At 36.6% G+C, this 72,089-nt stretch overlaps 1 pseudogene; it reads left to right on the top strand.

Moving 5' to 3' along the window:
* The first annotated feature begins 24,528 nt into the window (after positions 1 to 24,528).
* Positions 24,529 to 30,047, top strand: LOC118540192 (cyclin-dependent kinase-like 1 pseudogene; annotated as a pseudogene).
* Positions 30,048 to 72,089: the final 42,042 nt, after the last annotated feature.

Genomic DNA, 72,089 nt, shown 5'->3' with positions numbered 1-72,089 from the left:
AATCGGAGTATGGGTGCTCCATGTTTATGAAACAGGTTTTATCTATGAGAAAGAACCTACCTGGGAATTTTCACTCTATAAATCCCAGACTCATTATCCATAATGCTGAGCTAAACAGCCTTGACCAATCAACATTAAATGTCATCTGGGCTTCAGGAGTAGAGGGAGTGCTGTGCTTCCACAGTCTATCCACCGTGCACTTGGCCATGTGCCAGATGCTCTTTTTAAAGTTCCCCAAACCCCAATGATCCTGAACATGAATACATGTATTGAGCTGCCATAATCACTAATGACTAAAGGTAAATAAGAGGAAAATGAGAGTGTTAAAGAGACCTGACCCAATTTTGGATCCTGGCCAGATGTTCAAGGAGTGCCAACTGCTTTCGACACAGGTCACACCTGCTTAATTAACAGTAATAAGAGCTTTTGGAAGATCACAGGGAAATTAGTTACAGATAAATGATCTAGCAATTCTGTCTCAACCAGAAAAGGGACAGGATGCTATTTAATAACATGATCACAAGTGGAATTACAGGTTAATGACCTTGCATTTTATAATTTAATGCGGCACACACAGTACCAGGCTGAAAGTAAATGGATTGTCAAATACAAATGTATACACTGGCATTTTATAAATAAATTATTATAACACTAATTGCAGTTAAATTGCTGTATTTTAATATGGTCTAATAATTAAGTCATGAGTGGCTTACTGCCTGGTTCTTGCCTGAACTGGCACCAAATAAAACAATTTGATTCAGCAAAAGTAGTTCTGAATATAGTCTCAAGCTTTTATACAGGAATGGAGGCATATGAGATCCCAACTACCCCAATTTATAAAAATTAGGATTGCTTTCATTCCCCCACCTCTTGCCTTTTTGATGACTATTTGCAAAGGAAAATAATATCACAGTGAATTGGATAAACTCGAACCCCTTTTGCATCTCAAGAAATGCTGTAAATCCTGACTTAGTCTTCTTCTGAAATGATTTTTTCCCCCTAAAGATTAGAGCTCCTCTAAGATTATCTAATTTCACCACCCAGTACTCAAAAATTAGTACTGAATGGATAACACCTTTGTCAGAAATACCACAACAGTTGTGAGCTCTGGTTGTGTGTCATGGGATTCCTTTGGATCACTTGCCCCACTCTGTGCTCCCATTATAACATGTTAGCCATGCTAGAGCATTATTTTCCCCACATTCCAGTCATCCATTCATGTGTCTATTTGTGTGGTTTCCTGAGGGCAGGACCATGACCTGTATTTTCCTAAATCCTGCAATATATTAAGCACTCAAAAATATTGATTGGTTAAATGAAGGAAAGAAACAAAAGCTAACTCACAACTCACAACTTACAATCACTAACAGGCAATCCGTAATGATTAAGTCAATTTTTTTTTTTAAGATTTTATTCATTTATTTGACACAGAGACAGAAAGTACAAGCAGAGGGAGCGGTAGGCAGAGGGAGTGGGAAAAGCAGAAACCCCTCTGAGCAGGGAGCCCGATGCGGAACTCCATCCCAGGACCCTGGGATCATGACCTGAGCTGAAGGCAGATGCTTAACCCAGAGAGCCACCCAGGTGCCCCTAAGTCAATTAATTCTTATTTATTTTAGTGTCTTCCAACTGTGAGAGTTTCTGTAGATACAGACATGTAAGTTAAAATCCTGCCCTCAAATTAAATACAGTACATTTGCTAAAAACTATACCCACATAAAGATAAAATCACTTTTTGTAGACACTACATTGAAAACCACGTGAGCACTCCAATTTTCACCATGATGACATAAGTACTGTTATTATCCCTACTTCATATAGGAGGAAACTGAGGCACATAAAGATTAGGAAACTCCCAAGTTCTCTCTCCTAGAAAAATGACACAGACAGGTTTCTCTTCCAGCCCAAATGGCTCCAGAGCCTGCACACTTAATTACCACAATATGTAATTTCAGAAATACTGTAGGTTTAAAGGAGACAAAGTTTACTGGTCTTTATGCATTAGAGAAACTAAAGACACTATCAGAGCAGAAGTCAACAATATCTTAAAGGGTGAGAGGAATTAGATGGAGAAAGAGAAAATGATGCGTGTGCTGAGTAAAGAAAGGACAGGGGCAAAAGTGAACATGGTGTGACTAGAGCAAAGGATTCAGGTGTAACACATGAAAAATAAGACCTATAGAGTTGAATTGGGGAAGACTTTGCTATTCATGGTAAAGAAACCTTCAGATATTCCTGGCATCTGATATTTGCAGCCAGAGACCTCTGGTCACCCAGCACATCTATAAGTGAGATTTCCTGACTAAATAGCCATTGAAGCAATAACATTTTATTTCTCCCCAAGCCTGTCACATGGTCATTCAAGTAAGGTCCAAACAACAGCAGCAAATAGATAAACTCTGCCCTGTCTTTTTATACCCAGCCATACACAGTAAGTCTCCAAAGGGCAGACTGGCAGACACTGAAAGCTGCTTCCTCTTTGCAAGGTTTGACTGGGAGTGTTTCTTGATTTGCTAGCGCTTGGTATGTCAATGCCCCACTCCTATGCTTGAGGCCCCAGGCCTTGGATTAAACAAGGAAGCGATATGTTTGGACAATCACCTCATTTGTATTATTGCCTATCTACTTTGGCCCAAAAAGTTGGGAACAAAAGTTGTTTCATGCATCACTATTTTAATTAACAAGATATTTTATTAAATTAAGGTAAAGTGGGTGACAGAGATGCTTTTGGACCTATCAGTTAGGAGTGAGGTCTTGCTTGAAGAAAACAAGATGACCCTGTCTTGTGAGTTACCAGTTAAGTTGCTGTCTCTGCAAAGACTGGATTTCTGGGTTAGTCTAGGATCAGATCAGATCCTGCCTTGCTGATACAGGCTTTCATCTAATGCAATCCCAACCCTTTATGCTCATCCTGACTCAATAAGAACAGCTCCCTACAGAGCAGGCCCTGACCTTTGGGAAAGCCCTGGGCAAATTTCTCTTAGAGTCAATTTCTTGAAAAAAAAAAAGTGTTCTGTAGAGATACTTGAAGATGGGGTTACTTGGGAATCATGGCCATAGGAATATTTTTAACTACTTCAGATTAATGTTACTACCAATTATACTAATGATAATAGCAAAGTTATTATAACTACAATTATCACCATTTTTTTAATCATAACAATCTCTAGAAGAGAACTGTACAACGCACTGGTTATAACAGAACGTGGTTTGCACTTACCTATTTCAGATTAACTTTTTTAACCTGATAACTGACCAAATTCACTCTAAGTACCAAATCAGAAATAGGTTGACATGGAAAGAAAACATATCCCAGACTTTCAAAAGATAAGCCACTAGTCAAGAAAAAGTTGATCTCTGTACATAATTCAAAATGACATTAACTGGGGAGGGGGGGGAGTGAGGCTTGTCTAATTTTATGAACCTGAAGGATAAATTTTGCTGACAGATTTATGGGTTATAACCCACTAAATTCCTTCTGTTGAAATGTTCACTTGTTTCCTTCAAAGACAGGAAAATCAGTTAATCTTAAGGCCCCTCAGATGATCTTTCCTTAGGATTTGACGAACTGTAAATCTGTCTGAGAGGAAGTTAGTCGATCTGACTTAAAACTACAGATGGTAGTGGTCTGAAAACTTGAGTTGTAGCAGCTCTAAAAGTGACACAGACCTTCCCAAGTGGTGTTTTACATGGAGGACAGAAAGCCTGCAATAATTAATACAGTCCAAATTAGAAATAGGATGGAGGCATTATTTGCAATCCCTAATCTCCTTTGAGGGGTCCACCTCATAAAATAGCTAAGCAACTCAAACCTCAGAACACTGTGACGACTGCTTAGTCACCCTATGTTCTTTTCACAATTTTCAGGAGAGGTGGAAATAAAAGAACTCAGAACCATATAATTCTCATCCTCAAACCAAGGGAATATGACAGGTAAAAAGAGTACCTTAAGTACACACTGAAAATTGGTTAAAAAGTACCATCTGAAAGACAAGTCAGAAGAAATGCTTTTATATCCAGGGTCGGCTGATCTCAAATCGGTATTTAAAAGTTTCAGAGTTAGCAAGTTCCAGAAAAAACTTCAATTTAGTATTGACAGTAATGGGGTGAAGAAAATAATTTTTAAAGTTCCACTTTTTACCTTAGTTTTATTTTCTCTTCCTCTTTGTACTTTCTCTACTTCAAACTTCTTTTTTTTTTTTCATTTTATTTTATTACGTTATGTTAGTCTACTTCAAACTTCTAAAAAAATGTTTAGGCAGAATAAAGAAAAATAGGAATAAGATTTTTTATGACATAAGTCTAAAAAGGTTTAGCAAATTGCCTGACACTAAGTTCTCAACAAAATGTTCCTCCCTTCTTCCTCACATAGGGCATCTTGTTCATCTCTTTGAGAGGTTCCTACTGAGTCAGGTAGAAGGGAAATGGCTAACTCTGTCCAAAGCACTGGGCCTGAGGATTCTTGGAGTCTCTGATAGAAACCTCTTCCCTCAATATGAAAAGGGCAACATTATCATCTGAGTAGTAAGGAGAAATCCCAGCTAACTCTCTCTCAGGACCAGCCTTAGGTACAGGCAGGGAGTGGTGCCTCCAGCTGATGACTGCACATGTTCTGCACCAGGCAAAAGGTTATCTAGAACTAAACAGCACTAATTTTTAACTCCATGGGACAAGGTACTTTTTCTGAACTATATATATAAAATGAAGTGAAAATATCTACTATGTAAGGCTGAGATAAGGAATAAATTAGATGATTATGGGAAGATATTAGTGTAGTGGTTAGCACTTAATAAGTATATATTAAGTGAGAAAATATTCAGTCAGTAACATCTCTGTGTGAATCAGTATCCCAGGTCTGTTTCCTGTATGAGAGGAGCTCACTGATGAAGGAGCAGAGCACTAGATACATAAAAAAGAGGCAGGGATTCCCAAGTACAAACTTTGCTAAATTTTGTAGATTTCTACAAGTCACCAAAAATGTAGTATTCTTTAAGAATAATAATAAAGTTGGCCATTTGCCATATGTTCTCCTATTCTCGCAAATGTGTGCTGAAATGAAAATATTGCAAAGTCCACTGTAGTGCTCAGAATACGGGGTACCAGGAGCTACATGATGGATAAGAGAACTCAGAATTCCAAAGTAGAAAGAATAAAGATAAAAGCTCTAGCCATCATTCTTGATAGGAAAAAACTAAGGAAAAGAAACAGGAATAGAGAGAGGGGGTGGGGGAGAGAGAGAGAGAGAGAGAAAGCATCTAGTCCTAAGGACAATTCTCTGGCATTTAGCTCTGAGCATTAAGGTAATTGGAATGTACTGAGAGCTTGTAAATAGTCCATGTATATGTCTGTTTTCAAATACCTGCCTACAGTTCTGCAGACTATGAGACTTTAGAGATTCTAGGAAGTGAAATAGTGGTTAGACTTCCAGACCTTGGAGACACACTGCATGAGTTTGAACACTGCACTGAAACTTTATCAGCTGTGACCGGGAGAGACACTCAACCTCTTTAAGCTCCAGCTTCTTTCTCTTAGAGAGGAACAAGTAATACTGCTTACACTGTAGGACTGACATGAGGATTTTAATGGGATGGTGCATTTTAAATCCTAAGCCAAGGACTGGACATATGATAAGCACAAAAAGTTTTTTTTAACTTTTAATAGTTATATAATTTATTATAATAATTATTTCATCAACCTTAACTGCCTCATTAAGCAGCATGTAGAGATATTGTAAATAGCCATATATTGGAGAATACTAAAGGAGTGCCTTTAGTGTAAACCAGACTCTATCCTTATTAGCCCAGCTAAACCTTCAGATTTAGTCAGGTTAACGGAGCCTCAGTGCCTCAAAACAAAAAACCAAACAATAGCAAAAACAACAAACTCTAAGTCTAATAAAAGATACAGAGATTTTAAAAATAAGAAATACTTATTTGCATCCAGAAATAGGTATTCCCCATCCTTCTGCCACATACACACTTAAACCCCTTAAAAGAACATCTCCAAATAGAATCCCCCTTATACTGATCCAAAGAATAAACAGAAATCCTTTTCAGTATGCGGAAAAAAAAAAAAAAAAAGATTCCAGAGTATGTAAAATTAAACATCCCTTTCCTAGACAATCAGTCATTTCTCCAAGAATCCCTGTTTTCTTTCAGTGAGGAGTGTTATTTCAAGGTCAAATATGGTTGATTAGAATGTATATTGCTACTGAGTTGTTCACTCCTTTTAGATATTTTTAGTGGATAAAACTAGAAGAGATACATACATGCATGCATAAATACAGAGATAGTGACATAAATTTATTTTGAAACTTTCAAATTCAAAACTATAAATGTTCAATAGGTCCTTTATACCAATCTGTATTTTCTCTTTTCTTATAATAACTTTATATGAGCTTTGATCGAATACCTTCCTTTGCTTGTTTTTATGTAGGATTATTTTTTTTCCCAAACTTTTAATAAGCCTGGCTTAGGAACGTTCTTCCAATTCCAGAGTTCCCTCTTCTGTTATTTTTGTTTGTTTAAAAACTGCGGGGGTTGTTTTCCAGAATGTCCTGAATCTGTTCACCTCTCTAACTGTATTCCGGACCTTTTCTTTGTTTATACTGTGCCTAACCTGCCCAGTTTGAGGTCCAACACTTTGCACTTCCTTGTGGGGCCCTGTCCTGGGAGTCCTGTTTTATTGATTTTGAGGAGGCTACAGGCGCTTTAGAATTTTCTGTGGCATGCCCCTCACCCTTGGTCAATATTGGAGAGGGCGACACTCTTCCCAGTTTTAGCTTCTGTTCCTAAATAGACTTTCTGTTCTTTCTAGTCAACACCTGTTGGGTATTTTAGGGTGCTCCTAGTTTCATGTTAGTATTAATGGCAGTTTGGATGTTTCTTTCTTCACACACAGACACCACTGGATATTTATGATTACTAGTCACATACTGTGTTTGTGATTAGCTCTTATATTTTGGAGTTTGTGGGGTAACTTTACCATCTGGTTTGGTGCTATATGTTACCCATGGGTTTTGGTTTTGCTATCCAACTTTTCTGTCTAGTTTTACATGAAGATCCAGTGAGATTGAAAAATGTCATTTTCACATTTCCAGAATCCTTACCATTAAAGTCCCCACCCAATCTCCCTTTTAAATAATTGTTTTAATAAACTTATTTTAGAATAGTTTGCAATTTACATAAGATTTGTAAAAATAGTTCAGAGAGTTCCCATATAAGCCCTTTAAAAAACTGATCTTTAGTCTTCCATTTGATGAGTTTGGATAATTGTAGATAAAATATATAATTGTATACCACCCAAATTATGTGGTTTACATCTTGTTAGCACTGTCTCTCTTGCTGCCACATTGTCCCTTGCCCTTACCCTTACTCACTCTGATGAAACATGTTGCCATATTGTGAAGTGTTCTATGGAGAGGTCCCCAAGGCCTCTGGCCAACAGCTCCTGAGAAACTAAATCCTGCCAACTAGGAAGTAGATCCTTCACAGTTAAGCCTTGAACTGACCGTAGCTTTCTGAAACAAAACAAAACAAAACAAACAAAAACTAGAGCTAAAGGACCCAGCTAAGCCATGCTTAGTTTCTTGACCCATAGAAAATATGAGATGATATTTTTGTTTTAAGCCTCCATGTTTTAGGGCAATTTGTTCTGCAGCAATAGATAACTAACACATGGAACCAACTCTGCTTACAGCTCAGGATACAGTAGTAATTGCCATGGTCCCTGCTTTCATGGCACTTATGTTCAGGGCTGCTGGTGATTCTATAAGAATCCATGGCCCAAGGCTTACCAATTTTCTTCCATGAATGAAGCCCTGCAACGCCCCAAATCACCAAAAAGAAAAAAAAAAGCTAAATAAGAAGATAAAGCATCCTCTCACCAGAAGCTTGCATTTTTCAAATAGGCTGGAAGAAAAGATTCTACATGCACTCACTGCCTGTTTGACATCCCCCTCCTGGTTAATATTCATAGAAACTTGCAGGAATCCCTGTTAATACCCAGATTGGAAATCTCAGAGCCAAATGCTATAGCCATGTGGCCTGATTTGCATCCATGAATATGCAGCAGCATGAGCCCCTTGCTTAGGATTTCTGCCCTTTGTTGGGTGTCAGTATTGTATGTACAGCTGTGAATTTTCCCTTCCTGAACTGAATGTCCAACTCAGGAAATAAAGTCAGAGCTGGAGAGCAGCAGATAGAAGCCATTCTTCCACTCTTCTATTGCAAAAGCTCATATTGGCCTCACCAATCCCTGAATTCTTTTCACTTCTAAATTTTGGAAAAGTTGATGTGACTTTGCAGCTTCCTCCAGCCCTAAGGTTTGAGAGATAGTGAGTAAACTATTTAACCATAGTCAGTAGCTCTGCTAATTTACTCAGAATCAAACTAAAACACACAAATAAACAAAAATAAGCAAACAGTGAAATATGATTAAATTTAAAAGACAAATTGCTCCCTTACAGAGATTAAAGAGAGATGGAGTTTAATATTTGATAATTTCAAGTATTATTATTTTCATTATATATATTCCCTGATATATATGATATATCAGGGAACGCCAGTACCTGGCCTGGTAAAAGCTTCTTCATTACTTCGTCTGCAGAACCAGGGCTGGCCCCATAGGTGAGACCTGAACATTTGGTTTATAATAACTATTACTGAAGTCTCCAGAACATCAATTCTTCTCTAGAAGCAATAAGGAAATACAGCTGTTAAGAACTTTCTAGAACTAATTCCCACCTTGACCAACTATTTGCTATTTAAGTGACCATGGACAAGTGAGCTTTGTTTCCTCCTCTGTAATAGAGCCTTTATAAATTGTAATTTGGATGATTTTAATAGGAACAGTCATTGACAACACTTATTAATTTGTTTAGTTGAAATAAAGGAAGATGGTGACCTTCTGTGAATTTCAAAGAAGCACATCTCTTTTTTTTAAATGAAGAAGTTATGGGTCCTTCATCCAATTACAGAATATGTCAATCTGAACATTTTATTTTTTTTTTCAAATGTATCTAGTAAAGTATATGTCACTGAGGGGGAAGGGAAAAGATGGTGAGGAGTAGGGGACCCTATTCCAAACAGTCCCCTGAATTGAGCTGGATATCTACCAGACTACTCTGAACACCCACAAAATCAGCCTGAGATGTAAGAAGATATATCTGGATCTCTACAAACAGAACATTGCAGGTGGTTGGTTTTGAGGTATGAAGAGGGGAGCTGTGATTCTGCAGACAGATATCAGAAGATAAATGGAAGGGGGAGGGAGCCTTCAGGATCCTGCACCACCAGTGCATGAAAGCCTCCCTGCTGGGGACAGGGCACAGACTTGCAGACCAGTAGCGGTGGTAGCCCCCTGGACTGAAACCTGGAGCGGCAGGGCCACACATGAAAACTGGGGGAGGCTGGCAGTTTTAGAAGCACAAAAGGCAGAGACATGCCCTGACCTGGAGGCAAGGACTGGGAATGCTGCTGAGGGGCTCACAACCCAGGACACTGCAGTTTTTAGCAGCACAGACAGAAACGGAGATAGTGTGGCCTGGAGAGCTCACTGAAGAAAAGAATGCGATCTCTCTGCTCTGAGGCAGAGGGTTGGAAATGGTCTCTTCTGCTCTGACTCTCGGAAGAGACAGGAAAAGCCACCAGGGAAAGCCGCCAGAGAACAGATGCCCCCCAAAAATGGTTTTCACTGAGCTCATCCCCCCCACAGGGGGCAGGGCAACTTGCCCAAACAGGGCTGCCTGAGTAACAGTGTGGCAGGCCCCTCTCCCAGAAGACAGGGACAACAAGAGGCTGACAACCCTAAGGTCCCTATAAAAGAGATACATCTTGCTTGGGTTGTGGTCAATAATTTGGACTCTGTATACTCCCTCAACCACCCCTCAACAGAATGACTAGGAAGAGGAACCCCCAAAATAGGAAAGACTCAGAGACTGTAACTTCCTCCACAGATTTACAAATGGATACAGATAGAAACAAGATGTCAGAAATGGACTTCAGGGTAACAGTTATGAAGACAATAGCTAGAACGGAGAAATTGATTAATGGCAACATAGAGTCTCTAAGGGCAGAAATGAAAGCTGAACTTGCAGAACTTAAAATTGCTATCAATGAGATCCAATCTAATCTAGATACTCTAACAGCTAGGGTAAATGAAGCAGAAGAACGAATTAGTAATCTAGAAGACCAACTGATAGAAAAGAAGGAAAAAGAGGAGGCCTGGGAGAAACAGCTCCAAATCCATGCAAACAGAATTAGAGAAATAAGTGACATCATGAAACATTCCAATGTCAGAATTATTGGGATTCCTGAGGGGGTGGAGAGAGAGAGAGGACTAGAAGATATATTTGAGCAAATTGTAGCTGAGAACTTCCCTAAACTGGGGAATGAAACAAACATTCATGTCCTAGAGGCAGAGACGACCCCTCCCAAGATCAAGGAAAACAGACCAACGCCCCGGCATGTAATAGTAAAACTCACAAATCTTAGAAACAAGGAAACCATTTTAAGGGCAGTTAGGGGTAAGAGATTCCTTATGTACAGAGGGAAGAACATTAGAATAACGTCAGACCTATCCACAGAGATCTGGCAAGCCAGAAAGGGCTGGCAAGACATATTCAGGGTACTAAATGAGAAGAACATTCAGCCAAGAATACTTTATCTGGCAAGGCTGTCATTTAGAATGGATGGAAAGATGCAGAGCTTCCAAGACTGACAGAAACTGAAAGAATATGTGACCACTAAGCCAGCCCTGCAAGAAATATTAAGGGGGGGTTCTATAAAAGGAGAAAGACCCCAAGAGTGATATAGAACAGAAATTTACAGAGACAATCTATAGAAACAAGGTCTTCACAGGCAGCATGATGACAATAAATTCATATCTTTCATTAATCACTCTCAACTTGAATGGACTAAATGCTCCCATAAAATGGCACAGGGTTGCAGACTGGATAAAAAGACAGGACCCATCCATATGCTGTCAACAAGAGACTCATTTTGAACCTAAAGATACATCCAGACTGAAAGTGAAGGGATGGAGATCCATCTTCCATGCCAACGGACCTCAAAAGAAAGCTAGGGTAGCAATTCTCATATCAGAAAAATTAGATTTTAAGCTAAAGACTGTAGTTAGAGACACAGAAGGACACTATATCATCCTTAAAGGGTCTATCCAACAAGAAGATCTAACAATTATAAATATCTATGCCCCCAACATGGAGGAGCCAACTACATAAGCCAACTGTTAACCAAAATAAAGAATCACATTGATAATAATACATTAATTGTAGGACACCTCAACACTCCACCCTCAGCAACAGACAGATCACCTAAGCAGAAAATCAACAATGAAACAAGAGCTTTGAATGACACACTGGACCAGATGGCCCTCATAGATATATACAGAACATTCCACCCTAAAACAACAGAATACACATTCTTCTCAAGTGCACATGGAACTTTCTCCAGAATAGACCACATACTGGGTCACAAATCAGGTCTCAACTGATACCAAAAGATTGAGATTATTCCCTGCATATTCTCAGACCATAATGTTTTAAAACTGGAACTCAATCAAAAGAAAAAATTTGGAAGAAATTCAAACACTTGAAAGCTAAAGACCACTCTAATCAAGAATATTTGGGTCAACCAGGAAATCAAAGAAGAATTTAAACAATTCATGGAGACCAATGAGAATGAAAACACACCAGTCTAAAACCTATGGGATACTGCAAAGGCGGTCCTAAGGGGGAAATACGTAGCCATCCAAGCCTCACTCAAAAAAATAGAAAAATCCCGAATTCACCAACTAACTTTACACCTTAAAGAACTAGAGAAAAAGCAACAATCGATGCCTACGCCACACATTAGAAGAGAAATAATTAAGATTAGAGCAGAGATCAATGAATTAGAAACCAGATACAAAGTAGATCAGATCAATGAAACTAGAAGCTGGTTCTCTGAAAGAATTAATAAGATCGATAAACCACTGGCCAGACTTATCCAAAAGAAAAGAGAAAGGACCCAAATTAATAAAATTATAAATGAAAGGGGAGAGATCCCGACTAACACCAAGGAAATAGAAAAAATTATCAGAAATTATTATCAACAACTATATGCCAGTAAATTAAGCAACCTGGAATAAATGGATGCCTTCCTGGAAACCTATAAACTCCCAAGACTGAAACAGGAAGAAATTGACAACCTGAATAGGCCAATAACCAGTAACGAGATTGAAGCAGTGATCAAAAACCTCCCAAAAAACAAGAGTCCAGGGCCTGATGGATTCCCTGGGCAATTCTACCAAACATTCAAAGAAGAAATAATACCTATTCTCCTGAAGCTGTTTCAAAAAATAGAAACAGAAGGAAAGCTTCCATACTCCTTCTATGAGGCCAGCATTACCTTAGTCCCCACACAAGGCAAAGACCCCATCAAAAAGAATTTCAGACCAATATCCCTGATGAATATGGGTTCCAAAATTCTCAACAAAATCCTAGCTAATAGGATCCAACAATACATTAAAAGGATCATCCACCACAACCAAGTGGGATTTATCCCTGGGATGCCAGGGTGGTTCAACATTTGCAAATCAATCAATGTGATAGAACACATTAATAAGAGGAGAGAGAAGAACCATATGGTCCTCTCAATTGATGCAGAAAAAGCATTTGACAAAATACAACATCTTTTCCTGATTAAAACTCTTCAGAGTATAAGGATAGAGGGAAAATTCCTCAAGTTCATAAAAACCATCTATGAAAAACCCACAGCAAATATCATCCTCAATGGGGAAAAGCTGAGAGCCTTTCCCTTAAGATCAGGAACACAAGGATGCCTACTCTCACCACTATTGTTCAACATAGTACTAGAAGACCTAGCAACAGCAATCAGACAACAAAAAGAAATAAAAGGTATTCAAATTGGCAAAGAAGAAGTCAAACTCTCTCTCTTCACAGATGACATGATATTTTATGTGGAAAATCCTAAAGACTCCACCCCCAAATTACTAGAACTCATACAGCAATTCAGTAATGTGGCAGGATACAAAATCAATGCACAGAAATCAGTTGCTTTCTTATACACTAACAATGCAACTGTAGAAAGAGAAATTAGAGAAACGATTCCATTTACAATAGCACCAAAAACCATAAGATACCTTGGAATAAACCTAACCAAAGAGGTAAAGGATCTATACTCTAGGAACTATAGACACTCATGAAAGAAACTGAAGAAGACACAAAAAGATGGAAAAACATTACATGCTCATGGATTGGAAGAATAAACTTTGTTAAAATGTCTATGCTTCGCAGAGCAATCTATACCTTCAACTCCATCCCAATCAAAATTCCAATGACATTTTTCAAAGTGCTGGAACAGACAATCCTAAATTTTGTATGGAATCAGAAAAGACCCAAATCACCAAGGAAATGTTGAAAAAGAAAAACAAAGCTGGGGCATCACGTTGCCTGATTTCAAGCTATATCACAAAGCAGTGATCACCAAGACAGCATGGTACTGGCACAAAAACAGACATATAGACCAATGGAACAGAATATAGAGCCCAGATATGGACCCTCAACTCTATGGTCAACTAATCTTCAACAAAGTAGGAAAAAATATCCAATGGAAAAAACAGTCTCTTCAATAAATAAATGGTGCTGGGAAAATTGGACAGCTATATACAGAAGAATGAAACTCAACCATTCTCTAACACCATACACAAAGATAAATTCTAAATGGATGAAAGGCCTCACCATGGGACAGGAATCCATCAAAATTCTTGAGGAGAACATAGGCAGTAACCTCTTTGACATAGGCCACAGCAACTTCTTCCAAGACATGTCTCCAAAGTCAAGGGAAACAAAAGCAAAAATGAACTTTTGGGACTTTATCAAGATAAAAGCTTCTGCACAGCAAAGGAAATAGTCAACAAAACAAAGAGGCAACCCATGAAATGGGAGAAGATATTTGCAAATGACACTGCAGATAAAGGTCTGATATCCAAGATCTATAAAGAACTTCTCAAACTCAACACCCAAAAAACAAATAATCAAGGCAAAAAAATGGGCAGAAGACATGAACAGACATTTCTCTGAAGAAGATATACAAATGGCTAACAGACACATGAAAAAATGTTCATCATCATTAGCCATCAGGGAAATTCAAATCAAAACCACATTGTGATACTACCTTACACCAGTTAGAATGGCAAAAAATGACAAGTCAAGAAACAACAAATGTTGGAGAGGTTGTGGAGAAAGGGGAACCCTCTTACACTGTTGGTGGGAATGCAAGTTGGTACAGCCATTTTGGAAAATAGTGTGGAGGTGCTTCACAAAGTTAAAAATAGAACTACCCTATGACCCAGCAATTGCACTACTGGGTATTTTCCCCGAGGACACCGATATAGTGAAAAGAAGGGCCATATGCACCCCAACGTTCATAGCAGCAATCTCCGTAATAGCCAAACTGTGGAAAGAGCCGAGATGCCCTTCAACAGATGAATGGATAAAGAAGATGTGGTCCATATATACAATGGAATACTACTCAGCCATCAGAAAGGATGAATACCCAACTTTTACATCAATATGGATGGGACTGGAGGAGATTATGCTAAATGAAATAAGTCAAGCAGAGAAAGTCAATTATCATATGGTTTCACTTATTTGGGGAACATAAGGAATTACATGGAGGACATTAGGAGAAGGAAGGGAAAAATGAAGTGGGGGGGGATCAGAAGGGGAGAAGAACCATAAGAGACTATGGACTCCAGGAAACAAACTGATGGTTTTGGGGGGCGGGGTGGGGGGATGGGTAAGTCTGGTGATGGGTATTAAAGAGGGCACATACTGCATGGAGCACTGGGTGTCATACACAAACAATAAATCATGGAACACTTCATCAAAAACTAATGATGTACTGTATGGTGACTAACATAACATAATAAAAAAAATGATGAACCTCAAACAACTTGACAAAATGTAAATTGTACCTGTCTTACTCTCTGACTGGGGTAGACTTGAGAGCTCTAGATCTATTTTTTTTTTATTATGTTATGTTAATCACCATTTATTATGGACTCTCAGAAACAATCTAGATCTCTTTTTTTAAGAGACAGCCCAGATGCCACCTATAATTCAAAGGGCTCTGGAAAACCTCATTTTCACAGGAAGGGTATTTCATTTGTGACAAATAAAAATAAATGAATTTGGATTCTCAATTGCTAAATTAAAATTTCAGCGGTGAAAATAGAGTTCAAAATATCTGAAAATGATTATGATCCATGCTCACCCCAGAATGGATAAGATAGCACAATTATAAATTTCAGCTGTAGGAGCAAAGGATAAGGGTTTATAGGTGCTAGACAGAATGTCAAAAGCATCCAAGGCAGCCTTTCAGTCTCTCCTCCTTACCATCATAATTAAATATTCCAGTTTAAAAAAAACTGTTTAGAACTTGATATTGGTCATTATTCTTAAGATTTCTTAAAATTTATATATATATTATAGACTTAAAAAATATATTAGTGGCTAAGTATTTTCCAGAGATCTCCAGAAAGGAAAAGGTAGGGAAGGATTCTTGGTATCTGGGCATGCACTGTGTGTTCTCTTGAAAATCTTATGTACTTGCCTTTCCATACAATTCCCAAAGCATATTCTAGGGCTAATAGTAATGATGAGGGTCATCTCTAGTTCCTCACTCTCACCAAAGGAAGGAAATATCATGGTCTTTGGCATAATCTTTCCCAGCTATATGATGTATAAAATTATTCAAATTGAAGAACATAACAAAATCACTAGTTGCATGCTGGTACTTTTAATTCCATAATAGCTGAATCCTGTTTCCACAAGAGGCTACAGAGAGGACTCAGTTTCACTGGAAAACCTTCCTTACAACACATACATTTCCTTTCTCTCTCCCTCTCTCACTCCCTCCCTTCCATAAAACACCAACATCTAGAAACCTCTTTAAGGTAGAAGAAGTCATCTTTGTATCACAGTTCAGTAATAATGATAGATTCCTGAGTAAGCACTGGTGTAGTTATTTGATTTCAAATATTCTCAATTTGTCACTGATTTTCACAAAACAGGACTTTAATCATATTACTTCCCTCATTTACATGAACATGGTTAACATTTCCCTGCTACCTCCAAAATCCTTAGCCAAGTCTTTTTATGATTTGCCACTATGTTATCTTTCCAGGTAAATCTTTCCTTTGTTTTATTTATAATGGTGAAACTTGATAAATTATTACATATTCATATAATGGAACACCACACTTTATTATTTTTTGAATGAAGAATTATTCTGTATAATGTTCTAGAGTTCTAAGATACATTTAACTAAGAAAAAAATAGAACGAATATGCATGTCTATAAAAGTAGGCGGAAAAGGATGTCTGCTGAAGGATACAAAAGAAACTATTAACAATGGCTTCCTCTAGAGAAGAAAACCAAATAGCTAGACCTGGAGTTAAACAGTAAGAGGCCAAATTTTTGCTTTGCAATGTTTGTACCTATTGAATCCTGAACACTGTATATGCATTATCTTTTCAAAAAATAAACATAACCATATTTAATTAAATATAATTTCAAAAATTAAATTTAATATGAATCATTGTCTTCTTGAATTACCATTTTAGAACTATGTGTTCTCAGCAAATCCTAGGAGAAGGTACCAGGAGAGACTGAATTATAAGGGCAGAGAATGTTTGTGTAGTTTTTAGCCAGCCTAGATAGAAGGGATAACAATTGCAGAGAGAAGACAATAGGAGTACCCTTGGTGAGCTAATGGTGGAGAACTACTTTCCTATAACTGGGAGGCATCAAGAAGTTACTTGATAGCCACACCCCCTTTGAATCATACTTCATGTAAAATAAGAAATAATGAAGATAAAGGCAGTGTTAAAAATTAGTTTAAACTAAAAAAAAAAAAAAAGAAGAAGATAGTAGGAGGGGAAGAATGAAGGAGGGGAAATTGGAGGGGGAGATGAACCATGAGAGACAATGGACTCTGAAAAACAAACTGAGGGTTCTAGAGGGGAGGGGTGTGAGAGGATGGGTTAGCCTGGTGATGGGTATTAAAGAGGGCATGTTCTGCATGGAGCACTGGGTGTTATGCACAAACAATGAATCATGGAACACTACATCAAAAACTAATGATGTAATGTATGGTGATTCACATAATAATAAAAAAATTTTAAAAAAGTTAAAAATTAGTTTAAACTAACCTTTTAAAAGGCAATTAAGCTTTTTTAAAAATAATATTCCTTCAAATATGATTTAATTATGGTACATTAAAAAAAACTGTGGAGAAAGTATATGTATTTAGGCATTTACACCAATGGCTTTCCACTAACAGGTTTTCAAAGATACTTTGTCTTCAATTAATGCCTTGATCCTTGTCAATACAAGTGAACAGCAAAGGAGGTATATAAAGATTAAAAAGTACATATAAAAAAATGAAAGGAAATGGTATTCTTTCAGGTCTAAAAAAGAAACAATATACTTATCTAAGCTATGCCAAAAATTTGACAAAATTCAGATCTCAGAAAACTTAAAGAGTGGTCGCCTAATTTCACATCTACTAGCAGATTTTCTTAAACACTTTAATTTTCATTTCCTATGAAATATTTCTCACATGTATTGAAATTCTAAAAGTTACAAAGGACTATATCAAGATGAAATTAATTATGTCAGTGATTAAGAATATGGTTTAAAATTCACTCAACTTTAACTACTCCTGACTCAGATTAAAACCAAAGAGTTGTTTGAAAGGAATAATTTAATTTCCACCTAAAAATTCTTAAATGGAAGCATGGTGCTGTTACTTTGTTTCATACAGAATCACAACTGCCTCATAATAGACATGTGTTTTATTTTAAATACTTTACCCATAAAATACCAATTATTATGGCGAGGAAAAAGGATGCCACTTGAGTACACAAATTGACAAAGCACATAACTTTCAAAATAAAAATAGGAAAAATGGTTGAGAATGCACCATGAACTGAGATTTGGGTTTCGCAGAGATTATTATATGAAATAATTATTTTATCCCTAATAAAATCTTCATTTATGGTAGCACGAACACCCTGAAAATCCTTGGTTTCTTCAAACTGTCTTTACTAAGCATAATAAAAAATTCTTTACGTGGCCAACCCTCAGTTAATTTCTAGCAATGACAGAAACTCCATTCCTTCTCTAGTGTGGAAAAGATAAAATTATAGCTATGCCCCATGTGACATCTAGCCTATAAATGCCTGCTTACCTTCTGGGAGAGTCTACATTTTAGAATAGCAATATGGAACATATCTGATAAGGGAAACCACAACAGGATTTTGGAGAAGAAGGACAATACAATGGGATTTTTTTTCCTGAGTTCTCACAGTGACAAACAGGTTTCAGTGGCTATTGCATGGTATTACCCTTTAGAAACAGCTGGCCAAACCATTCAAGACAATATACTGACCCCTAAGAGTTATATGCAATTAACTAAACCTATTTCTAGGTAGTGACCTTGTGCTGACAGCCGACAGGACCCACTGCCCATGCTATTGCTCTATTGTTCCTGGCTTTCTTACTTATGATTTTACACATTCAGAGATCAGCCTATTGGTTTTGATAAGCTTGTTGGGCTTCTTTATCTTTTGCTTTTTTCATAGCCCTTAGAATGAGTCAGAGACTTTTAAGTGATAGATTCCCTCCTCTTGCATGCATCATGAAGTCATAAAATTAATGAACAAAGGACACTGAGTCAAGATGAGAAACTGACCCCATGGATCTCACTCATCTCTCCCAAAATGACTGGTATTTCCAAAAAACACTAAATATAGTGAAAAATAACATATTTCTAGACCAGAAAACAAGGAGTGTTTGAAGGACATACAACAAAAAAAATTGGAATAGGAAAAGGGGAAACTGCAAAGGAAAACTACTCTGGGAGTGATCAAAAGGCCAAGTATCACCAAGGTCTGAAGATAGTGAGTATCATGAAAGAAAAAACTTAATGGATGAAAAACAATACGATTGCCAAAAAGAGAGTACAAAGAACAAATTGTCAAGGACATTAGAATATATAAAATCAATATCATAAAAAGAGGATACTGACTGCATTCAATTAAATATGATGAGATCTTATAGTACATAGTTCTGATAATCGTAAGAAATAAGGGAATTAATTGATAAAAGCCATAAAAATTTAGAAGAAAAATAAGCCAAAGTCCAAGTTAAGATTGGCTGGTACTCAAAATTTGTATGTTAAAAGGTCACCTGCAAATTACTCTTAGAGCTGTTAAAAAACCAAAGCAAATAATGTTAGCTACAAAAGTTAAAAGTTTGCAACATAATTAAATAAACAACTGATAAGGAGAAATAGTATCAGGTCTCATAGTGGAAGCTGAGAGAAAATCCTCCCATGGTTTTCATAAAAATAACATTCTCATCAATATCCCTACAATAAATATAGTAACTGTATTCATAAGAAGGTTTGTCAGCACATCCCTTAGGTCAAACATTATTTTTCAAAGTATTTATCCTCCCTCTCTAATTTCCAGGAGCTTTGTGATTCTTGATTTTATGATACTTATTCAGAAGAAGATCCCAGTGGCTTCTCAACTCTACTTACAAGTCTCATTGTCTCTGAGGTCACCAATCAAGCCCTCCTTTGCCACAGGGTTCCTGTAGGGATTCCATGTAATCCCTTTTATCTGTCACTATGGATTCCTGATTTGAGATCATACCACTGAAATAATAACTTTGAAAGTGCCTGCAGTCTCTAGTAGGAACAAAGACTGTTTATGTAGAAGAGAGATGACAGAAATAGAGAGATGGAGGGAAAGAGACAGGCCAGTATTGCAACAAATTAATCCTTAAATAAGATTACTTAGACTATAGAAGGGATTGTTTTAAAAGTTGTGGTAATATGATAAAATGTAACTAAGCTTATTAACTAATTTGCTATCAAATTATACATATTTTATATGCAAATAAGAGGAAAATCAGGAAAAGAAAAAAACACAAACCTGCTATGTTTGGTTTGAGTGTTGACAGCTTTTATAAAAAGTAAAATTAAATCATGATAATTTGATCTCATTGCTAGGGAGCTTCTGGATAATAAAAGTGGAAAAAGTAAAAGATGTAGGCACATTATTATATTAGTTTTAGTTTCAAAAGCCGAGTTTCATAGATATCAGCTTTCCCTGTCTAGTCCCACCCCCAAAGCCTTATTGACATTAAGAAGAGAATTCAAAATTCTATTATCAACTTAATCACTACATGTGGACTCAGCTCCAGTGCATGTTAGCAGCTCAACCAAATTGTCCCTGCACAACAAAGCGGAAATCTTGATTGGTCTAGAGAACATAACCAGCCTAATAGGCTGATCTCTGGCCATAGCTAGTATTTTGACCCCCTTATATGGCCAAATCAAACAAGCTTTAGTCTGATTCTGATAGTCAAAGAAATTTAATCCAGAAATAACAGGAAGAACTCATTTGTAAAGGGGAAGAAGCATCCTGAATCTGAATAATCAGTCCAGTTGTAACAAGGCATCAGTTTGTAGCTGACAATTCAGGAAGAGAATTCACCTCTGCAGAAGGAGGGGATGGTAAGGGCTAGATAGCATGTCAAAGTCAGCCAAGTACACCAGGATTCAGAGCCAGACATTGTTTGGTCTGGAGGTAAAGAAACCAATATAGACAGGACCAGTCATATAAACCAAACCAATATGGCAGGAAGCTGGAGTTAAGGTGATTGACAGTCTAAAGTCTAGTATACAATAAGGAAAACTAATGCCAGATTTATAGCACTAAGACTCATCCCAGACCTTATGATTTGTTGTGCTGGGAAACTGCTGGTAAATGTCCTGTCCTGGGCAAAAATGTCTCAGGAAATAGGCAAGGCATGACCTGAAGGTAGGAAGATCTAGTAATTCCAGCTGAGAGGGACAGTAGAGTAGGGGCTACATGTTACTTTCTATGTAGCAGATACCAAGACCATGATAAGCCTGCAACTGTTTCAGAAGGGAAAAAAAAAGAGGAGAAGGAGAGGAGGAGGAGAGGGAAGAGGAAGCGGGGGGAGGAGGAGGAGGAGGAAGGGGTGGCAGGGAGCCAGGAAAGCCTGGGCTTGTCACACTGCCCCTGTGTGAAAGAGAGAAGATTGGGTGGAAATGACCTAGGAAGGTCCAGCAAGGCTATTTGTGAATCCTTGAGCGAAGGTCAATAGTCAGAAGAGTCCTGTGTCTTACAGACGTGGCTTACCTTATTAATACTGCATTCTGTTATTGGCTGGGTGCATTCTGTTATTGGCTGGGTGAAGTCCCCAAGAAGTGTGGCCTCAGCACAAACAGGGATGGTTTCAGAGAACATTAGCAAGAGCCCTTGTCCAGTTATGTTCCCTGTAGTGGGAAGTCTGCAGGGAGCATTCTTATGGCTGCTCTAGGCTGAAATAACATTTCTTTTAATTGTATGTTTTAAGCTCATAGAACAACATCGTCCAAGCTTGCCTAACACCTATATAGCAAGTCTGAATGGCTACTGGGCAATATAGAGAAATTGTATATAATCTCTTTCAAAATGGAACAGAGAAAGTTTCCAAGTTCAAGTCCACCCAGCTAGGAAGTGAGCAGGTTGGTACATTAGATGAAGCAACCCAACTCTGGAGCCTGCTTGCCCAACCACTGTACCTAAAAAACATCCACCTCTACTTGTTGGGTCACCATCTGCTGGGGATAGAACAAAGAACCTGCTCTCAGGTCCAAATGCAGAATCATTCCTATTACTATTCATTATTTCAAATAAGGATATGTCTTAGCTCTTAAGTATTAATAGAGACTTTATGTGTGTTTCATGAATTGCAGGGACTGTTTTTCCTTTGGGTTCTAGAGCATTTTGGATAAAGAGAAAAAGTAGTCTTAGGTATTGGTGTTCAGTTAGTAACTCAGGTCAAAACCAAAGGTTTTTGTCTCCATTGTATGAGACTGTTACTATTTTCTGTTCACCAGCGGAAGAAAGACCTAGGAAGATAGTAGTAGACAATACCAACCATTTTTAAATCAAGAGATATAACCAAATATGTATTAAATTATGTTTATTTTAACTGTTATGAAATACACCAGGAAATATAAGTCTATTGAACTCAGCATTTAAGATGTGATTATGAGCTACAACATTTCCTCCAATGTATTATTCCCAGCAATAGGGACTTTTATTTCATTTTACTATGGGATGTTTTTTGGTATACTCAAACAAATCTGGGTTTGATGAATTATTTAGTAAGTGCTGGACAACCAAGCTAGTACCTCCACACACAAAGCAACTATGATTTAAATAAATGTATTTTTGATAAATGAATTCTGCCTGAATGATTTATCAACTTAATATGGATTTGCCCCACAATTGTGCAGCACTAGGCTGGTTTTGTATCTGAACCTTTTATTGCAGGCTGAGAAAATGAAGGCAAAAGTATAAGTTATTTCAAATTGGTGGTTAGGAGAGAATTACTTTTGTCTAAGTTGACAGTGTGTGACTCAAGTAACAGAAAATAAAGAAAAAGCAATAAAAACACAAAAACTCTACTTAATCTGCATCTATGGAAATAATCTGTGTCTTTTGAATAAAGTGAAAAAAATCCCATTAGATTTAAGTGAGCTTACTTGACTCTAAACCAAAATGTGAGTCTCCTATCATCAACTTTTTTTTTCTAAGGGACCACCCTGCTTATGTTTCATCAAGTAAGCATTAAGCAGAGTTAAAAAATAAAAAACATCTTTGGTATAGTTTGAATGGGTAGAAATGCTATAGCTAAGAAGCATACTGAGCATATCCCTACAATCAGCTTCAGAAAGATAAAATTGCAGAGACTTATAAGCTTTAAGATAACTAATTAGCTCATAGGTCTCTGGGTATATGAAATGATGGGGTTAATTATATCAACTTGGAACCATATCAGAACTTCATCAACATATATTGTTACATGATTTTAGCCTATGTCAACGATAAACATACCCAGACATAGTTGAAGTGGTGAAAACGGATTTCATGCAGTAGGGGAAAGAGAAGCTTCATTAGATTTGTGCAGACGTGACTAGGTATTTTAAAAGGGGAACAAAAGAAGGGAGTGGAGGACAAGCAGAGACTCAAGGAGAGTCAGTTAAGTGAGAAATTACAAAGAGTTGGTCGGAGTATGTGTAATTCTGCTAGCTGGCAATTATCAACTTTAAGATCCTATTCTCCCACTGAGACTAGAAACAGAGGCCTTATCCTTCTTGATGATTCTATTTCAAAGGAATGGCTTTCAGTTCCTTGACACACTCCTGAGTTGTAAGAGATACATGTATATCTCAGAGACCAAGGAAGTATTTATAATCCTAAAATCTTCCATAGTAAATGTTCCAAGAAATTGAGATCAAGGGCCTATTGCCAGGTGTTGCCGAGAATAAACAATAGGTTCTCCTGGCAGTGTTGAGGTTTATCAGGCAGGCATTTTAATGGGAGGTCATACTAGGGACATGAGCTTATGCTGCAAGAAACCATTCTAGCATTTGGCCCTCTCTTAGTAAATTGGTTTGGACAGAGATATTATATGATATTATGTGCCAAGGGTTCTGAAGTTTACACACAGCTAAGGAAGTAACAGGCACAGGCTTCTTAAGGCAGAACACCAAGATCAGTTTGGAATCCTAAATACATAATGATGCAAAATATAGGATACACACTCATTTATTCATTTAATTAAAGATATATTGAAAATATTTCATTTGATACTATGCTAGTTACTTGGGTTACAGTGGTAAATGATAAAGAACTGTTTCATGTACATATTGAATTTTAATCTAATGGGTGAAACTAGTATTAAAGCATTAATGGTACATATAATAAATATTGTGCTTCCAAAAATAGAAACAACTAGAAATTATGTATTTCCCAATGGAAGTACATAAGATCAGTTACAATATACTTCTTGCAAAAACTGAATGTGGATCTGAAAAAGCCTCTAAAACTAAGCCTCTAAACTTCCCCTAAATATAGGAGAAGATAATATAGGGAAAATATTAGCATGTTAAACAACACCACGAGGATGTATTCAGCAACATTCAGACTGCAGAAGACTTTACAGAGCAAATAAACTAAATTTATTTAACAATTAATGACAAAAATAGTATAGGGAATCAATATATTAAAAGAGTCTCCATAGATGTATGGACATTATCTTGATTCTGATTCAAACAAAGTGGGATGTGGTGGGGGCTGAGTACACATTTGATTCTACTAAGAAAATATTGAGTATTCATAATTTTAGATTTAAAAATAATTTCTGTGGTATTTTAAAAGATATCTATAAATGAGAGGTTCATGCAGACATTTATTAATGAAATATGATGTCTAGCATTTATTTCAAAATATTCTGGGATAATTATACTAATCTCTTCTTAGTTCTAGTGTGGATGGAAAATAGACCATGAAAGAGAGGCACTTGCAAAAAGAAGCTGAATATATAGGTGGGGATTTAAAGCCTTACTAAGGATGTTCGGCATACTTATAAAAAATGGGAAGTTACCAAAAAATTTTAAGCAAAGTGACAAAGTTAGAGTTAGCTTTGTGGAAAAAAAAAAAAAAAGTCAATCTCTTAAGAATGAATTGGAAGAAGGCACAAATGAAGAGGATATGCAACTCTCTACTGAAGAGGTAAGTGATAGCAGTGACAGCAATACAGATATAATAAACTGAGTAGATTAAAAAGATACTTACGTGGTAAAATCATCAGTAATTTGCAGTGCACTAGATACAGAAAACTGTAGAAAGAGATAGCAAGGATAACTCATATGATTCTAATTCACACAATTTAATGTTTGGTATCATTCACCAGACTGTTGAAGAGGGCATGTTTAAGGGGTATTAAGGTCAGTTCTGGACTTAAATTTGAGGTCCTTTTGTAACACCCAAGAGGCTAAGTAAATAGTTTTGTGTAACATTCTGTAACTTAGAAAAGGGATTTTGGCTGGAAAAATGATTTTAAGAGTCTCAAGAAGATGAGAAAACATAGAAAAACTAATGAATATAAAGTGGGCCTTGGTTTAAACTCTGATAAATACCAGAATTTAAGGTCCAAGTAGAGAACTTTTCTTCCAGGGAAGGTCACTGAAATCATTGAGGATTCAATGTACAGAAAATATAAAATGAGTAACATAAAAATCTTAATTAAAAAAAGATGACAATGAAAGAAACAGACTAAATGAATGCAATTCTAGAGAGATCCTTTCAAAGACAACTGAAAGTTTCTTGCTGATTTCTTCCCTGAAGCATTTGCTGATCCTATGTACGGAATGAAATCAGATCTGGCCCAAGAAAATATAGAATACTGGGTGAATAATAAACCAGCAAATCTTTGGTTGTCATGTGTGCCTGAGGTGACAATCTAGAATCTTGAGAAACCTGAGTCAACAACCAGTTTCTTCATTCTTCTACTGTGGGTCTGTGCATGGACACTGTAGGACCACATTAAAAGTAGATTAAAATCTCCTATAATATTACCAAACTTCTTAGGAAAATTCTCACTATGAAGATGTCTGCTTCAGACATGCATCTAATATTATCATTCAGATATTTGCCAGTGTTGAAGCAACAAGATTGTGTGAAAATAAGAGCTAATGTCAAAATGTCAGAAGAGTGTAACTGAAACTCCTTCAATCTTTCAAGAATAAGAAGACTAAGCATCATTAGATTAACAGCCAAAAGGATAGGAAAAATGTGTATAAAAAACATTGTCCAGAGATATATGAAATCTTAGTACAGTTGCTATATCCCATATTGATTGGGGAGAGCTGACCCTCATTTTATCTTAAAAAAAAAAAAAAAAAAGAGAGGGGGACTATCTCTGGAAAGAAACATCACTGGAGCCTCTACACTTCTATTATGCATCATGTCTGCCATAATATTTTTTAATTTATTGGATGTGCAGAGGCAGAAAGCATGTGGCATTATAGAAATGAAGAAAAAAAACATACAATAGAAGTAGACTCCCAGATGACCCAGATATTGGAATTAGCATATGAGGAATTTAATATGACTGTGACTAATATGTGAAGAAAATAGAGAATGATTGGATCAAGTGAATAAAAGATGACAGTTTTCAATAGAGAATCAATATCCATAAAGAATTAAATGAATGTTTTAGAACTGAAAAAAAAATTGGAAAATAAAACTCATTGGCTAGGTTCAATAGAAAATAGAATACAGGATATGTAAAGTTGAAGTTAGGTTAACATAAAATTTCCAAACTGAAACACAGAAAAAAAATTAGAAGAAGAAAATAATGAAAAAAGGTGTAAGAAGCATGGAGAACAAATGAATAAAAAGGTTACATCAGTATAGATTTTACATAATTGAAAAGATATACAAAGGATAGTATGAAAAGCTTTGTGCCAATGAAGTTGACACTTTATATAAAATGGTCAAATTTCTTTTCCTAAGTTTCTTTTTTATTTATTTGAGAGAGAGAGAGAGAGAAATTGTGGGAAAGCACAGAGGAAGAAGCAGACTCCTCACTGAGCAGGGAGCCCGATTCGGGGCTCAATCCCAGGACCCAGAGATCATGACCTGAGCTGAAGGCAGACGCTTAATGACTGAGGCACCCAGCTGCCCCTAAAATGGTCAAATTTCTTAAGGAACAAAATTTGTCAACATTATGAACTTTTTCAGAAGTGAATACTCTATGTCTGTGAAGGAACTTAAATTTATAATTAAAAAACTTAAAACATCAGCAGCAATGACAATAAAAGCAACAACAGCAAAGCCAAAAACACCTAAACAAGATGGATTCACAGGACAATTTTTATCAATATTTAAAGAAGAAACAATACCGGGCGCCTGGGTGGCTCAGTTGGTTAAGCGACTGCCTTCGGCTCAGGTCATGATCCTGGAGTCCCGGGATCGAGTCCCGCATCGGGCTCCCTGCTCGGCAGGGAGTCTGCTTCTCCCTCTGACCCTCTCATGCTCTATCTCATTCTCTCTCTCAAATAAATAAATAAAATCTTTAAAAAAAAATAAAAAAAAATAAAAAAAAAATAAAGAAGAAACAATACCAACTTTACACTTATTTTTTCTTGAATAGAAAAAGAGTACTTCTCAACTAATCTTTGAGATCAACACACTATTGATTTAAAAATCTGGCATGCTATGAAAATGGCACTTTAAAGCGAGTATATTCTATAAATACACATGCAAAAATGCTCAATTAAACAATACTAATCAATAGTAAGCCATTATGATCAAGTAGTTTTTATTCCAGGTATTTAACATTGTTTTCCCATTTGAAAAATCAACCAGTTTAACTAATTATATTAATAAGATTAAATACAAAATGTATAATCATCACAGAAAAATAAAAAAAAATTACTTGTTGAAAATTAGTACTCATTCATGTGAAAATTATGTGAAAATACTAAGAATAGAGAAAACTTCCTTCATATGATAAAGGGAAACTACAAAAGAAAATATAGGAAAGACTTTTTTCTCTATCAAAACACTAAAGGTAATCTTAGAAGCTACTATTTAAGTTGTTTCAGAGTTGATTTCACACATAAAATGACATGTAAAGGATTACAATAAAGAAGTACGAGAAATCCCATTGGGAAGAAGGGTGAAGTAACTCTAAAACATAGACCTTTCACATTCCATGATGAGTGTAGCTGCAAATACACTTCTTAAAATAGTTTAAAAGCCCCATAACAGGGATGAAGAACAAAATTGTATCAGAAAATAATTTTCCAAAGATGGTAGGCATCAATTTTCTCACAACCAGAAAAAGAGATGTGGAATTATCTCCATAATAACAGCTATTAAGTTATTCCAGCATAATATTATTAACAAAAGATATGTATCAGGCAGGAAATATGGCCTTTCCTAAAATTTATTTCAATAAGACATTGACCTAACACTTCTCACATGTAATATAGATGAGACTAGAGTACAGATTACAGTGTTGGTTGCCTAGAGCTCAAGAGAAAAAATAACTGTGACTGGTAATTACTCAAGCCTTCGTGGGGAAAGATCCCAAGTCTAATTTCATTTTTTTAATATAATATACATTATTAAAACCATATTTATAAGAGCCCAGCTGACATTTTCATGTCTTTGATTTTGGGGAATTTTTTTCCAAAAATTTTTGCTGTTCTCTTTCACATTAATTTTGGCAATTAAATATAAGATGTTTTGATTTTCAGTTCTGTCTGCCTCAAAGCAGGAAACATAGAGGCTTCACTGCCTATGTTTTTCTCCTCAAGGGAAATAACTGCCCAAAGTAAATTATGAAAGGGAGTAGTAGTTAATTACCATAGACTAGGGAGAGACTAGACTTCTTACATAGCCTGGTTGGTCACCTGTGCCCACAAGATCCAGCATAAAGAATCTTCCTACTGTGGTGGCTGAATTTGTCATAGAGTTGACTGTCATGACCTTCCTCTGGGTCTCTCTGCTTCCATTCTTTCTCATTGTAGTCCATTATCCACTCAAGAGCTGGGATGAGTTTTTAAAACAAATCAATTGTATTTGTAATAGCCAAAAGCTGAAAAAAATCTCAGGTGTCCTTTAATGGATAAATGGTTAAACAAATGTGGTACATCTATACCATGGAATAAAGTAAAAAAGAATGCACCATTGATAAATGTAACAACGTGGGTGTATCTCCAGAGAATTGTGATGAGTAAAAACATGCCAATGTAACCAAAATGTTTATATACTATATGATTCCATTTTTATAATATGCTTGAAATGACAAAATGATAAAAATAGAGAACAAATTCGTGGTTGACGGGTTTTAAGGAAAAGGTAAAAGTGGAAGGAAAGTGGGTGTGGCTATAAAAGGGCAATATGAGGGATTCTTGTGGTGATGGAAATGTTCTATACCTTGACTGTCTCAAAATCAATATGCTGGTATGGTTTTGCAGGGTGTTACCATTGGAAAAATTAAGCAAAGTGTGCTTAAGAACTCTGGTATTATTTCTCACTAATGAATATGAATATTCAATTTCCTCAAAATAAAATGGTTAAATAAAATAGCACATTTAAATTTAAATGTAAAAGGAATCACGGGGTGAAATATAAAAAAGGCAGAACTACAAAAATATCAACTAAAATTATCTATGGAGATGTCAAAATCCTTTATTTAAATATATAGGGATTTATACATATATTTGATTAAAAGTCATTCCCTCTAAGCTCTAAGAACTCTGGTGTGTGGGACGGAGCTGACATCTAGGGACTTTCCCCAGAGTGCATACATAGAGATGTGAAGCCAGAAAATATCCTCATCACAAAACATTCAGTGATTAAGCTCTGTGACTTTGGATTTGCTCGGCTTTTGACTGGACTGAGTGACTACTACACAGACTACGTGGCCACCAGGTGGTACCGCTCCCCAGCACTCTTGGTGGGGGACACACAGTACGGCACCCCAGTAGATGTTTGGGCAATTGGCTGTGTCTTTGCTGAGCTGCTGTCAGGGGTGCCTCTGTGGCCAGGAAAATCAGATATAGATCAGCTCTATCTAATCAGGAAGACCTTGGGAGATCTCATTCCTAGGCACCAACAAGTATTTAGCACAAATCAGGACTTCAGTGGGGTGAAAATTCCAGACCCTGAAGATATGGAACCACTGGAATTAAAATTTCCAAACATCTCTTATCCTGCCCTGGGGCTCTTAAAGGGCTGTCTCCACATGAATCCTGCTGAGAGACTGACATGTGAACAGCTGTTACAGCATCCGTATTTTGATAGCATCAGAGAAATGGGGGCTTCGGCCAAAGAGCTTGACCGACCGATAAGGAAGACCCTAAGACAGAGCCGAAAGCACCTGCCTGGGTTGCAGGGCCTACCTCAGCTGACCAGCAGTGGCTTCCTTCCAGCTTTGGATAATAAGAAGTACTACTGGAATATGAAGAAACTGAACTACCAATTTCCAAACATTTAAGGAGCTTGGAGATGGATGATGAAAAAGGAGTTAATAATTTGGAGAAAATGAAATGTATACGTTTGCTTGAAAACAATCATGATGTTGAAAGAACATCAGGAGAATACATAAGTAATAAACGGGGGGGAGGGGGCGGGGGGAGGGGGGAGGCCACCTGGCAGAACAGAAAGGGAAATTCCGGAGGCAGCCTTCCAGGCTTCACGATGGTGATCAGAACGGAAAGGAAACACTTGTTTGGATTTTCACTTGTATTTTTGTTGTATCTAAGCAGCTGAGCTAAAGGACAGAAATAAAAACTGTACTTACTACCCCCCCAAAACAAAACAAAACAAAACAAAAAAACAAAAAGAAAATTTTGAATTACATGTCATCTGATGATGTGTCTCAGAAGTGTTTATCCTTAGATACAAAGATGAATGGAAGCTCATATAGAAGCTAGAAAACTTTAACTTTCCTGTGTGCTTATATAAACTCCTTACTACACTATTATGGAATGTGTGAATTAAAGATGGATCATGTAAGACAGGGAGAGGTTCTAAGGGATTCTTAGCAAAATTCCAAAGTAGGTGGAACTTTTTTTTTTTAAGGTTTTATTTGTTTATTTGACACAGAGAGAGAGAGAACACAAGCAGGGGGAGCAGCAGGCAGAGGGAGAGGGGGAAGCAGACTCCCCTCTGAGCAAGGAGCCCAATGCAGGGCTCTATCCTAGGACCCCAGGATCATGACCTGAGCCAAAGACAAACACCTAACCAACTGAGCCACCCAGAGGCCCCAGTAGGTGGCACTTTAATCAGATAATACAAATTCCAATCAGCACTACCATTTTAATGAATTTAATAAGAATTATACTTTACATTGGAAATGTTTCATCTACTCATGAATGTCTCTGAACTACAGCAAAAAGAGTGGTGGTACCATACATAGTCATGGGGGCTGGGATTCCTCAGAGTTTCATTGCCATATAGGATGTGATCCCTTCTGGATTTGTAACAATTGGCCATTTTAAAATGATCAGTTAAGAGGATATAAACAACATATGTGAATTACAAGTCAGGTTGCAGCTCTTCAGCTCTCAGAAAACTTTAATTACTGCAACTTTAAAAAGAGACTTTTTACCTCAGCACTTTGTTACTCTTAATACTGTCTTAGTTGTGTTCACGTGGGCTACTTTTAAAATTTCTCAGTGTCTCCATAGATAAGTGTAACAGAATAGAAAACCCAGAAATGACCCCACAACTCTATGGTCAATTAATCTTCAACAAAGGAGGAAAGAATATCCAGTGGAAAAAGACAGTCTCTTCAATAAATGGTGTTGGGGAAACTAGACAGCAACATGAGAAAGAATGAAATTGGGCCACTTTCTTACACCATAAAAATAAATTCAAAAAGGATTAAAAACCTAAATGTGAGAACTGAAACCATAATAATCTTGGGAGAGTACAAAAGCTGTAGCAACTTCTTTCTAGACATGTCTCCTGAGGTAAGGGAAACAAAAGCAAAAATAAACTGTTGGGACTACATCAAAAAAAAAGCTTCTGCACAGTGAAGGAAACAATCAACAAAACTAAAAGGCAGGGGGTGGAGCAAGATGGCGGAGGAGTAGGAGACCTGGATTTTGTCTGGTCCCAGGAATTCAGCTGGATAGGGATCAAACTATTCTGAACACCTACGAACTCAACAGGAGATCAAAGAAAAGAATAGCAACAACTCTCTGAACAGAAAAGCGACCACTTTCTGGAAGGTAGGACATGTGGAGAAGTGAATCCAAGGTGATATTCGGGAGGATAGATGGCGGGGGAGGGGCCTCCGTCAGCCACTTCTGGCAAGTGACAGAGCCGCGGAGCACAAAATCGGAACTTTTAGAAGTCGGTTCCGCTGAGGGACATCACTCCAGTGGCTAAGCGGGGGGTGGAACCCTCATGGGACAGTGTGGTATCAGGACCCTTGGGGTCCGGAAAGACTGGGGGTGCCTGAGTGCAGCAGAGCTCCCAGGTAGCGGAGCAGGGAAGCCGGCTGCAGAGACGGAGCCGAGGCACGGGCTCTCAGCTCGGGGTTGCCATAAACTGTGATCCATGGCACAGTCAGCCCACTGCTCCTCCAGCGGGGACCCAAAAAGCGGCAGATCCGGGGAGACCCCCCCATCTTCCCCCGGGAGGAGCAGCACGGAAGCACACCACAGGGATCTGCTGGGTTTGGAGACTCCACACAGGGTCGTGTGCCAGAGATAGAAATGCTCAGTCACAGGCCAGGTGAGCACGGAGTGCTGCCGGAGACCGGGGAGACGGGAGTGACTGACTGCTTTTCTCTGGGGACTCACTGAGGAGCGGGGCCCTGAGTTCTCGGCTCCTCCAGGGCGGACACTGGGAGGCCACCATCTCACTCTCGTCCTCCAAAGCTGTACGGAAAGCTTGCAGGGAACAAAAGCTCCCAAGAGCAAACCGAAGCAGATTACTTAGCCTGGACCAGCAAGGGAGGGGCAATTCCGCCTCCGGCAAAGACATTTGGGAACCACGGCAACAGGTCCCTCCCCCAAAAGATCAGCAAGAACAGACAGACAAGACCAAGTTTACCAATCAATGAGAACAGCAAAACTCCAGAGCTAGGGGAATACTGCACATAGAATCCATGGCTTTTTTACCATGATTCTTTAGTCTTTCAAAGTTAATTTTTTTTCTTTTTTTTTAACTGTCTTTTTTTTTTTTAATTGTTCTTTTTCCCTTTTCAACCAACATCTTACCAATCCCTTTTTTAAAAAACATTTTTATTTTCATTTTTAGAGTCATATTCTATCCCTTCATAGTACTTACCCTTATTTTTGGCATATATATATATAAGTAGTTCTCTCTTTAATATTTTGAGATACAGATTCTTCTAACAGATCAAAACATACCCTAAAACTTTAGTGTATGGCTTTGTTCTAGTCTCCTGCCTGATCACATTCTCTCCCTTTTTTTTTCTTTTTTTTTTAATTCTCTTCTTTCTTTTTTCAACCAACTTCTTATCTTATCAATTCCTTTTATAAAATCTTTTATAATTTTCATCTTTACAGTCATATTCCATCCCTTCATCATATCAACCCTTATTTTTGTACACATATAAGTTTTTCTTTCTTTAAAATTTTGGGAGTCACTTTCTTCTAACAGACCAAAATACACCCAAAATCTAGTGTGTGGCACTGATCTATGCACCAGCCTGATCATATTTGATCATATTCTGGTTTTTTTTGTTTTGTTCTGTTTTTGTTTGTTTTTATCTTTCTCTTTTTCTTTTCTTTTTCTTTTTTCTTTCTTTCCTTTTCTTTTCCCCTGGTTTCAGGTCTCTTCTGATTTGTTTAGAGTATATTTTCTGGGGACGCTGTTACCCTGTTAGCATTTTGTTCTCTCATTCATCTATTCTCCTCTGGACAAAATGACAAGATGGAAAAAATCACCTCAAAAAAAAGAACAAGAGGTAGCACTGACTGCCAGGGACCTACTCAATACAGACATTAGTACGATGTCGAACCTAGACTTCAGAATCATGATTTTAGGGATGCCTGGGTGGCTCAGTTGGCTAAGCAGCTGCCTTCGGCTCACGTCATGATCCCAGGGTCCTGGGATCGAGTCCCACATCGGGCTCCTTGCTCGACAGGGAGCCTGCTTCTCCCTCTGCCTGCCTCTCCCCCTGCTTGTGTTCTGTCTCTCTCTCTCTGACAAATAAATAAATAAAATCTTAAAAAAAAAAAAAAATCATGATTTTAAAGATACTAGCTGGGTTTGAAAAAAGCATGGAAGTTATTAGAGAAACCCTTTCTGGAGAAATAAAAGAACTAAAATCTAACCAAGTCGACATCAAAAAGGCTATTAATGAGGTGCAATCAAAAATGGGGGCGCTAACTGCTAGGATAAATGAGGCAGAAGAGAGAATCAGTGATATAGAAGACCAAATGATGGAAAATAAAGAAGCTGAGAAAAAGAGAGATCAACAACTACTGGATCACAAGGGCAGAATTCGAGAGATAAGCGATACCATAAGACGAAGCAACATTAGAATAATTGGGATCCCAGAAGAAGAAGAAAGAGAGAGAGGGGCAGAAGGTATATTGGAGCAAATTATAGCAGAGAACTTCCCTAATTTGGGGAAGGAAACAGGCATCAAAATCCAGGAGGCACAGAGAACCCCTCTCAAAATGAATAAAAATAGGTCAACACCCCGACATCTAATAGTAAAACTTACGAGTCTCAGAGACAAAGAGAAAATCCTGAAAGCAGCTCGGGAGAAGAGATATGTAACCTACAATGGTAGAAACATTAGACTTGCAACAGACCTATCCACAGAGACCTGGCAGGCCAGAAAGGACTGGCATGATATATTCAGAGCACTAAATGAGAAAAATATGCAGCCAAGAATACTATATCCAGCTAGGCTGTCATTGAAAATAGAAGGAGAGAGAAAAAGCTCCCAGGTCAAACAAAAACTAAAGGAATTTGCAAACACGAAACCAGCCCTACAACAAATATTGAAAGGGGTCCTCTAAGCAAAGAGAGAGCCTAAAAGCAACATAGACCAGAAAGGAACACAGACAATATACAGTAACAGTCACCTTACAGGAAATACAATGGCACTAAATTCCTATCTTTCAATAGTTACCCTGAATGTAAATGGGCTAAATGCCCCAATCAAAAGACACAGGCTATCAGATTGGATTAAAAAACAAGACCCATTGATATGCTGTCTGCAAGAGACTCATTTTAGACCCAAAGACACCCCCAGATTTAAAGTGAGGGGGTGGAAAACCATTTACCATGCTAATGGACACCAAAAGAAAGCTGGAGTGACAATCCTTATATCAGACAAATTAGATTTTAAACCAAAGACTGTAATAAGAGATGAGGAAGGACACTATATCCTACTTAAACGGTCTATCCAACAAGAAGATCTAACAATTGTAAATATCTATGCCCCTAACATGGGAGCAGCCAATTATATAAGGCAATAACAAAAGCAAAGAAACACATTGACAATAATACAATAATAGTGGGGGACTTTAACACCCCCCTCACTGAAATGGACAGATCATCTAAGCAAAAGATCAACAAGGAAATAAAGACTTTAAATGACACACTGGACCAAATGGACTTCACAGATATATTCAGAACATTCCATCCCAAAGCAACGGAACACACATTCTTCTCTAGTGCCCATGGAACATTCTCCAGAATAGATCACATCCTAGGTCACAAATCAGGTCTCAACTGGTACCAAAAACTGGGATTATTCCCTGCATATTTTCAGACCACAATGCTTTGAAACTAGAACTCAATCACAAGAGGAAAGTCGGAAAGAACTCAAATACATGGAGGCTAAAGAGCATCCTACTGAAGAATGAATGGGTCAACCAGGAAATTAAAAAAGAATTTAAAAAATTCATGGAAACCAATGAAAATGAAAACACAACTATTCAAAATCTTTGGGATGCAGCAAAGGCAGTCCTAAGAGGAAAGTATATAGCAATATAAGCCTTTCTCAAGAAACAAGAAAGGTCTCAAATACACAACCTAACCCTACACCTAAGGGAGCTAGAGAAAGAACAGCAAATAAAGCCTAAACCCAGCAGGAGAAGAGAAATAATAAAGATCAGAGCAGAAATCAATAAAATAGAAACCAAAAGAACAGTAGAACAGATCAACGAAACTAGGAGCTGGTTCTTTGAAAGAATTAACAAGACTGATAAACCCCTGGCCAGACTTATCAAAAAGAAAAGAGAAAGGACCCAAATAAATAAAATCATGAATGAAAGAGGAGAGATCACAACCAACACCAAAGAAATACAAACAATTATAAGAACATATTATGAGCAGCTATATGCCAGCAAATTAGATAATCTGGAAGAAATGGATGCATTCCTAGAGATGTATCAACTACCAAAACTGAACCAGGAAGAAATTGAAAACCTGAACAGACCTATAACCACTAAGGAAATTGAAGCAGTCTTCAAAAATCTCCCAACAAACAAAAGCCCAGGGCCAGATGGCTTCCCAGGGGAATTCTACCAAACATTTAAAGAAGAATTAATACCTATTCTGAAACTGTTCCAAAAAATAGAAATGGAAGGAAAACTTCCAAACTTGTTTTATGAGGCCACCATTACCTTGATCCCCAAATCCAAGACCCCATCAAAAAGGAGAATTACAGACCAATATCTTTGATGAACACAGATGCAAAAATTCTCACCAAAATACTAGCCAACAGGATCCAACCAGTACATTAAAAGGATTATTCACCATGACCAAGTGGGATTATTCCTGGGTTGCAAGGTTGTTTCAACATCCACAAATCAATCAACGTGATACAATACATTAACAAAAGAAAGAACAAGAATCATATGATCCTCTCAATAGATCCAGAAAAATCATTTGACAAAGCACAGCATCCTTTCTTGATCAAAACTCTTCAGAGTATAGGGATAGAGGGTACATACCTCAATATCGTAAAAGCCATCTATGAGAAACATACAAGCGAACATCATTCTGAATGGGGAAAAACTGAGAGCTTTTCCCCTAACGTCAGGAACACGGCAGGGATGTCCACTATCACCACTGCTATTCAACAGAGTACTAGAAGTCCTAGCCACAGCAATCACACAACAAAAAGAAATAAAAGGCATCTGAATCAGCAAAGAAGTAGTCAAACTCTCACTCTTTGCAGATGTTATGATACTTCACGTGGAAAACCCAAAAGACTCCACCCAAAAACTGCTAGAACTCATATAGGAATTCAGTAAAATGGCAGGATATAAAATCAATGCACAGAAATCAGTGGCATTCCCATACACCAACAACAAAACAGAAGAAAGAGAAATTAAAGAGTCGATCTCATTTACAATTGCACCCAAAACCATAAGATACCTAGGAATAAATCTAACCAGAGTCAAGGAATCTGTTCTCAGAAAACTATAAAATACTCAAGAAAGAAATTGAGGAAGACACAAGGAAATGGAAAAACGTTCCATGCTCATGGATTGTAAGAACAAATATTGTGAAGATGTCAATGTCCACAATAGCCAAACTATGGAAAGAGCCAGTCTACACATTTAATGCAATCCCTATCAAAATACCATCCACTTTTTCCAAAGAAATGGAACAAATAATCCTAAAATTTGTATGGAACCAGAAAAGACCCCAAATAGCCAGAGGAATGTTGAAAAAGAAAAGCAAAGCTGGTGGCATCACAATTCTGGACTTCAAGCTGTATTACAAAGCTGTATTCATCAAGACAGTATGGTACTGGCACAAAAACAGACACATAGATCAATGGAACAGAATAGAGAGCCCAGAAATGGACCCTCAACTCTATGGTCAACTCATCTTCGACAACCAGGAAAGAATGTTCAATGGGAAAAAAGACACTCTCTTCAACAGATGGTGTTGGGAAAATTGGACAGCCACATGCAGAAGAATGAAACTGGACCATTTCCTTACACCACATACAAAAATAGATTCCAAATGGTTGAAAGACCTAAATGTGAGACAGGAGTTCATCAAAATCCTAAAGGAGAACACAGGCAGCAAACTCTTCAACCTCAGCCGCAGCAACTTCTTCCTCGAAACATCGCCAAAGGCAAAGGAAGCAAGGGCAAAAATGAACTATTGGGACTTCATCAAGAAAAAAGCTTTTGCTGAGCAAAAGAAATTGTCAACAAAACCAAAAGACAACCGACAGAATGGGAGAAGGTATTTGCAAATGACATATCAGATAAAGGGCTAGTATCCAAAATCTATAAAGAACTTATCAAACTCAACACCCAAAGAACAAATAATCCAATCAAACAATGGGCAGAAGACATGAACAGACATTTCTACAAAGAAGACATCCAAATGACCAACAGACACATGAAAAAGTGCTCAACATCGCTCGGCATCAGGGAAATCCAAATCAAAACCTCAGTGAGATACCACCTCACACCAGTCAGAATGGCTAAAATTAACAAGTCAGGAAATGACAAGTGTTGGCAGGGATGTGGAGAAAGGGGAACCCTCCTACACTGCTGGTGGGAATGCAAGCTGGTGCAGCCACCCTGGAAAACAGTATGGAGGTTCCTCAAAAAGTTGAAAATATTGCTACCATTAGACCCAGCAATTGCACTACTGGGTATTTACCCCAAAGATACAAAGGTAGGGATCCGAAGTGGTACATGCACCCCGATGTTTATAGCACCAATGTCCACAATAACCAAACTATGGAAAGAGCCAAGATGTCCATCAACAGATGAATGGATAAAGAAGAAGTGGTATATATATACAATGGAATATTATACAGCCATCAAAAGGAATGAAATCCTGCCATTTGCAACGACATGGATGGAACTGGAAGGTATTATGCTGAGCAAAATAAGTCAATCAGAGAAAGACATGTATCATATGATCTCACTGATATGAGGAATTCTTAATCTCAGGAAACAAACTGAGGGTTGCTGGGTGATAGACATTGGGGAGTGTATGTGCTATGGTGAACGCTGTGAATTGTGTAAAACTGTTGAATCACAGACCTGTACCTCTGAAACAATAATATATTATATGTTAAAACAAAAAAGAAGAAGATAGTAGGAAGAGAAAAACAAAAGGGGGGAAATCGGAGGGGGAGACGAACCATGAGAGACTATGGACTCTGAGAAACAGAGGTTTCTGGGGTGGGGGATGGGTTAGCCTCGTGATGGGTATTAAAGAGGGCACATACTGAATGGAGCACTCGGTGTTATACGCAAACAATGAATCATGGAACACTACATCAAAAACTAATGATGTAATGTATGGTGATTAACATAATAAAATAAAAAAAAAATAAAGGCATTTGGGGGGAATTGACACAGTCGACAAAAACAATTTCACTGAATGACACAAACAATTACTCCAGAATCATTTGTTTAAGGAATCTAATCTCTACGAGTGCTGTGGTTGCTGTTGGATAGGAGCCTTCCCTAGAAGGAAAATGGAATGATGAACAAAGATATGCAAGAGAAAAAGTCTGATGACATAATCTGAACTTTTGGACCTACATATGCCTGAAGTTAAATCCACCCGTTGCCCAATATAGAAATGTGCCTTCTACCGCCACACATACATCCAGTCAAAACGTGTCAACTACACCTCTGAAATATCTCTTGGCTCTATATTTTTGTCTTTTTTCTCACTTCTACTTATCAATTCAGGCTCCTTTTACTTTCACCTAGTTATTTCAACAGTCCCAAATTTCCAGTCTTTTCTTCCTCTTCCAAATCCATTCTCCAAACTCTCATAAATCATCTTTCTATATCACAAAATATGATTTAGTTGTTGATGGTACAGGGTTCCCCATTGCCCACTGAAGTGATTTTTTAAAGGCTGGGCCTTTTAATTGAGCTATGGAAGGAGCAGACTCATTTTTTCTGCTGGATATGAATCCAAGAGAAAATAGCTTTGGGCATGCCTGGCAGCCAATTTGTGACAAAGAGGATAAAATGTTCCAGATAGTTAACCCAGAGAAAATGTTAACTGAGTTAACACTGAAAAGTGGAGAGGGAGAAAAAAACAGACCCAGAAAACATCTTTTGAGTCCCCATATCCAGTTGTTCACAAACTCATCCCAAATACTATGCCGGAGTTAGTCTGAGAAGAAACTGTGGATTCTGATTTTTAAAAGCACACAGGTAATTGTCAAATAGGTGTTCTACAGATAACTCTTTAGGTAATTGTGACAGACTCTGCTGCCTGTGACTAACTCCTGACTCATAATTCTCCACCATCCTGTCTTTTTTTGTTAACATTTCATCTCACTTAAAACCAAATTAATCTGAATTGTGAAATTTCTGAACTAAACTCTTTACCATACAATTTACTTGTCCTGTATACCTGAATGTATGCCCGATATTTTGTGTAGTATTTTAAAACATTATCCATGACACATCAGTTCTTGAAAAAGTGAGTTCTGTTATCTTACACAGAAGTGAATGTAAATTTGTGTCTCCTTTCTTTGAAATGATGACTTAAAATGTGCTAAATTCATTTTAGGTACTAAATTCAAATCAACATGGAAGGTTCTGTTCTTTCTTTAATTTCCTCTTTGAAATTTTTGGTGAATATTTGAATATTTCCATATTCAAAAATATTCAAGAACTCATTGAAACAATCTTTTCTGTTATATATGCATTACAATTCAGCTAAAAGTAATACAATCTGACATCAAAGTGTTAATCAAAGAAAAAAAGGTGAAAAAAATGTACCAAAAAAGCAGAATTGTACAGCTAAAGTGAACTCTCTAGATATGAACACAAAGAAGACAAGACTCAGTGAATGACAGACTGATTTAGAGATAGAACAATCTGTGGACCACATGAGTTTTCATATATGGAGGAAATAAGAAAAGTTAGAGAAAGAAAGTGGGAAGAGAAATATCTGTGTGAAAGCAAAAATCTATAGATAACAAGATCTGAGCTGTTAACTGGAATGAAAGGCTGAGGTTTAAAACCTAGGGTTTATCTCCCCTGAATTATATTTTAACAACTTCCACTTCTTGGATGAGGACAGAAAATGTAGTTGGAGCAGGGAATGACAACAGATCAGGAGATAAGCTGATGCCACGGTATTTCTTCTATTTCTTTTTCTTAATAAGCTATGCTAGCTTTTTTTGCTTCTCCAACTCCCCACTTTCCCTCACAAAACTGCACTGTGTGGTTCTTTGACCACAATATATATGATGATTAATTAACCTACTGTGAGTTCAAATCTGAGCTCTGCTATCCCATACTGGGATAACCTTGAGTAAATTACTGCACCCCGTTGAGACTTGGTTTCCTCATATGTACAATAGATATTTTAATAGCATTCCACTTGCAAATTTATTGAGGATTAAATAATGTTACTTCGTATGCAAACACATGTAAAACCATGCCCTCTTTGGATTAACTATTCTATTAATATTGGCCATTTATATGAATTGGACATCCTGATATGCTTTTAATTCTTGAAACTTCAAATTTCAGCCTATTGTAGTTTCTTTGGGCCTTAAAATGCTCTACTTCCTCACCAGGTTCATTACCTTAGGGAATGTCTTTACTCCTTCCTCCTCCTCCTTTTTATTCTCTATTTAGTGATTTCTCCTCTACTTATCATGGCTATGTTTTTCCTGACCTTGACTTTAAAGACAGTTATTTCATTGTTCAGCCCGATATGCCCAGAGAGGAGTTCAACTCTTAAAAGAATTGATCTACCCATTATCTACATTCTAAAATTAATAAGTATATTGTTCCCCCCTCAGGGATGACTGCCAGAAAGCAGTAGTGACAAAGACTTGTAGCTGCAATATTGCTATGAAGTTCAGATAATTTTGAAGAGATTTAGTTGAGTGAAGAACAGAGCTGCTGAGCTTAGGCAAAAGAGGAAATAGCTTTAAGAAATCATTGAGACTTCAAGATGTGATTTCATATGTCTTGGCTGGGTGAATTTTTTCTGTTTTCTGTGAGGTGGGGTAAGAATAATAGGGAGTGTTTCAAGCAAAGTCCTTCCCTAAATTGTTCTAGCAGTCTCAAAACTTGTTTTCTGGGAAAAGTGTAGCTTTTTAAAAGACTCTTTATTCCCACAAGGGCCCCTCTTTTCACATATTTTTCGTAACTTTCATCTGCCTAGAATAATAGTTATTCTTTGGATTGGCAAGGCTGACATTTTGACCACTTTATCGCATTCTTGGGACTGCCATTTTTGTTTTTCATTAAGACAGGGGAAAATAGACGCCCAACTTCATACAACAGCTAGTCAGAACCTGACTCCAGAATTGAAGGCATCTCCCAGTGGGATGCCTCAGTGACTCAGCCTAAGATAGGGAGCTCCTTAGAACTTTTTCTATTTTCTCAAGATACTTAATAATACATCACTGTGACAATGAAGAAGCAGCAAGTTGAACTACTCTGAGTTATCAAGGAGAATACACTTCAGGTTAGGGAATTAAGAATCAGTTTGTTTGCATCATTTTGTGATTTCAACTGATCCATTCTTCTCTATCATCATTCAATTTAAGCTGCAATTTAATAGATTTAAAATTAGTTACTAAAATATACTTCTAGAAGCACCCTCACTGGCCATGAATTGGATTTGAGGTGATGTTTCTTTGCTTCCTTTCACTTATTGAAGTTTCATGCTTGGCAGAAAAATACTGATTAGCAATCATACTTTCCCCAATGCTTGGGCAAAGAGGGATGGTAACAGAACTTAAAGTCAATCAAGGATATCAAATGTCACAGAGTAATGTATGAATAAAGTATTTTTATTTTACATACAGAGTTTTAAAATATTTAGCTTATATGTTGTTGATCCAGTATGAATAAGACATTTACTAATATTCAGTTCTGCCCCAAACCTCAGAAGATGGATTAGGGAGACCAGAGCTGAACTATAGTGCTAATTACTTCAACTTAGCTCTTTGCTCCTTTACTGTATAGTAATAAAGATGAAAAGGATGAGAAGATTTATAGACAAAATTCAGGGGTTTTGTTGTTCTTCTAGTATAAAGGCCCATGTAAAGAGAAGGAAAATTACTGCAATGCTAGAGAGCTTAAAAATCCAAAGAATCACAACAGCTAACAAGTCACTAACAATTATTAAGTTTTCTGCACTGTGCTGAGGACATTAAAATATCCAAAACTTCATTTTTGAAGAGTGTAAAATCTATAGGGGAAGATAAACTTACTGTGAAACAATTAGGATTCAGAAGAGGGTGCAATGACATCGAAGGCTGGGATATTTAAAAGTATTTGGAAGGGTTTGTCTACCAAAATCATATTAAATCAGGTAAGTAAAGTCAAAGTCAAAACTCAAAGTTTGTTCATGTGAAGATACTGCATATTCATGAAAGGTACACGTTAAAATGGCAAGTATTACAATAAATGTAATGCCAACTCCCAGGCGTCAATACACCTTAACTCTAATTCGGAAGGGGCCTCTGGAAAGGGGTAATTAATGTGTTAATTGCTATTTAGTGAGGGTAAGCATGTGCTGTGCTTGGTACTAGATCAATCTGTGTTAAGTATAAGGATCCAGATAGTCAACTATCCAATAAGAAAGTCCTATACTTTCATTGCTCTAAACATTTGCCTATGTGAGCTACTTCACCAGGAATGCTTCTCACCACCTAACAAAATACTTTTTAATCTTTCAATGGCTAGTTCAAATTCTTTATCCAGAAAATTTTCTCAAGTGTTGTACTCTTCATTGTTCATTCACTTTCCTGTGATCATCTTGCTTCCCCAAACTAAGTCACGTGTTTCGAGAGAAAGAGAAAATGTGTGGCAGAGATATTGTTAAGTATTCATCAAACCATCTAATTTACCTCCTGGATACACATAAAGACTACATTGAAGCACCCTGTGACTAAGTAAGGCAATATGACTAATTTTGGTCAGCATAACGTGGATGGATATAATATGTACTATTTTCAAACTTGGCTTCAAGTTTCAAACCATGTCTTATTGTTCTGTCAATTCTCCTTTAAAAAAAAAAAGATTTTATTTATTTATCAGAGAGAGAGAGATCACAAGCAGGGGGGAGGGGTAGAGGGAGAGGCAGACTCCCCGCTGAGCAGGGAACCCAATGTGGGACTCGATCCCAGGACCCTGGGATCATGACCTGAGCTGAAGGCAGACACTTAATCAACTGAGCCCCCCAGGCACCCTGTCAATTCTCCTTTTGTCATAGCCATGGAATCTCTGGGCAATGACCCAGATAGGAGGAGCCTGGATTCCTTAGTTAATAAATGGGGACATGATTCCCAGAAGAAACTCCCAACCAACAACTTCCACACTGGATTTTGAATGAGTGAAAAATAAACTCCTATTGTATAAAGCTACTGAAATTTGTTTTTTATGTATTTTATGGAAACTAGCATTAATTACCCTGAATATCTAGAAATTACAACTTATTTTATGTAGGTTTTACACTAGACATATGAGATTCAATAAAGAGAATTTTAATAGAGATTAAAAGTGTTTTAAGAAACTTCATAAAAAGCATGAAACTTAAAATGGCATAAAGTATTAGTTATGCTTCTGTATTGGAAGAAGAATAGACATAATAACGATGATACATACCATTAACACTATCATGGTGAAGAAATTTAGTAACATATCATTAAAAATGTAATTAAAGAAACCAGGTATTTTTAGACTACAGGTTGAAAGATTAGTGAAAAAATAGAGAGAGGACATAGTAGCTCTCTGTCTGGTAGACCCTAAGCTATTAGGAATCACAGGAGTTGGTTTTTGTTTGGTAGAAGCCTTATTTTCAGAAATCAAAACTGTCTAGGTCAAAAATGACCATACTACTCTAGTCAGTAATGATTTTCCTATATTGGAAGCATTCAAGCGTAGGTCAGCACTGAATTATCAGGGATGTTTTAGACAGATTTAGGTTGGACTAAATGCTACTACTATTACCACCACCACCACCACTACCACCACCACCATTTTAGAAGCTGTCTATATTGGGGAATGTAATAATATTGAACATAACTTTTATGAGACAAAAACCACAGAAAACTCTACTGCCATTTTCATCTTCAACTTTCAGTTCCCAGTCAGCCTTGCCCTTTTGTTACAAAAGTTGTAACTGTCATTCACAGTAATGGCAGTAAACTGTACAGATGCATGACTATGGAAGGGAAGAAACAATTCTCTCAGGAATCTGTAAATTACTGATCTGAGGAATCCCGTGACCTACCTCCTGGGAGGAAAAACAATATTGTCATATGTATGTTAGTACTTACATACTACTCTTTGGGATAATATTTTCCCCTTTTCAGTTCTTTCAAATTTCTTTCAGTTCTTTCAATGGTGGTGGGGAGTCTAGTACTACAATATATACACACTTGCTAATGTCTTCTCTATTGGTTACTAAAAGCCACTTGTGAACGAAAACTCATTTTCTTTTTCTGCAGCTCCTCATTCGTAAGCCACTCCAAATCTACCCATGAAATGACCAGTGCCCAGATTTAAGCACTGTAGCTTATTCTCTTTCATTACTACCTGGTTATTTTCCATTTATCTTCACTTACAAATTCTGACACAGATGTTTGTATTGCACAGTTATACCTACATTTCAAGTCTTAAGACTGACCTTCTTCTTTGTTAGAGGGGAAGAAAATACCATAGTCTGAGAGAGCACAGGTCTCCTTGATCTAATAAGCAGGGTTTCATTTCTATTCTTGAGTCCTTTTCCTACTTAACTTATTGTCTCTGCTTACACAGAACAGATCAATTTCCAAAAACTATAATGTTGCTCTATTTCAAATCTTCTCTTCTCTGCTGACTTTATTCATTTTTATTTCTCTTGTTATTTACAACAAAAGAAACCTCTGACTCTTACTGGAGGCAGCATACTCTGAGAGAATGATTCATTTTGCTTCTTTGGAGTTTAACTCCATTAATGTCGTATTTACACAGCATAGGTTTATCTAAATATATCAGTGTATAATCTTTTAAAGACACCCTGCTTTTTCTTTCAGGTCTGACTAATCTCAGAATGAACTAAGGATCATAGCAGGAAAATGTCAATCTTTCCATTTTGACTACAAAATATGTATCACTGAGGAAAGATATGGCTTGACAATCTATAAATCTTTTTAAATACAATGAATTGAAAAAGGCTAATAGGAAGAACAGCCAGGAGAGCAGTGAGTTTATTGGTTATTTGTAAGTTATATATACATTTATGTTGCTAACTCTCTCTGCTATTGCATTGTTAATTTGAACTAGCCTCTTTTGTCTTTGTTGAAATGAGACTAGTGAAAGATAATGGATTTGAATTTCAAGTTCTTCTTCATGATTCAAAAAAAAAAAAAAAAGTCTTTCTTCAGTTACTAATTGCAGTTACATTTCACAGTATAACCATGAACAGAAATCTTACTACTATATATGTATATAAATTTTTCCTACTGTGAACATCAGTCTCTTTATGATTTGCCTTAAATGAGAGTATAGTGATGTTATCATTAAAGTGGGTGGGAATATCTATTACTTAATAATTCCATAACTTTGGGAAACCACTTAGCATTTCTAAATCTCAATTTCCATATCTATAAACTTAGAATAACAATACATTTGCTATGATGATTAAATGAGATTATACATGCTTAGGTTTTGCAACTTAAAACTCAGGAATTTGTGTCTTCTATAGGCTAGTAATGGGAGCCATCAAAGGATGTTATTCAAGATGGTGCTACAAAGAGAGCTTTGTTTTAAGAAAATTGATCTAGCAGTTAGTACAAAGTTAAAGAGGGAAAAGTTGAGATGTGGAGATGATGCATCTAGGGCAGGTTCAGTGGCATTGGAAGAACAGATATAAATGTGAGAAAATTGTGAAGGTAAACCTATGGAAATTCCTGATTAATGAGTATGGAGACCCCAAAATTTAAAATTCTTAGTGGGAACACTGGAATAGGTACAATTACTAGGCATAGTTTAAATAAATAATTTTAGGAAATACTAAGTTGACATCAAAAAAAGACAAGAAATGTTAGGGAATTAATCAGAATGACCAAAGTAGGAGGACAAGATAATATAATTAAGCAAGATCTTAAGAGACCAATGGAAAGAAGTCAAACAAAATACAAACTAAAAAAGTGTTTGTATTCAGGAAGGCCATAAAAATTTCAAAAGGTAATTATTATATTATTCAACTTAAGTCCAATGATAGTCTCAACAGAGGTTTTTGTAGAAATTCATAAATTGATTCTAAATATTTAGAAATACACAACACCATGAGCATTTTTTTAAAAAGAAAATTAGAGAAAATAAGACCAAATTTGGAGAACTGATATCAAAATGCCCATTAAGGTAAAGTAAATCCTTCTCACAAATGGTGCTGAAATAACTAGATATTCATATGAGAAAAAAATAAACCTTGACTACTACTTCACACTATACACAAAAATTAATTTGAGATGGATTATAGGCCTAAATTTAATGGCTAACACCATAAAGCTTTTAAGAATAAACCAACACAGCAGACCATCTTCATAATTTGTAGGTAGGCATTTTCTATTGCCATAGAAAGCAATAATGTAAAAGAAAAGTACCTGTTAAAATTAAAGAAAAAAACTGACCAAAAAAGTATTAAGAAAAATGAACAATTTAGGAATTTAGAGGAAAATTTCAGAGGAATGTGGTAGAAAAGCAAATTTGCAATTATAGTACACAGACTAAATGATAAAATAGTGGCATTCCCAATGACTGGGATAGCACTTTCATGCAAATGGAACTCTATGGGTTCAAATACCCAGGTGTGAGTATCTGAGTTAAGGGATTTTCATTTAGGTTGGCATACCTGAAGCCTACTGTGTCAGTGGGCATGTTTTAAGAAATGAGATAGAATAGGCACGCAGGGCCTGTTGACATACAAATAAGTAAGACCTTATGAAGGAGATGAGGATTTTTTGTAGGATTCTAAACAAGTGAGCTACATGATTTTACTAGCATTTTAGAAAGACCATTCTGCAGCAATGTGGAGAGCAATGCTGACTAAAAAGTGTGAGACTGATAGCAGGGAAATCATTTAGAGAGAATTTCAATAATTCATGTGAGGCTTAATAAAGAGCCAAACTAGATATTTATAGTATGAACAAAGAAAGGGATAGGATAGATTTTAGAAGGAAATAGAATAGTAGGAATTTTAGGATTCTTGGCCAGAAGTTGGGGGAGAATCCTAAGGTTACTTTCTGAGCAGAGAATACTGTTGTTTACTAAGAATCAGATTAGAAAGGTAAAGGCATATTTAGGAAGGATAAATGATTTCAGAGTGAAAGTAAGCACATAATTAAAATGGCAGCCTGTGGTATTTAAGATGGTGTGAATAAATTCAACTGTGGCCGGGGCGGGGGAAGGGGGATGGGCCACAGGGACTACGGGTTAAAGTGGCTCAAAGAGAAGATCCAGTAGAAATAAGGAAGTGGAAATGGTAAAAGGCACGGAGATTTATTGAAGGCATTTCTTCCTTTTTTTTTCTTTTTTTTTAAAGGAAAAAAGGCAGAAGAGAGGAGGGAAAAAGGACATGGGAGATAAGCTGTATCTTTCCCCTTTAGCACACTCTACTCTACTACTGTATAATAAAATAGCTAATCTCTTGCTATAATTTTATTCTAAATATTAAATTTGAAGGTACTTAGCTCAGTAATTTTCATGGGTCGAGGCATAAAGCACTTATTTTATATCTACAACACATCCTTAACTCAGTCATCATTTTACAGAGTACTTCATTAGTCAGAGGGAGAGCAGAAAAGAGTATATTTCCTCTAAAACTTGCAAGGGTGCCAATCTTTTAATAGAAATTAAGTTCAGTCATCTAGTGACATCTTTTAGTAATTTTGTTGTTCAATTCAGAAGATAAATGTTCGCCCATGTATGTACAAGCAATGACTGAGCACAGAATCAAATGCTCAATTGGGTAGAACAGATTCTCCTGCCATGAGAACTCTCCTAAGTCCTAAATTATGTGTGTAATTTTTATAAGAAATCCTAAATAGTAAGTGTTCCAAATAAGGACATGGACATTTTCATAGTCTGATTAATATAGTCCAAATTAACTCACTAATTTAGATTTTACAGATCAATTTTCATCAACAGTGACACTTAAGATTTGTCTAAGGGATAAGCCATAGGAAATGACAAAGAAAACACCTTCACCATGAGAAACGATGCTGACGTTATTTGCCCCTTATGAGGCACAGTCTATAAAATCAGGATCAACCTTCTTATATACCAGCTGAACACCTAATGATTTCCCCACATTTTCCACTTTCTCATTCAAAATTTTCTTCTCCAATGAGACATTCATTTCTACAAAAGGTTAAGTTTATTTGCCAATAGGTTTAAGTGTAAAGCAAAAACTCTTCTAATTTGTAATCCAATTAATTGTGTTTACTAAGCAACTAAAGCTTATGAGCTTTATTTCAAGCATTTTATAAACTTTAGCAACTTACCCTTTAATACTGGAAAAAACAATGAAAAACATAATTTTAGTAAATTCTTGATTTAACAATTTGCAAATTCACTGATATGTTGCAAAAATAAGGCTTTGTTGTTAGACTAAAAAAAAAAATCATTAGCAGTCACTTCATAAAGTGTGACAATGTCCATGCTTTAAAAACAAAGTAAAGTTTCTTTTAGGAAATAAAGTTTTCATAATGGAATTCACCTTGACTTTTGACATATTTTGTAAGCAGGAAAAAATTATTGAGGAAAAGCACAGGGTTGTGTTATCCTAAGCTTTATACTACTCTAAGGAAAATATTCCTGCCTTTGAATATTTGCTCTTACTGTTTCCCTTGACTGTTTGCTCTGTTTCCCTTGACCACATAGATGATGGTAGCATAAAATATGGGGAATTTCACATACTCCCATGAGGCAGACTCCCACTATTTTTATCTTTTTTTGGTTAATATTTATTTCATTTATTAAAAGAGTAAACAAGACATGAAGAAAATAAAGATGAACAAACTAGATTTTTAATGAGATTACCTTTCATTCTAACTTTCATAATGGAAGGAAAGGAGAGAAAGCCACCATATAATAACTGAAATGGCAAAAGCCTCTCCAACAAAGGCAGATGCTGCTCATGTCTCTCCCCACATTAGCCATGAGATGAGCCTGTAACAAAGAGAAAGAAGAAAGAAAGAAAGAAAGAAAGAAAGAAAGAAAGAAAGAAAGAAAGAAAGAAAGAAAGAAAGAAAGAAAGAAAGAGAAAGAAAGAAAAGAAAAGAAAGAAGGAAAGAAGGAAGGAGGGAAGGAAGGAGGGAAGGAAGGAAGGAAGGGGAAAAAGAAAGAAAACAAAGAAAACAAAGAAAGAAAGAGAGAGAGAGAGAAAGAAAAGAAGAAAAGAAAGAAAAGAAAAGAAAAGATCCACTGGCAAACCAAGTTATTTAAATGACAAATTCTGTTTGTCTCTTCTGTGCGAAACACTGAGATAGCTATTTTGTATATTTTATATCAAAGACTCACCGTAGGGGTGCCTGGGTGGCTCAGTCAGTTAAGTGTCTGTCTTTGGCTCAGGTCATGATCCTGGGATCCTGGGATCGAGCCCCACATTGGGGCTACTCAGTGGAGAGCCTGCTTCTCCCTATCCCTCTGCTGCTCCCCCTGCTTGTGCTGCCTCCTTCTCTCTCGAGTAAATAAAATCTTTAAAAAAAAAAAAAAAAGACTTACAATAATCCTGTGCAAAAGTACGATTATTATTCCCTAATACAGTGAAGGGGAAAAAATCTTTCACAGATATTAATTTCTTACTATCACACAATATATAAATGACAAAAATGGGACTTGAGAATTCATATAGTTTTAAGAGATTCATTTTAATTATAAATCAGTTTTAACCTCAAGGTTGAATAGTTCCATATTCAACTATTCTCTCTCCCCCACTCCTTATTCATTGCCTCATTTTACTCTTACTCATTTAAGAATCTACCTAGACCACTGTATTTTAAGTTCCATGAAATAATTTAACTGTGTGTGTGTGTATTTTTCTGCACAAGACTATGGGAAAAGGGCATCATTCAAGGGAACTAGAACTCTACTTATAGCCTGGACAAATAAAGGCACTGAGAAAATGTTAGAACTTTACATTCATGTGGTAGATAGGGCTCTCCACATAGACAACCAGAGTAGAGTCTTTCAGGTGGACAGAGAGATCACTCATCAAAAGGTTTTAACCCTCTACTGGTCTCACTGGAGATATCTCCCCTAGGTTGAGGACTAACCTGGTATGACTGAGCTGTCCAGTGTTAAAGACAACACCAGGAGAACCATGGATACTGGATTTTTTACCTTTTCCACGGCCCTCACCAACCTCACTGTTTAGCTGTGCCCCTCTGCCTGCCTTATATCATTTCTAACTGCTTACTGCTCACTGGCCTCCTATATCACAGACAGATGCCCATACACATCAATTAGTTACTGTTTACCAATTAGCTGTGATTATCTCACACCCTTTTGGTGCTCCAAATTCCTCTCTTCCAAATCAGGTAAACTCCTACTTATTATTTGAGATATTGTTCAACTATCTTCTCTATGAAGACTCACAAATACCATGATTATGGAAATGCTATTTTTCTCCTTTTCTGTTTCAGTACACTGGATATAGAGCTCTGTGGTGGCAATTGTCAAATAGAATACTTTCTTAACTTGTTTATTCTTATTTTGTGGAAATTGGCCAGATCACAGAGTAGGAATTGATCAAAGAGCAGGACTTAAAGACAGTCATCATTGTCAACTATTCTGCCACTAGAAACTAAATGTTGCTATCACAAGGAGATTTTAGTCTTCATAGATATTTAAAAGGTGCTGATGGATAGAGATGGGAAATTTTCCTAGTTAATTCCTAATTACAACAGCCTTCTGTACCCTCTCACTTCACCATTTTTCCCGGTTATCAGTGAGGCTAATGATTGAAACCAGATAAGGAGTCTTGATAGCCCTCAGAAGTGAAGCCCTAAAAAGATCCAGGCAAAGGGAAAAGGGAGAATCACTAAATGTTCCCTATTAAAAATGTGTGACCTAGAACTGAATCTAAGTATTCTATTAACTTTATGGATATTTCATGTTTTTAAATTTCCCTGTACTAATTTAATTGCCTGCCTCAGGGTAGAGGTATATGGTGTCCCTTTGACAAAGTCAAACTGCAGCTTAGAAACTGCTGAAATAGATACTGAACAAAGCATGACTGCTAAGTATCTACTAGTTTCTGATTGAAAAAAATTAATTCAATAATATTGAGTATAGGGCCCTGATAGTTGAGACCACAACAGTATTATTATGAGGTGCTATTCATTCTTTCCAGGTCTAACAACAGGTCAGATTGAGCTTACAATTGTCAAAATAGCAGGCATACTCACTCTTTCTCTAAATAGGTCTTATATAATGGGAGTCCAATTTTGTAAAGACCCTGTTTTAGTTTATATCATGCTATATTAAGTATTTTAACCATGGGGGCAAGACCATGGGTCAAATTTTGTAAAGCAAATGTAAATGACAAATTTTAAATCTAAATTTATTACTCATTAGGTGAGAGTGGTCAGGCCCAGTTGGGTTATTTTACAGCCGTGAGTACTATTACCATGTGGAAATAAGGCAAGAAAATAGTTCTGATGGTTAAGGTGAGGCATATCTGTTTTATGTTTGTTAACTCTCCTAGGAGTACAGAAAATATTTTGTTTAAATTCAATTTAAATTTTGTGATCCCTGGGTATACTAATAATGTGAGCAGTAATACTGATTAAGCCATGAAAAATTGCCAGTTGGTGCATTTCGGTGTAACTTAAAGTTAATTCAGAACCTAGGTTGCAAAGGATATATATTGCTAATTATCTAATTAGTTTAAACTATTTTTGTTTTTATCTGATTGTTTTCTTAAAGTTCTAGTTAGTGAAGAAACAAGTTTAGAGCCTATAGGGTATTCTAATTACTCTTGAAGAAATTCAAACAGGAAAGAACTTGGAGATGTCCTTTAATAAATTTACAGTAGGCTCGTTAAACTATACAAGGACATTTACAAAGCAATGGTTGGCAAGTTCTAAATAAGTCACTAAAAATTAAACACATAAGGAAGCCACTTAATTTTTTAATGTTATCTTTGAAAGTATATTTTATTGCCTTTTTATTCTACTCAAAGTTGTAAAGATCTTCAAGGAAGTTTGTGAAAAAATAACCTACATCAGAGACACATGTGCCTTTTCTCAATAATGATAATTCATTGCTCCTCTTATTTTATTTGTGCAGTATGTGATCATTAAAATCAAACTCTTGTTAAAATAAAGTTCTACTGGGGTGCTTGGGTGGCTCGGGTGGTTGGGGGTCTGCCTTTGGCTCAGGTCATGATCCCAGGGTCCTGGGATTTAGCCCCGCATCAGGCTCCTGGCTCAGTGGGGAGCCTGCTTCTCCCTCTCCCTCTGCCTCTCCCCCTGCTCATGCTCTCTCTCTCTGTATATCTGTGTCTCAAATGAATAAATAAAAATCTTAAAAAAAAAATTCTACCATTCTTTATCCTAGGCTTCATCTCACTTATACATAAGAAATTCATGAAAAAAAATTCACCATATTAGTGACACCTTGGAATGTAATGTGTTATGTAATGTAACCATGCAACAATTAAATGGGAGTCAACCTCGTGGTATCAACAGATATTCATGAACTCATAAGCAAAGGTAATGAAGGGAGTGTTATTATAATGAATAGTACATATTAGGTTATAATTACCAAAGCAGGAACCTGAACCTTGATGGGTTTTTAATGAAGGGTAGGATGCTTTTGTAATTCAGAATTATTTATCTCAAAAGCTCATTAGCAATCACATTCCCTAGTGTAACAAAATTTATCCAAGGAAGAAATGTGGTAGGGCTAGTTAAAGTATAATTCCCAGAGTAGAAATGGCAGGATTCATAATTTTTTCCCTAAATTGTTATAGTATTCTTAACTGATACTTTTTCCTACTGATAATCTGCCCTCTTCTTGTGGGGCTCTAAAATGTTACCATTTTGCTGTCCCCCCAAAATGGGGGGTTCAGAATAAGTGTAATAATAGTTAAAGCCATTTGTTATGTTTCTATTTTCAGCTAAAAAGAAAACTAGAGGTGTGTCTACTGCTCTGAGGATCTCAGAAAACTCATCAGGTAGACTAATAGAACTCTGAGCCTCTTGGTTTGGACTTGATGCCCTAAATAATCAAAGTGATATTAGAACTCAAAATTAAGAGTTCTATAATCCAGGACATACTTCCAAAATAGTGGAGTAAGAACCTGTGAAAAACCTGCTGCTCCATAAAAACAATAAGAACACAGGTCAAAATCCCTTAAAACAAATGTTTGAGAATTATGAAAATTAATACACACTTGTAAGAATCTGAGCAGAATTTTTTTAAAAAAGGCTAAATTAAAATAAAACAGCAAATTTGTTATGTTTGAATTTGTCCCATTCCCAATCATTTGTCTTCACTTCTGCAGTAGCATTAAAAACAAACAAACAAAAACCAACAGCCTTAAAAATTCAGAAGCTGTGGAGAGGTTAAGAAGATGGCAGTGGGATAGGAGGACCCTAGGCTCACTACATCCCATGAATATAACTAGGTAACTATCAAATCATCCAAAATACCCCAGAAATTGCCCTGAAGACTGGCAGAATAAACTCCATAACTAAAAGTATAGAACAGGCCACATTGAAGAAGGTAGGAAGCACTGGTTTAGGAGAGAAACAGATTGTGGCCACTGAAGTGGGGACAGAGCTACAGTTGCAGAGGAGGACTAGAGACAGACTAGCACACAGGGGAACAAATGGGGAAAAGGAATCCCCATAGCAATTGGCTTCAAAAGCCAAAATGGTCGAACTTTATGACTTCTGGCAACCAGTGGGGCTTAAAGCCTAGAGTTTTAAAGGTCAGCAGACTTGGCTATAATACAGCCCAGAGAGCATTGTGCTGTTCTTGGAGAGAAGGCAGGCAAACAACATGCAGACACACAGCAGGAAAAAAGTGATCTAAAGAATCTCTGGGGCATACAGTAGGGAGGTTATTTGTTCACCTCAGAGCACATTCCAGAGAAACAGCATTAGCTGAGAGACAACTCTTGAAACAAAGGAACTGGCACATTCCATTTCCCTACCCCACCCCTCAGCATAAGCACAGAACCACCTGCAGGAACCAACATAGCAAAGATAAAGGGTATAATAAACAAAATGAGAAAAACACTTGAGGGAATAAACAGCAAGATGGAAGAAGCAGAGGAAGAAATTAGTGACCAGAAGACAGAGTAATGGAAAGTAATCAAGCTGAACAAAAAGAGAGAAAAATAATTATGCAAAATGAGAATAAACTTAAGGATCACAGTGTCCATCAAATTTAAAAACATTTATATTATAGGAGTCCCAGAAGGAGAGAGACAAAAGGGACAGAAAATTTTTGGAAGAAATAATAGCTGAAAACTTCCATAATCTGGGGAAGGAATCATATCCAGATTCAGGACGCACAGAGAACCCCCAACAGAATCAACAAAAGCAGATCCAATTTAAGACATATTGTAATTAAAATGGGAAAATATAATGATACAAAAAAAATTTAAAGCAGAAAGACAAAAGAAAATAATAACTTATTAGGGGAAACCCCACATGGCTAACAGGGGATTCTTCAGCAGAAACTTTCCAAGCCAGCAGGGAGTAGCATGATATATTCAAATTGCTGAATAGAAAAAAATCTTCAGCCAAGAATGCTCTATCCAGCAAGGCTGTCATTCAGAATAGAAAGAGAGATAAAGAGCTTCCTAGACAAAAAGAAAAATAATACAAAAACAGGAGTTCATGACCACTAAACCAGCTCTGTAAGAAATTTAAATGGGACTCTGAGTAGAAAGGAGAGACCAAGTATAAAGGTAGAAAACACAAAAGCAGTAAAAATGCATATTTCTGTAAAAAATCAGTCAAGGAACTAAAAAATAAAAGGATGTAAAATATATAAACATATACTGAAAACATGAGGAGGACAGGAGTAAAGAATGAGTTCAAAGCTAAATGACCATCAACTTAATATAGACTTCCAAATGCAGAAGAGGTTATACATAAACCTAATAATAACCATATATCAAAATCCACCAATAAATATGTAAAGAATAAAGAGAAAGAAATTCAAATATTTCACTAAAGAAAGTCAGCAAACCATGAAAGAGAGAAAGAAAGGATCAGAGAAAATCTTCAGTAACAGCCACAAAACATAATAAAATAATAATAAACTTCTATCAATAATTACTTTGAATGTAAATGGACTTAAATGTTCTAATCAATAGAGACAGAATGAATGAAAAATAAAGCCCATCTATATACTACATACAAGAGACTCATTTTATTTATTTACTTTTTAAAAAAGATTTTATTTATTTGGACAGAGAGATTGAGAGAGAGAGAGATCACAAGCAGGGGGAGTGGGAGAGGGAAAAGTAAGCTCCCCATTGAGCAGGGAGCCTGATGTGGGGCTCGATCCCAGGACTCTGGATAATGACCTGAGCTGAAGGCAAAGGCTTAACCAACTGAGCCACTCAGATGCTCCTAGACTCAATTTAGACCTAAAGACACCTGAAGATTGAAAGTGAGGGATGGAGAAACATCTATTATGCTAATGGATATGAAAAGAAAGCCAGAGTAGCAATACTTACATCAGAAAAAAGAACTTTAAAACAAAGACTGTAACAGACAAAAAAGGAAACCATATAATCATTGAGGGGACAATCCAACAAGAAGATATAACAATTGGAAATATGCACCCAACACTGGAGAACCCAAATACATAAAACAGGTAAAAACAAACATAAAGGAACTAATCAATAATAATATAATAATAGTAGAGGATTTGGGGGGCACCTGGGTGGCTCAGTTGGTTGAGTATCTGACTCTTAGTTTCGGCTCATTTCATGATCTCAGGGTTGTAAGATCAAGCCCCATGTCAGCTCCATGCTCAGTGCAGAGTCTGCTTGAGATGCTCTCTCTCCCTCTTCCCCTGGCCCTCCCCCTGTGCTCTCTTCCTCTCAAATAAATAAATAAATCTTAAAAAAAAAATAGAGGACTTTAATACCCCACTTACATCAATGAACAGATTATCTAAACAGAAAATCAATAAGGAAACAATTGTTTTGAATGACACACTGGAACAGATAGATTTAACAGATATATTCAGAATATTCCATCCTAAAACAGAAGAATACATGTTCAAGTGCACACAAAACAATCTCTAAAATAGATCATATATTAGCCCACGAAACAAGCCTCAACAAATTCAAGAAGATCAAAGTCATATCATGCATCTTTTCTGACTACAACACTATGGAACTAGAAGTCAACCACAAGAAAATATCTGGAAAGACCACAAATACATAGAGCCTAAATATCATGGCACTAAGCAATGAATGTGTCAACCAGGAAATAAAAGAAGAAATTAAAAAGTACATGGATCAAATGAAGATGAAAAGAGAATGGTCCAAAACCTTTGGGATGCTGCAAAAGTGGTTCTAAGATGGAATTCCATAGCAATACAGGCCTACCTCAAGAAGCAAGAAAAATCTCAGATAAACATCCTAACCTTATGTGTAAAGGAGCTAGAAGAAAAAAACAACAAACAAATCCTACAACCAGCAGAGGGGAGGAAATAATAAAGATTAGAACAGGAATAAATTATATAGAATTTAAAAAAACAATATATCAATGAAACCAGGAGCTTGTTCTTTGAAAAAATTCATAAAATTGATAAACCTCCAGCCAGACCTATCAAGAAATAAACAGAAAGGACTCAAATAAAATCACAAATGACAGAGGAGAAATAACCAACACCACAGAAATACAAATAAGAGAATATTATGAAAAAATATATGCCAACAAAGTGGACAATCTAGAAGAAATGGATAAATTCCTGGAAACATATAACCTAGCAAAACTGGAACAGGAAGAAATAAAAAGTTTGAACAAACCAATAACCAGCAAAAAAATCGAATCAGAAATGAAAAAACTGCAAAGAAACAAAAGTCCAGGACCAGATGGATTTGCAGGCAAATTCTACCAAACACTTAACGAAGAGTTAATACCCATTCTTCTCAAATTATTCCAAAATATAGAAAAGGAAGGAAAACTTCCAAATTCATTCTATGAGGCCAGCATTCCCTTGATATCAAAACCATATAAAGACACCACTAAGAAAGAAAACTACAGGCCTATATCGCTGATGGACATAGATGCAAAAATCAATACTAGCAACCAAATTTAACAATATGTTAAAAAAATCATTCAACCATGATCAAGAGGGATTTATTCCTGGGTTGCAAGGGTGGTTCAACATTCACAAATCAATCAACCTAATACATCACATCAGTAAGAGAAAGGATAAGAACCATATGATTATTTCAATAGACACAGAAAAAGCACTTGACAAAGTACAACCTCCATTCATGATAAAAACCCTCAACAAAGTAGGTTTAGAGAGAACATACCTTAAAATAATAAAGGCCATCTATGAAAAATCCACAGCTAATCCACAGCTAATAAGGAATCATTAATAGGGAAAAACTGAGAGCTTTTCCCCTAAGGTCAAGAACAAAACAAGGATGTCCACTCTCACCACTTTTAATCAACATAGTACTGGAAGTCCTATCCACAGCAATCAGACAACAAAAAGAAATAAAAGGCAAACAAATTGGTAAGGAAGAAGTAAAACTTTCACTATTTCCAGATGACATGATAATATATATAGGAAACCTGAAAGACTCTACCAAAAAACTGCTAGAACTGATAAATGAATTCAGTAAAATCGCAAGATAAAAAATCAACATACAGAAATCTGTTGCATTTCTATACACCAACAATGAAGCAGCAGAAAGAGAAATTAAGAAAACAATCCCATTTACAATTACACCAAAATAATAAGAGACCTAGGAGTAAACCTAACCAAAGAGGTAAAAGACCTATACTCTGAAAACTATAAAACACTTATGAAAGAAATTGAAGATGACACAAAGAAATGGAAAGACCTTCCATGCTCATGGATTGGAAGAATCAGTATTGTTAAAATGTGTATACTACCCAAAGCAATGTACACATTTAATGTAATCCTTATCAAATACCAACAGCATTTTTCACAGTACTAGAACAATCCTAAAATTTGTATGGAATTACAAAAGACCCTGAATAGCCAAAGCAATCTTGGAAAAGCAAAGCCAAGCTGGAGGCATCACAATTCTGGACTTCAAGTTATATTACAAAGCTGCAGTAATCAAAACAGTATGGTACTAGCACAAAAATAGATCAATCGAACATAAGAGAAAACCCAAAACTGAACCCTCAATTATATGGTCAATTAATCTTCAACAAAGCAGGAAAGAATATCCAATGAGATAATGACAGTCTCTTCAACAAATGGTGTTGGGAAAACTGGACAGCTACATGCAAAGGAATGAAACTGGACCACTTTCTTACACCATAAATTCTTACACAACTTTCTTACAAAAATAAACTCAAAATGGATTAAAGACCTAAATGTGAGAACTGAAACCATGAAAATCCTAGAAGAGAACACAGACAGTAACTTCTTTGACCTTGACCGCAGCAACTTCTTTCTAGATATGTCTCCTAAGGCAAGGGAAACAAAAGCAAAAATAAACTATTGGGACTACATCAAAATAAAAAGCTTCTGCAAAGCAAACAATCAACAAAACAAAAAGGCAACCTTTGGAATGGGAGAAGATAGTTGCAAATGACATATCTGATAAAGGGTTAGGATCCAAAATATATAAAGAACTTATAAAAGTCAACACCCAAAAAACAAATTATCCAATTAAAAGGGGACAGAAGACATGAACAGATATTTCTCCAATGAAGACATACAGATGGCCAACAGACACATGAAAACATGCTCAATATCTCTTGCCTTCAGGAAAATTCAAGTCAAAACTAATGAGATATCACACCTGTCAGAATGGCTAAAATCAACAATACAAGAAAGAACAGGTGTTGGTGAGGATGTAGAGGAAAAGGAATGCTTTGTACTGTTGGTGGTAATGCGAACTGAGGCAGCTGCTCTGGAAAACAGTATAAAGGTTCCTCAAAAAGTTAAAAACAGAACTACCCTATGATCCAGCAATTGCACTACTGGGTATTTGCCCAAAGAATACAAAAACACTAATTCAAAGAGATGCATGCACCCATTTATAGCGGTAATACTTATGATAGCCAAATTATGAAGGATACTGATCAGAGGCTTAAGTAGTAGCACACAGCAGGAAATACATACTTGTGTAATTAGTCCAGGGAACACCCTAAGCAAAAAATTAGCAAAAATAGAAGCAACAGCAAATAGCAACAATAACCAACTCTGAAGGGGGAGGGTCTGACTTCCACTGTTGTCACATTATATTTAAAATGTCCAGTTCCAAAAGAAAATTACAAGACATGTAAAGAAACAAAAAAGTGTAATCACAATACAGCGGGGGATAAAAGAAGTCAATAGAAACTGTGACTGAGGAAGCCCAGATATTGGACTTTAAATTACAAAAAGGATTTAAATTGGCTACTATAAATATGTTTAAAGAACTAAAGAAAATCATGTCTACATAATATATGAGAAGCTGGTCTCACAAAATAGACAATCTCAATAAACAAATGTTTTTAAATGAAGCAAATAGAAATTTTAGATTTTAAAACTATAATAACTAAAATGAAAATTCACCGTAAGGAATCTAAGGCAGATTTGATTTGGTACAAGAAAAAAAAAAAAAAAAACAGTCAAGGACAAGTCCGTTGAGGTCATGCAGCCCAAGGAGTAGAGGGAAAAAGAAAATGCAACAAATACCTGTGCAACAATATCAGGTGTACCAACATACTCAATAGGAGTCCTAGGAAAGGAGACACAAAATGGGAAAGAATATTTGGATAAATAACGTCCAAAAACTTCCCAAATTTGTTGAAAACATTAGTCCACATCTTCAAAAAGTTTAGCAAACTACAAGTGTGATAAACTCAAGGAGTTCCACATTTAGATGCATTATAAATGAACTGTCTAAAGACCAAGGAAGAATTTTGAAAGCAAGTGACAAAAGAAAATATAGGTAAACTGGATTTCACCAAATTTAAAAAGTCTATGTATCAACCCACAGAATGGGAGAACATTTTTACAATCAGACAATCATATATTTGATAAGGGACTTAAATTCAAAATATATATAAAACCCTTATAACCTAATTTTAACAAGACAAATAATTAAATTAAAAATGGACAAAACAGCTAGTCATTTCCCCAAATAAGAAATATAAATAATCAGGGGCACCTGGGGTGGCTCAGTCATTAAGCGTTTGCCTTCGGCTCAGGTCGTGATCCCAGGGTCCTAGGATCGAGCCCCGCATTGGGCTCCCTGGTCAGTGGGAAGCCTGCTTCTCCCTCTCCCACTCCCCCTGCTTGTGTTCCTGCTCTTACTATCTCTCTCTCTGTCAAATAAATAAATAAAATCTTAAAAAATATATATAATCAATAAGCACATAAAAGATGCTCAATATCATTAGCCATTAAGAAAATATAAATGAAAACCATAATAACATTTACTACTCACTAGGATGACTAAAATTAAAAACACCAACAATAATAAGTGTTAACAAGAATATGGACAAATTAAAACCCTCATACATTGCTCGTGGAATTGTAAAATAGTGCAACCACTTTGGAACTTTATTTAGCAATAAAAAAGGGTAAAATACTGATATATGGTACAAGGCAGGTGTACCTTGAACATGTGAAAATAACCAGGTATAAAAGACCTCCTACTTTATATTCTATATTTATGAAATGTCCAGAAAAGACAAATACAGAAAGAAAGTAGATGAGAGTCTGCTAAAGGACGGAGGAAGGGAGAAATGGAGAGTTTCTTTAATGGATTAGAGTTTTTTAACGTTTCTTTCTTGGAATGAGGAAAATGTTATAAAATTAGTGGTGATTGTTGCACAACTCTGTAAATATAATAAAAATGACTAAAATGTGCACTTTTATATGGTGAACTCTATGTTATGTGAGTTATATCTCTAAAACTGTTAAAAAATAAAAGATCTAACTGATCATTCATTGGGCTTGGCTAAGAATTTTATTTAACTTAATGCTACAGAAAAATATTATATTGAATAAATCAGAGAAAAGTGGCGTAAGATGTTGCCAATACAAAAATAAGAGCATACTCTTCATGGGACTCCAAATAGTCAATGATGTCTCACTGAAAGTGCTGTCTATGCCTCTGAGCAGAGCTCTGCTGTTTTCTAACACTTCCATAAAGTTTACGTAGAATTAGATTTTACAATTTCATTTGAGGGGACATCTATTCTTTTTTAAGATTTTATTTTTGCGAGAGAGCGAGCGAGCACAAGCAGGGGGAAGGGCAGAGGGAGAAGCAGACTTCCCACTGGTCAGGAAGCCTGATGTGGAACTAGATCCCAGGACCCCAGGACCCGACCGAGCCACCCAGGCGCCCTATTCTTTATGTTCAGTAGATCAACAGGCTGCTATTGATGTGTTTTAATTATATAATAAAAAGGAAATTTATTGTAATTCTATCAAGCTATTTTCATGTTTTCAAAAAATTATTTGCATATTTGACCTCAAAGCAAATTATTTGCATATTTGACCTCAAAGTTTTTGATAAGATTCTTATTTTTTTCCAGCATGAAAATAAAATGCAGAACTGTATCTTTAATTAAAGGAAATGTGCAGATGACAACTGAGGCTCCCAAAATGGGCACAATTTCATCTATCATGTAGCAATGGGAAATATGCAGAAAATACTCCCCTTCTAATAATTTTAAGTTCTATAATGGAAATAGATGGTAAAACCTATCTGAAGGTTATACTTTTTGATGGCCAGACTAGAAGCCATCATTAAAAAGATGACTTTTTTTATTTTATTTTAGAGAGAGACAGAGAGAACATGTGAGCAAGGGGAAGGGCAGAGAGAGAATCCTCAAGAAGATTTCCCACTGAGTATAGAGCCCTACACAGGCCTGGATCCCAGGACCCCAAGATCATGACCTGAACTAAAACTAAAAGTTGGCTGCCCAACCAGCTGCGTGACCCAGGCTCCCTGGAATGACTTTCAAAGTGTGGATGCATTTGGAGCTCATTTGCCTAGCCTATTTCCATCATAATAGGGTCCCAGAAATGAGTTCAGGGGTAAAAACAGTCACATTACTGTATTGTTCCCATCAGCACTGTCTTCAGGGCTTTGTCCAGTCTTATTTGAAATTCTCTTCAAAGTTCACCTTCCCTATTATTTTTAGCTTGGGTATTTATATCCTAATGGCAGTGATGACTACTCCACCAACACATTCATCTTCCTTTAAAGATGGAAATAAAAGAGTATTTTTGGTACACTGAGCAAAGAACCGAAATAGCTCACAATTTATAGGTGGACAGTTGATGTTGTACAACTATTTCTGGGGCCTTAGCTCCCTGAGACAAACATTATTTCAAGGAAATGGAAGAGAGTGAAGATGAAGGAAACTGGAAAGTGTACTATTTGGGCTATTTAATGGTGCTGAAGATGCCTTAGAATTACAGACACCTGTACCTCTTCTCTGATTTTCAGGTGTGAAAAATGTGGAGAAAATCACTTCTCTTTTAGAGGACATTGGCTGGATACTTGTTTTCCATTTGTTTGTTTAAGTAGGCTTCATACCTAGTGTGGAGCCCAACACAGGGCTTGAACTCACAACCCTGAGATCAAGAGTCAGATGCTTAACCAAGGTGCCCCAGATACCTGTCATGTTTTAAACCAGGTTTTCAAGATGTGATATCAGCTAGTGCTGGGATTCACTATTATAAATCTTACCAATTTTTCCAGCTATATTCATTAGTAATTATAGCAAAACCAAAACTCAGAAAATACTGCAGTAAAACATCAAGGCCTGATACAATATCTCAGTATTTCTCCATAAAGACCAGCCATGACCAATACATCTTTTGTGATTATTGTTTTTTAAATCATTTGATAGTTGCTTCTTCCACGTCCTGAGAAGAGCCCCCAGGTTCCACAGGTGCCTTCTAATTTCATCCTATTTTCCCACAACTCAAGTGAATACTATTATCTATACATGGTGATAGATCCCTACTAACCATAGCACTGTGGCAGACACAAGGAGAAGCAAGGTACAGAGAGATGAGAACAAAGATCTGAGCAGAAGTATCAGGAATAGCTGAGTCCTTCTGCACTATAGCTTCAGTATCTTAGATAACATATTCCATGGGCAGGAATTCCTATTTAATACCTGTACTTTAATATTTTGAGTATAAACCATTTAGATAAAGCAAATTCCATATAAATCAATATTACAGTTCAGAGGAGAGAGTTATTAGAAATACTTGGATGACTTATGTGATGGATCAAAATGAATACTTCAATACTTTTATAAAAAATAAGGACATTTTTAAGGAAAGGAAGGGGAAGTTGATATATAGCATCAAAACTAGTGAAGGCTGACAACCATTGTAAATCTCATATCAAAAATTTTTTGATATAAAGACTATTGTATTTGGCAGCATATCAGATACATATCTCTCCCAAGAGATTAAAATTTCCTTGATGGCAGGGATTGTGTCATTTACATTTGCATCACTGAACCCAACACAGAGATTACCACACATGAAGCATTTAGTAAAGACTACTTGAGTGCATAATATGCTAAATGTTAAGTAAATCATACACATACACATATTCATATATATATTTCACAGTATCAAAGATTGATCCCTCTCTTCAGTGAGACTGTCATAGATAATATAGTGAAAATCTTCACTCATCACTGCCTTCATTCCCTTGGGCTTACAATTATTAGAGAAACAATATCTGTATACTAGGCTCATTGAACTCAAGCAAAAAAAATAATAAGATGGAAGATTGAGGGGTGAAATGACTTAATTCAAAGGAGAGGAAAAATGAAACTAGAATAATTGATAAGATGTTAGGGTTTAGGTACATATCCTACAAACAATCCAAGCAGATTCCTATCGTGCCTGTGCATAAAGAGCTCTCACATATCATTAGGGTACTGTCTTTTGAAAAATAACAAAATATTCACCTCAAGGAGATACAATATATGGTTAGAAGTCCCATTCAGATAATCATCACTTACCTGATTTAATCATTAAATTAAAAATTCTGTGCCACAGTATATGTTGAAATTCAACCATTTTAAAACCTGATTAACAAACTTCATGCAAGTTAGCAACAGTTCTGGTACTAAAAATTGTGGTGGTTTCTTACATTTATGTAGAATTGGTCTTGAATGGTCTTGAATCCCTCTTCTACAAGGATCTTCTTTGGAAGGTAGAATTTGAGACTTTCAGGAACCATGCTCAAGTAACAGCAGATGTTCCTAAACTGTCATTTAGGAGATGTATATTTGTAGAGGGAGTATTGTGTGTATGTGGGGGGGGGCGGGGGGGTGTTGAAGAAAGAATAAGACAGACAGGACAGCTGTAGGGATACAGGTAACAGCAACAACAAGATAGACACTTTGGGACATTACCCTTGAAATGCATCAATTGTGACTATTTCTGTATCAACCTACCCAAGATTCAGTTTCCTAGGATAGAGTCAGGAAACCTCTGATGGTTTTTGATTTTTTTGTTTTGTTTTTCAAATGTACAAAGTTTACTTTTTTTGGCAATTTAAAAATATATAACCATTTAAACTGACTACACATTAGTGGTTTATTTCCTTACTATAATTGATGTGACAGTTGACTCTTGATAAACACAGGTTTGAACTGTATAGGACCACATATACCTGGATTTTTTTTCAATAGTTACACCACAATACTATAAATATATTTTCTCTTACAATTTTCTTTTCTTTAGCTTATGATAAGAATAACAGTATATAATACATATAGCATATAAATATGTGTTAATCAACTTTATGTTATTGGGAAGGCTTCTGGTCAACAGTAGGCTATTAGTAGCTAAGTTTTGGGAGAGTCAAAAGTATATTCATGGATGTTTGACTCTGTAGGCATCAGTATCCCTAATCCCAGTGTTGTTCAAGGGTCAACTGTATAAGGAACTTTTCCATTCAGTTAAAACCTAAAGACTACCATCAGTTTTTCTGGCTTTTTTTTTTTTTTCAAAAAGAATTAGTACATGAACATATACTCTTGTTATCCTTCTTTAAATGCTTAGAAAAATTATAATATCATAGTTTACATAAAGCTCTTTAAAAATCTGTCACAGGTTGTAGATGTAAAGGGTAAATGATAATCAAACTCCTAGGAAGATACACATGGAAGAGGGATTCAATACTAAACAGGTTACATAAACATAAGAAATCACCAAATTTTTAGTACCAGAACTATTGACAACTTGAAGTTTATTTGTCACATTTTAAAATGATTTGAATTTTAACATAGATACCATGGCACAGAATTTTAAATCTAATGACTGAATCAGGTAAATGATAGTAGTTAAGGGTTATATTCCTAAAATGCAGGGACCTGATGTATTGCTTTATTTCAAGTGTGAATTCATTTAAAGTGACAACTCTCATGGTTGAGGGAGGGCAGGGTACCTCAACTGAGAGTCTAAGCAAGACATAGACTAGAGGAGAGCTGTTCCTTAGATGTAATTTTACAAACTCATTATGTCAGATAAGAGGCTTTTATTTGATTGGCCTCCAAAATGAACAAACACCCAATAGACAAAGGAAGGAATGCCAGGCAGACAAAACATCAGATCCACTACATATTGTTGTGGCAGGAAACTACTACTGGCAAACATTTCTATGATAATATTCATACATAAACAATACTTTGTGCCAGGTCCTGTTCTAAGACTTACTGATATTAACTCATTGAACACTCACAACAACCCTCATTATCCCTACTTTGCAGATAAAGACCCTTATGTGCAGGGAGCTTAAGAGCTGATCCCAAGTTACACAGCTAAGTAGCTGCAGAAACAAAATTTGAATTGATGCCACCTAACTCAAGAGTTTCCACTATTAACCTCTACTACATACTGCTTCTCAAAAGTGTATTGCCTGTGAAATAGAGCAGCCAGTCTTGAGCTAAGAGAAGCCATGCAAAGAAAAAAAGGAAAAATACAAAGCTGCTAAGCTATTTCATTATACCACTTTATTGCATTTATTGGAAGAGTTTTTAAACTTTCATTTTATGAATCAGAATCCAATTCATGGCCTCAATTTCACTAAAGCTTCAAAGATTAAAAAATACTCACTTTCACAAATGAAAGTTCATAACGATTCAGAGCATGTAATTGAGATTTGGAGACAGAGTCTTTCAAAAGTCTACTATCTCCTTTAAAATTCAGGGACTTCCATGCCTAAATGTTATCAAAAAGATACCTTTTGTTACATATTTAAAGATCAGAAGTCCTTCCTTGAAGCAGGTGAGGTCACTAACACCATGTCATTTTAGATGCCCCATCACAATATTGGATAGAGACACATAATTGGAAGCTTAGCCAAGTATAACGGGCATTTAACAGGTGATGGTACAATGGCATACCACCCCTAAGTCTTGCTTGCAAACTCACACAGGAAAGAATTTAGCGACAAAGAAAAAGAGCTTATGAAAAGAATTTTCACAAAGAAAGAGGTATCAATACCTCTAGAGCCTGCAGAGATGTAGAGTTCTATTCACCCAGGGCTTATATTTCACACACAAAAAAAGCGGATGATGTCAAACAAAAGACTCTTATTGGACTATCTTCCAAACCAAGCAAATACAAAATAACAGAGCTCATATACTCTAAGTCTCTAGTGTATGGTTTTTTTCTACTCCCCTGCCTGATCACATTCTCTCCCTTTTCTCTTTCTTTTTTTTTTTTAATCCTCTTTCTTTTTTCAAACAACTTATCAAATTCTTTTATAAAATTTTTTATAATTTCCATCTTTACAGTCATATTCCATCCCTTCATCATATCAACCCTTATTTTTGTACATATATAAGTTTTTCTTTCTTTAAAATTTTGGGAGGGACTTTCTTTTAACAGACCAAAATACACCCAAAATCTAGTGTGTGGCACTGATCTATGCACCAGCCTGATCATATTTGATCATATTCTGTTTCGTTTTGTTTGTTTGTTTTTATCTTTTTCTTTTCTTGTTTTTTTTCTTTTTTCTTTCTTTCCCTTTCTTTTCCCCTAGTTTCAGGTCTCTTCTGATTTGTTTAGTGTATATTTTTCTGGGGACATTGTTACGCTGATAGCATTTTGTTCTCTCATTCATCTGTTCTCCTTTGGACAAAATGACAAGTTGGAAAAAAATCACCTCAAAAAAAAACAACAAGAGGCAGTACTGACTGCCAGGGACCTAATCAATATGGACATTAGTAAGATGTCAGAACTAGAGTTCAGAATGATGATTTTAAAGATACTAGCTGGGCTTGAAAAAAGCATGGAAGTTATTAGAGAAACCCTTTCTGGAGAAATAAAAGAACTAAAATCTAACCAAGTCGAAATCAAAAACGCTATTAATGAGGTGCAATCAAAAATGGGGGCTCTAACTGCTAGGATAAATTAAGCAGAAGAGAGAATTAGTGATATAGAAAACCAAATGATGGAAAATAAAGAAGCTGAGATAAAGAGAGATAAACAACTACTGGATGACGAGGGCAGAATTCGAGAGATAAGTGATATCATAAGACGAAACAATATTAGAATAATTGGGATCCCAGAAGAAGAAAGAGAGAGAGGGGCAGAAGGTATATTGGAGCAAATTATAGCAGGGAACTTCCCTAATTTGGGGAAGGAAACAGGCATCAAAATCCAAGAGGCACAGAGAACCCCCCTCAAAATCAATAAAAATAGGTCAACACTTGACATCTAATAGTAAAACTTACGAGTCTCAGAGACAAAGAGAAAATCCTGAAAGCAGCTCAGAAGAAGAGATATGTAACCCACAATGGTAGAAACATTAGATTGGCAAGAGACCTATCCACAGAGACCTGACAGGCCAGAGGAATGTTGAAAAAGAGAGCAAAGCTGGTGGCATCACAATTCCGGACTTCCAGCTCTACTACAAAGCTGTATTCATCAAGACAGTATGGTACTGGCACAAGAACAGACACATAGATCAATGGAACAGAATAGAGAGCCCAGAAATGGACCCTCAATTCTATGGTCAACTCATCTTCGGCAAAGCAGGAAAGAATGTCCAGTGGAAAAAAGACAGTCTCTTCAACAGATGATGTTGGGAAAATTGGACAGCCACATGCAGAAGAATGAAACTGGACCATTTCCTTACACCACACACAAAAATAGACTCCAAATGGTTGAAAGACCTCAGTGTGAGACAGGAGTCCATCAAAATCCTAAAGGAGAACACAGGCAGCAACCTCTTCCACCTCAGCCACAGCAACTTCTTCCTAGAAACATCTCCAAAGGCAAGGGAAGTAAGGGCAAAAATGAACTATTGGGACTTCATCAAGATAAAAAGCTTTTGCACAGCAAAAGAAACAGTCAACAAAACCGAAAGACAACCGACAGAATGGGAGAAGATATTTGCAAATGACATGTCAGATAAAGGGCTAGTATCCAAAATCTATAAAGAACTTATCAAACTCAACACCCAAAGAACAAATGATCCAATCAAGAAATGGGCAGAAGACATGAACAGACATTTCTACAAAGAAGACATCCAAATGGCCAACAGACACATGAAAAAGTGCTCAACATCACTCGGCATCAGGGAAATCCAAATCAAAACCTCAATGAGATACCACCTCACACCAGTCAGAATGGCTAAAATTAACAAGTCAGGAAACGACAGGTGTTGGTGGGGATGCAGAGAAAGGGGAACCCTCCTACACTGTTGGTGGGAATGCAAGCTGGTGCAGCCACCCTGGAAAACAGTATGGAGGTTCCTCAAAAAGTTGAAAATAGAGCAACCATATGATCCAGCAATTGCACTACTGGGTATTTACCCCAAAGATACAAATGTAGGGATCCGAAGGGGTACGTGCACCCCGATGTTTATAGCAGCAATGTCCACAATATCCAAACTATGGAAAGAGCCAAGATGTCCATCAACAGATGAATGGATAAAGAAGAAGTGGTATATATATACAATGGAATATTATGCAGCCATCAAAAGGAATGAGATCTTGCCATTTGCAATGACGTGGATGGAACTGGAGGGTATTATGCTGAGCGAAATAAGTCAATCAGAGAAAGACATGTATCATATGACCTCACTGATATGAGGAATTCTTAATCTCAGGAAACAAACTGAGGGTTGCTGGAGTGGTGGGGGGTGGGAGGGATGAGGTGGCTCAGTGATAGACATTGGGGAGGGTATGTGCTATGGTGAGTGCTGTGAATTGTGTAAGACTGTTGAATCACAGACCTGTACCTCTGAAACAAATAATACATTATATGTTAAAAAAAAAAAAAAAAAAAAAAGAAGAAGATAGCAGGAAGGGAAGAATGAAGGGGGGGAAATTGGAGAGGGAGACGAATCATAAGAGACTATGGACTCTGAGAAACAAACTGAGGGTTCTAGAGGGGAGGGGTGTGGGGGGATGGGTTAGCCTCGTGATGGGTATTAAAGAGGGCACATACTGAATGGAGCACTGGGTGTTATACGCAAACTATGAATCATGGAACACTACATCAAAAAATAATGATGTAACGTATGGTGATTAACATAACATAATAATAAAAAAAAGAATAAAAAAATAAAAAGAACAGACCTTGTTTAAACAGGAGAGAGAAGACTGTGTAGTAGGTAAAATATTTCACTGACCTGACAAATACCAGAAACACCACCCAACTGCATGTATTTTCAACTCATTGTTCAGAACAAACTTTGGTATTATATTTTCCACATGCCAAATTTCCTGAAGTTATTCTAGATTATTCACCAGACAGTTTGGGTAAAAGGCTTCAGTAGGTCTCAATAATAAGAAAGCAGGAGAAAGGAAGAGCAGCAATCTTTCTCCAAACTTAATTTTGTGGTGGTTGTTATTTGGTATCTCTACCTTCAGGATATGAGCTTAGTTCCCCTCTCACTGAGTGTCCACAGAACCTAGAACTTACTTCTAACAAATAGAGCATATTGAGAGAACCTTAGCCAAGTGACAAAAGTTAATATTGACATCACCAGTATTAAGTCATGCCGATACTATGTATTCCCTGATACGATATAATGAGGAGGGCACTTCACTTCTGTGGTATTCTTCCCCTATATCCATAACCTAAGTCTAATCATGAGTAAATAAGTATCAGACAAAGTAAATTCAAGGGACACTCTACAAAATACCTGACCATTAATCTTCAACAATATTGAAACTATAAAAGACATAAAAGACTGATAAATTGTCACCAAGTGGAGCAGATAAGGAGACATGCACACTAAATACAATGGGATATACAAGTTTGGATTCTGGAAAAGAAGAAAAGCATCAGTGGAAAACTGGGAGAAATCTGAATAGAATTTGTAGCTTCATTAATAGTCTGATACCAGTGTCAATGTCTTAGTTTTGATAAATGTACCATGGCTATGTAAAATGTTAACAAAACAGCTGGATGAAGGGTGTGAGACCACTCTATACTATTTTTGCAATTTTTTTCCCAAACATCTAAAAATATTTCACAATAAAATGTTAAAAACATTGCAATGCCAGAAAGTGAAGAATTGATCAAAAACAAAAGAATGAGGGCATGTCAAAGGATTACTGTATACACACACACACACACACACACACACACACATACATATATACACACACACACTTCACAGAACCCTCCCATCCTTATTCTTTTTCTTTTCTTCAGATGTCTTACCTACATTAATGAGATGCTGTCATCCATAAAATAGGCAGGACTATTATTATAAAATGTATAATAAAGCTTTATTTTATATTTGATACAAACTGGAATATGGTGACAAGACATACAAACTAAACTTTGGAGTCAAACAAGTTGCTTAGCTTCTATCCAGAGAACAAAATAGAGAATTAAATAGTATAATGTATGAAAAGTGTTATATAGCATCTAGGGCAGAATAGATCCTCAAACATATATTAATTTCAGTGGCTAAGGTGCATCACATGGTTACTACATTTCAAGCCATATGGGAAGTGACATGCATTATATTCTCGGTTAAGCAGAAAAACCCTGTTGGTGGAAATTGATATTATCCTCAATATCCAGTAGGAAACCAAGATTCTCAGTGGTATCTTTTTTTTTTTTTTTTTAAGATTTTATTTATTTGACAGAGAGAGACACAGTGAGAGAGGGAACACAAGCAGGGGGAGTGGGAGAGGGAGAAGCAGGCTTCCTGCTGAGCAGGGAGCCCAATGCGGGGCTCGATTCCAGGACCCCGGGATCATGCCTGAGCCAAAGGCAGATGCTTAACGACTGAGCAACCCAGGCACCCCCTCAGTGGTATCTTGCTTTAAAGTCACACAGCAGGAAAACAGCAGAACTAGTGACTCTGGGAGCAGAATTGTAATCACAATACTGTATTGTGGTCCATATACTATTACCACTGTCTCTCTCTTTCATTTCTCTCTGATGCAAGGTGGATTGGCTCTGACCTGAATCTGCTCCAAATAGTACTGTGTC

The sequence above is a fragment of the Halichoerus grypus genome, chromosome 7 (genome assembly GCF_964656455.1).
Source record: "Halichoerus grypus chromosome 7, mHalGry1.hap1.1, whole genome shotgun sequence".
In the NCBI taxonomy this organism is placed as follows: Eukaryota; Metazoa; Chordata; class Mammalia; order Carnivora; family Phocidae; genus Halichoerus; species Halichoerus grypus.
Note: the sequence above shows the minus strand (reverse complement) of the source record. Positions and strands in the feature narration are given on the sequence as shown.